The 60,597-nt window shown below is 39.1% G+C and overlaps 1 protein-coding gene across 2 annotated transcripts; it reads left to right on the top strand.

Moving 5' to 3' along the window:
* The first annotated feature begins 5,860 nt into the window (after positions 1-5,860).
* Positions 5,861-44,241, top strand: eng (endoglin). Of its 2 annotated transcripts, none has more exons than XM_041058841.1 (14): positions 5,861-5,958; positions 7,073-7,243; positions 22,532-22,668; positions 28,135-28,245; positions 31,553-31,727; positions 34,116-34,296; positions 34,395-34,494; positions 34,775-34,970; positions 35,299-35,447; positions 35,719-35,949; positions 36,236-36,302; positions 39,904-40,014; positions 40,102-40,149; positions 40,237-44,241. In XM_041058841.1, exons 2-14 carry the CDS (start codon positions 7,186-7,188, stop codon positions 40,356-40,358), a joined length of 1,686 nt encoding a protein of 561 aa, XP_040914775.1. In that variant the 5' UTR covers positions 5,861-5,958; positions 7,073-7,185; the 3' UTR covers positions 40,359-44,241. The 2 variants fall into 2 exon arrangements, with proteins under 2 accessions (XP_040914775.1, XP_040914774.1); XM_041058840.1 differs by having other exon boundaries at positions 5,862-5,958; positions 7,042-7,243.
* Positions 44,242-60,597: the final 16,356 nt, after the last annotated feature.

Raw genomic sequence — 60,597 nt, 5'->3', positions numbered from 1 at the left:
GGATCACAGCTTAGGTTAACCTATTATGTTTGAAGTTTAAGGACCAGCCTTTGAACTGCCAAGTACAGAACATTTGAGAAGACAAGAAAACTGACAATCTGCTATGTGTAGGATTTAAACATTTCTGAGGCCCCCCAGTGGTAGTATTACAAAATAACAAAAATCAAATCTAAATCCGACAATAAAGGAACTGCAAAATATAATATAAATTATTAACAAGTGGATAACTGATAACTTGTACGACCCACAGGGAAAAGCTTGCATTCAATCAAGAGAGGAACATTTATTCACTCATCACATGTAGATAGATGTCAACAAAATAATTTATTTCCACCCACCTGCAGAGGTAATGGTTAAATTCTTGAAATTGGCTTAATGACCATGGAGCTGGGTTAATGAACAAATTGCATATCTGCAAATGTAACCCTCTGTGTAAGGCTTTCACCAAGGCAGATAAAACTGTGTGCACGCTATACAGTTGCGGGTACTTACTGCAGCTGCAGAGTCTGACATAATTACAAGGAGAGTAGTGTGCCGGAAGCTATTATTATCACACATCAATTTGGTATCACCTATGTGGAAAAAGGGTCATTTATCAGTAAGGCTGGTAATACAAAAATTAATCAGGTGGAAAATGTACTGTGGCATGTGGCAGCTCTAAATAAATAAATAAATAAATAATCAAAGCTTGTTACAGACACTGTATGCATGAACATTGTGTGGATGAATGCTTAATATATGTGTGCATACATAGTCCTATTGTTTCTGCTGTCATATGACTGTACTAATAAAAAACAAAAAGGTAATACCCCAGAAACACATGTGAGGATGCCACGCATCACAGAGATCATCTGGGGTACCATCTGTCCAAGGGTGATAGGGGAACTTTTACAGCTTCAGACTTTTTGACTGTCACTGACAACTACTTTCAGTTTAGTGACTTCAACATAAAATTAACCAGGACCACCCACTTAAATGAATCCTAACTAAACCCCCAGCAAAAACCTTGAATTACATTTAAGAGTGAATTATGATTTAGCAAAAAACATGTTTCTGTAATGAGGGCCTTGTCAGTTAGCTGCCTTATGGGACTGTAGATGGACATTAAATTACTTCGTAAAGCTGACAGACTTCTGTTCATCTCGTATCAGTCTTGGATATTACTGCTGTAAGGCCATGCGTCAGATCCCCCCTTGGAGGACGATAAGGAAACAAGTAAGCTGGCGCATAGTCTTTATTCTCTCTCTCCCTCGTCTGCCATGGACTGCGGCAGGCTGGCTGGCTGGCACCAGAGAGACCCAGTGGCACCGCGCGGGAACCAACGTCAACCTGTGATGAAAGACGATGGCCGATTGTTTCCTGTTATTGAAACACTACTCATGGGTGGGGATGGAGAGTTGGGGGTAGGCTCCAATAAAAAGGAAAGCCACTGAAGGAGACTGCAACTGTAGAAGTGTCCTTTGGCCAGCCTCGGATGTGATGTAGTACCTTAAATGAATGCCAACTGTGACATATGCCTCAGCTATTAAATCCAAAGCCATGCAAACTACTACAGGATTGCAGCAGTTTAAGTAACAAAGAATACAAGTAGCGTAAAACTGTCCTGACTTAGCATCGTAGTGTATCCCTTGAGCATTTCTTTGTTCATGCTGCCTGAGGTCAAGGCAAGTTCACAGTCAATATGCAGAATGTCAGCTAGTCTTAAAAAACCAGGCTCTCTGTGTGACTGCTGTTAATGCACTGTGGGTTTTTAGCACTCTAACATGTCAAATAGTCCAATTAGTTCTGAAGCACATGTGCTCTGCAATCATGGCCTGACTAAATTATGCCCGTGCTCAAAGTTCTAGTGCAAACAAAGCTCAATTTAAAATTAGTGAGACAGGTATATATATATATATATTTTTATAGCACCTTGTGCATGTGAATTATTTGCTAAGACTTTAATGAATTAAAGTGAGTATCATTGTTTATGTGATGTGTTGAAAGAAAAGGAGTCATATATGCTTCTCTTCAAACACTCCTTTTTTAATATCATTACTAGGAACAAATTCACACGAAAAGCTTCACTGGCTTTTTCTTTGTGTTTGTTTCTGCTCTCCTGTTGTGTTGCTGTTAAGGACCATAACACATGACGCACATATAGACCAAAAGCAGAGAGAGAAGGAAACAGAGAGAGACATAGTTGCTGTAGACTTTGTGTGGAGAGTTGATTTGAAGGCACGATGACTCCTCTGGGTCTGTTCTGTACAGAAGGATGTTGTGTCTACTCTTTTTTTCCAGTCTATTTTCTTCCTCACAAAATGGTTTAGTGCAGCAGCCAAAGATAAACGCTGTTCGTTCAAGAGAAGCTTTGGCTTTTTCTCATTGTTAGGTTCAATCAGGTCGAACATATTAAACAATACCTAAGACCAAAATATATTTTTTAATATGTAGATGCAAAATATGATATGCAACATTACGCAGACATTAAAACCAGTTGCCAGTTTTAATTATGTGGTTGATCGGTGCATAAACACAGGTGTAACTGATAATACTAAAATTATTGTGTTCCATTTAGTTGAACTAGCTCCAGGGTTCTGGTATTGCGTATGCTGGCTCACTGTCATGGTTTGCTAGGACATTTGAAGAAAGTAATCTGAAATTTGTTCCACCTGTGCTACCCCTGCTATGACAAGTCAAACTGTCTGCTGTAAAAATGTCTATTGTGCATGCTGGGCTTTCCATCACCCTGTTTATATGTGCTGTTTCCATAAAATCATTATTTAAAAAACACACACACACAAAACAAAACCCTTCGTGGAGATGCTGGAAATCGGAGGGGGAAAAAAAAGTCGAAATGTAGCAAAAACATTTTTACGCTCGGCTGAGGTGACAAAGTTTGTGCATCGATAAAAGCAAAATGTGACAAAGTGCAACGGAGACAGACTTAGCAAATAAAATCATGATGTACATGAAGCATGACAGTGAACCCTCCACCCCACTGAGGAGACAAAAAATGGTGGCTGACAGTGCACGTCTCCAGATCTGTGTGGGCTGACAAAGAGATTTATTCAAATTAATACATGAAACAAACATATAATAATTGCCATATTTCCATCACATTTTCCACAGTCTGACTAGAGCTCTTTTGCTATGAATGTTCTAATACTGCTTGTTGTGCCATCTACTTCTGCAATGGTATAATCACATCCAACTTATATTTATTAGTAACACCTGTGCTTCTGCTATTATGATAAATCAAAAATGTCTGCAGTATAAAAGACCTGTTGACATGTCGTTCATTTTCCTGTTGCAAGCATCAAACTTAAACTGTTATCATTCATTGGCTCTGTGTCTGGAAGAACTACTTCATCCACTCATTTAATACTCCCAGTATAATCTATCAGACACTTAACAGTTTACTTTTTAGTGAGCGATAAATCCAGAGGTCAGATACTTATGAATCAACGCCATCTTATGTTGTCACGGACAGATGAAGGATCTCACAGTGATAAGTTTTACATCTATAAAATGCATTGAACTGTGGGGCTGTTAACACAAACTTGTGTACAGAATGCCACCTGTACTGGCATCTACTAAGTGAAAACAGGTAAATAATTTTCACTTAAACAAACATGCTAAAACTTTTAAATGATGCATCAATTTCCTAAGTATAGACCATAAAATATAGAATTGACCTTTAACTGACAATAGGTGAATAATTTCCATAATGGCACTGTAATTACATTGAAATTGCCTCCTTGGGGCATTAAAATAAAAAAAAAAAATCACATTGCTGCAGTAGATTATATTTGAAGTGTGAGGACCTTATGTGAACACATATGTTTAAAAATAGAAAACTAAAGTACATACCATAATACCATAAAGTGAGAAAAGAAAAAGAAATACATAGTGATGCCAGGCTCAGGCTCTGGAGATATGTAAATGAGAAGAAAAACATGTACGTCAACATCCGAGACTTGTTGACAGGTTGCAACACAAGAGGTGGCAGCATAAGACAATAATACAGCACATCTATTGAGCTTCCTGTTCCCATCAGTATCAATGCTGTTGTCATTTAATTTGCAGCATAACAAAGACAGGCACATGTTACTTTGTGTTGAGTTGTGTAGCACGTGTCATGTGCTGTGCAGGTGAAAAGCTGGTAAGAGTTCTGGGAACACGTACGGACAACTGAGTTTTCTGGAGGGTGTAGGCTATATTTTGCAATTTTAATGCACGTGTATATATGTAGTGGGCCACATTACAAGCACATTCAAACCACATATTAAAAATACACTGTAACAGATAATAATACAGATACAGAAGAGAAAGGAACACACAGAATCACACAGATAAGAACACAAACCGTGGAATCACAAGATCAGAGGGTTACTGCAGTTTTATGGGTTCAGTTGGACGTGCATTCAAAGGAACTGACTGGACTGTGCCTCTGTGCAATACCAGTTCTCCAGTTCTTGAAAGAGGTGGTATTTCCTTTGAAGTGTCCTTCTAAAACTGAGTTCACCCTTCACTGTAAGGACTACAATTGCTCCTGGGGAACTACTGTGTGTAATTTAGATAAAGTATGGCCTATAACTGAAACAGGTCTGTGAAATGTATTTGTGTTTGTAAGAACATCTCTCTCAGTGTGTGTGTGTTTTTCTTTCTTTTCTATAGGGTTTCAGTTGAGCCCTACAACAGTTTACTTTAGATTCTGGCTTCAGTGCACTATATAAATGGATTAAAAACAATCTAACATAACTTTTATAACAACAATGTTAGGATATTACTAATATATGACATTGAAATTCAGCTTGAAAAAGTCAGATTCCAGACTAAACTGATATGACTCACGAATTGCCTCAACAAAATTTATTTCCTCTGTGATAAAACCCTGTTTATCCACCCTCTTTCCAAAAATTCCCAATGTTAGCCCACTTTTGAATTTACAGCATGTTGCCACATTGATATGGAAACGGTTTTACATTCAACGTATAATGTGAATGTTAGAAAATGAAATGAAATAGTTTTAAGCACTCTCTCGTCTCCTGGCAACCTCAGGTGCAAGACTCCAGAAATTGTTTGGCATTGAACCCATAAACACAGGTTTACATAAACAAATTAGATATAGTATGTCAATTAGTGAACTTGACCCTAGGGTGGCACCTTATGTTTACATCAAAGTATTTTTGAAGACTGTTACAAGAAACAGGAAGTACAATATTAGCCATGGCCTGAGTGAGTTACATTGTGGGCTACAACTTGATGTTTTTTTTTAATTTTTATTGTATTTATGTATTTGTTGACGTTTTGGGAAATTAAACACGCCAAATTGACTATTAGAAGTTCATTTTTATTCTGTGTACACCAACCATTGAATAACTTAAAGTGAATTATTTTGATAATGAAGAAATCTTAAAAACCTGAAGAGTTCCAGTTCCTGCCCCGTTAGTTTGCCTCATCTTGTGATATTGAGGCAGTTATTAGATATTAATAACGCTAATTATAATAAACGAAGATATGACATTGTAAGATATGAGATTTTCTTTTCTAACTGCAATGCAGTTCTTTATTTTTCTTGTAATTCTGTGTGTTGAGGTATTGCTGCAGCAGGTTTTCAGGAGTATCACCCCGATGCCTGGAGGCTAAAAACGGCTACCGTCTACGGTATTTCTGTGAACGTGAAGGCAAAACTGTCACAGAAAATTACAGTAAAAGGCGTAAAACAGCGTTGAGCTTTACACGGAGCCTATTACTAATAGACCCTTCGCTGACCGGATGAGACAATGCATGGCAGGGGCAGCACTTACTAATAGAAAAGACGCCGGTGGGAGGGGTATAAAAGTAAACGCACCGCCCAGGCAGCACAAAAAAGTTTGGAAAGTCCTGACACCGTTACTTTGCGTGAGTGCAGCTACATCCTCGCCTGTGGATTATCAAGCCTACCTTATTCCGGAAAGCCGCCCTACCTAAAAAGTAAGTTTTGTGACTCATAACTTTGGTTTCACTGCCATGGTGTGTCAGAGATGTGTGGGCTATTTCATTTCCCTGACAGCGTGGGGGGCAGTAAGTTAGCCATATTCTTTTCCTCAATCCTCCACCAGTCCATTTTATGTCTGTCATGAAATCATAAACGTTATAATAAGTTCAGATAACGGTAGAAAGTTCTAAGTATTAGAGCTGTGAAAACAAAGAATTATGGCCAAGGAGGCTGATAGTCTTCGGTAAGGGATCTTTACTGTTCATTTTAGTCTACTATTTCGCCTCAATCACATTTTCATTAATTTATTAATGTTTATCAAAGGACTCAATTGCGTTGCACCTAGTAAACCTATTTTATTTCCAAAGTATATTTTTGGGAATTATATGGCTAGTTAAAGACGATCAGGGAATAACGTGACTTATTTTTTTGTTTGCCTTTGGAAGTGCATAAACAGTTTACACAGGCTCTTCCTTTCCCTCTATATGAATCATATAACAAGAGCAGTCTCCTCCTTATCTGATTTCGGCATTGTGGTATTATTTAAAGAAAGCCACGTCGTAGTGCTTCCTGAAACAGTCGGCCAGAAGTTAGTGACCACCAGATAACCCGTGGGTTCAGACCCTCATTGTGCACAAGGAAGACAGAGAGAAATATTGTGGGATTGCCTCAGGAATAAAATCTTGTCATCCTACTGAAGGAGTTTAAAACAATGAACTGTCAGCTTGTGTAAATGACCAATGCCCCTCATGGCTTCTCAGTTATTTTGCTGCATTGAACTATTTCATCTAATATCTTATAAGAGGTAAACTGCACTATTAATTTTCATATTAGCCATCAATAATTATGACACATATGTGTGGTTAATCAGCATCAGAAATTATATTTTTTATAACCTAATAATGACACAGTAGGAGATAATAGGAGATAGATTTGTATGCAGTACTTGTGTTGACATTGTACGCTGGGTGTGAGGGTGACTTGCACGAGATTGGCTTGAGTTAGTCACATCCTTATCAACCATCGCACCTCCTCATTGATTCCCTGTTTCTTTCTTCCTGACCTTTCGACCCTTAAAGACTGGAATTGTCTGCTCTTCCGCTGCCACAGTCATTGCTGCTCTGCTGCTAGACAAGGACACTTCAACCGCTTCTCAAGTACCTTCACACTCCAGAGACCCAGACTCAGCTTCTACCGACACCTGAAACTAAAACTTAACAGACATGGAGGGTCACATGGCGCGGTTTGCCCTTCTTCTGTGCATCGCTGCTGCTGCCTCTGGTAAGCTCATCAACTGATAATCAGTGTTTTCAGTATTTATATCTTACATTGCTTGATATTTATGCTAAAATATGCATTTATTTAAAAGCGTATAACCTTAGACAGGACTCCAGGGCATATTTCTGTCAACCTAAAGTTCAAAGGCAGTTACAGTTTTAACCTTGTCCTGTCGTGTGTACTGATGTAATTTCGTTTTCAAGACGTAAAAGAACATTATTTACTCTTATGTTTTTCCTTGCACACTACATCAGCATTTTACAGCTGGTCTCAGGAGAGAGGTTATGTGCAAAATAGTTGTCGCGGAGTCTCTTGGCTTGAATGATGGTTTATGGTTATAACAACTCCTGTAGTATACAATATTTGTTTAGAATAGGGGATAAATAAATATGACACAAGAGTGGACACAAGTTCGAAGACGGTGCTACTCCAAATGGTATTCAGACTAATGAACCACTGAGTCACCCTGGGAAGCTTTTGTTTTGGTTATATTTCAGGTTTTAGTGCTAAAAGATCTTCTACAAGGACAGTCCAGACACAAGAAACAAGAAAACATGGGGATCTCATAAATTTAATGTGATCCTCCTCTGCTGGCCCCCTCTAACACTCCCTCCAGTAACTGCCTGTGACTGTCCGTATCAAATCCAAACCTGTAATCCCTACAAGGTGGCAAAGGGATCTGAAAGCCTCCCTATGCCCTCAGGCCATAATCCAGCCTCACACTCTTACAAGAACCCTGCATTCTGCTGTGGGGTGTTTGGGTCTCACTTCCCTCCAGCAATCTGGCGTGGCAATACTGAATAGTTTAATATTTGACTGTTGTTAAATATCTTCAATATAAAGATCCAAATGTAATGATTTGATATAAAAAATATCACTATCAAAAGTGCATTGTGTTAGGAATCTTTAGTGACAAATATTATTTTCCAAGTAGAAGATATAGTTTTAAGATTAACTGGTCTATTTACCTGTATGGTCTGGTGGTTTTACTGCAATACGTTATAGTTTTAGATGATCTGTGCCTACTGTCTGAGAGTACTAAATTGTAATGTCTAACAATGTATACCAAAATAGAAAACGTATAAGCATAATGCACCCAGCCATTATGTAATACCATTTTAGTATTAACTTTTCTGCAAAATAAGCTTGTCTGCATTCATTTTTCAATGCTTCCTTTGAAGGTGAAATGCACACCTCAGTGCCAAATAACCTTTTTCATACTCTGGGTCTATAAACATACACCAGGAAAATAAGCTGGCATTTCCAGCTTGCTTTTTAAATAAGGCAAAGTGGCCCTGGCAGGCATACGTCACTGTTAAGATTATGTGCCAGGAAAACAAGCCTGCTCACTGAATCTGGCTTCAGTGCTGACCTACTGTATGACAAATCACAATATTGCCACAAGTGCTAAACACCCTCTCAGCAGGGGTGCTGGTGGCAGGGATACAGAGGTATTTTTTGGCCAACTGGCAGACCTGCAGAGAGTTGACCTCATGTAACTTCCACCGCAGGGGATCAGTCTCGCTGTCTGCTGGTGGAGCCTTAATTGCCTCTGTGACACATAGTCTTGTACTTGCTATCATTTTTTTCTTTCTTGAAAGAGGCTCCAAGAATTTTCTTTTTTCTCTTATTTTTGCATCTGCTAGAGCCTCTTTAGTATAAGGCCCAGAGGGACACTGTTCTCAGACAGCGGGGTTCTCTGGCCCTTTGTGCTGAATGTTGCAACATTAATCAAAACATTGTTGTGACACATATGAGTTTGTCTATCTCTTTATTGTGTATTCATCATTATATAGTCCTGCATTTCCGCATTGATTTGTCATTTGCTCTGGCATTGTCTCCTGGGCTTAGTATGTGTTGCTGTTGAAGAAATGAAGCACCAACATCAGGTGTGACGCACTAAGGCCGACATTTTATGCTCTATATAAAATCATATTTACACATTCCCAGATTGAAGAAGGTGCTGTGAAAAAATACAGCACCCATATTTTCACTGTGATTTGAGGTCTGTTTATTTTTAATAGCATCCATGCCAGCTGCAAGCCACAGTGTGAGCAGACACAATGTGAAAGTTCCTCGAAAGAAGAAGTAAACACAGAAAAAGTACAAGTAAATGAAAAATAGCCTGCGGCCTGCAACATATCCCATGATACTCTTGGCCCATTGCAGGCATGGTATATTGTGTTTTACTTGAGCTTGGTCTTTCTTTAGCTTTATTTGAACTTTTCATATGTTTGACCCTCTGTCAGCTTCCTGATGTCAGGATTATTAATTCATCGTGCCATGTGTGAATCATGGTTTGATCGAACAACAGCTATTAAGGTGAAGAACAGTTAAAGTAACCCAAAAACTCCATGGCCTGTGTTTGTTGTTTTTCAGACAGATGTAGTATGGTGATTGGCCGATTAGCAGATGTACTGGTGTTGTGTAGTTCTTACACTAATCACATTACTTAGCAACACTTAGTCTGTAATATAATACTAATAGACTGTTGCTTAATTCTAAATGTTCCCACTGGCCTATGAATACCCTGTTGAGTTGTTCTATTATTAATTTCAAAATGTAAAGACTCCATAGCTGATTTAAAATGCTGGATGGCTCACAGCTTTCTTTGGGTAGATCAGAGTAAAACTGTGCCTATGTCTTTCAAGATAACTCTGGCTATCTTGTTAAGCCCACCAGACTCCAGTTCTTTAGTTCCAGCAATGAATTTCAGTCCGCCTATCTTGAGCTGGAGGCAAAAGAACCCAGACACAACTCTTAATCTTACCCTGAAATTTCACAAACACAGATAAATTCTGTGGTGAGATCCTGTTTTCATCAGCTCTGGATTATTTATAAAATCAGCCCATGTCTGCGTCTTTCAAACCTAGAAAAGATCATCCCTGCTTTCAACTTGCTTGATTATTAAAATTCCCTATATGTTGGGATCAGTCAGCCCAGTCAGCCCATCCATAATCTCTTGACAGACTTCTGTCAGGCTCCAGTAAAACAGAGAACATCACACTGGTCTTAGTTTCACTATGCTGCCTCCCTGTGTGGTTAATTGTGTTTCAAAATTTTCTGTTTGTTTTGAAGGCCTTGCATGGTCCGGCCTATGGGTTTATCTCTGAGCACCTGTGGTGCCGCAATTCGTCTAAATCCCTTTAGTCATTTAACAGTGGTATTTGTTTGTGCCAAGATCATACAAGCGGTGATGCCTTTGCAATAGTGGAATTTATTCTTCTTTCATGTTAGATCAGCTGAGTCTTTCCTTTTTAAGTTTTATTCTGTTTTATTCTGTTTTATTCTACATTATGTAAAATATGTTAATTAAATTCACAATTTTATTTAAAACAGTCAAGATGCATATGTAGATGTGGGGGTTGCCGAGAAACCCGGTATACAACAATGAGTTGTGGCAGTCTGGAGCAATTCCCAATTCCATTTTATTTGACAAAATTAGAGTCTTGTTCAAAAACTTCACAGTAAAAAATGCACATTGGGCCAACCAGAAAGACAAAAGTAAGCAAAAAAGAGGAAAAAAATTCTCAAGAGCACTTCTCAAGAAGAATCAAAATAATTAAATTGTTTTATGCTACTGTCACAGGGAGACCCCGTGCACTAAAGTAAGGCACATGTGCTACACATGTGCCTTACATGTGCTCTTTCTCAGGTAGATTTTATCAGAATGTTGATCCTGGTGTGAAGTGCTGGTGGTGATGTGTGGGGTATGAACATTTGAAGGAGGGGGTGAAGGAGAGAAGTCACACTGTGATCGTGTATTTGATTTATTGAATTTAAATTGTGTTGACCTGTCTCCTTTGTTGCACTTCTTCTTCTGTCAGACCAGGAACAGCCAAACCTGAGCTGGAGCTGTCCATTTGGTTAAATAGGGGGGTTCACAGGGGAAGAAACCAAGTGTGGTAGAGTGGGAGCGGTGTTTTGTCTTTTGTGGTGAAATGACCTGTATAAGTATCTTGTTTAAAGTAAGTTTAACTGAACTTCTATTTGATAATATGTTATCTAGTATTGGGATTATTGTAAGTGTGCTGGAAGAGATAATTGATATTGATTTCTTGGTGCAGTCCACCAGTATAAAAGTGAGGAGGCTGTGGTGGCCGGAGCCTAAAGGAGAGAAGCACAGCTCCTGAACACAGCTCCAGATTGTAGCTCCTGCCATGGGCCCAAACTTTAAGGGTATAGCCAGAAAAGCAGTTTAGAGCGAATTCTTTTGTTCTGTATTATTTTGATTCTTCTTGAGAAGTGCTTTTGAGAATTTTTTCCCCCCTTTTTGCTTACTTTTATCTTTCTGGTTGGCCCAATGTGCATTTTTACTGTGGAGTTTTTGAACAAGACTCCATTTTATTTTCCAATAAAATGGAATTGGGAATTGCTCCAGACTGCCACAACTCGTTGTATACCGGGTTTCTCAGCCACCCCCATATCTACATATACATTTTGATTATTTTAAATAAAATTGTGAATTGAATCAAAATATTTTACATATGTAGAATAAAACAATTTAATTTAAAGCACAATAACAAATTAGTTAACCACGATATATTAATTACATAATGAATTTAAGTAAATTAAACATGGGCTTAGTTAGAATTATTAAGGAAATCAGAGTAACAAATACTCAGAATTTTTGTGCTGAAACTACTTACATAATTTATTTGAAATTACTCAAAAATATTAAGTACAGCCAACTTAAAAAATATGTCTAGATTTAGATGAATGTATTGCGTGCAACCACTTTCAACATTAAAATTGAGTAAATTCAACAAAACATTTTTTTAGTGTACTTCCCATAATGCTACGCAATAGCATCTTTTAAGAAACCTTTTCTGCCTGGTAAACACCCTTGTTTTACAGACCCCAAACCCTCAGCTTGTAACACATGCTTTCTGTCATAAATTTGTAGTTTCCCAGCTCAAACTGAGATAATCTGGATGACATCATTAGGTTTATTTAGATAAAGCTCCTCCAGAGACACAGAAGACATTATACAGCTGTTGTGCATGTATAAAATTTGTGTAGAGCCCCTTCAAGGCTTTTAAATCCTAGAATTTTAGTATATGAATATTTTTTTTTCTACCTAGCATTGCTAGACTGAGTGTCCTTTAAAGGACGTCAGAAAATGGTTCACAGAGTCTGTCTCCCTACCTGCTTATTGCCTTTGGAGGTGCAATAGTTGAAGAACACCTTCTTTCAAGAAAATTTTTTGATTTTTATTTCCAGACCACTTAATAATGGCAAGCACAATAACTGCTACCACTTAAGCCGACTGTAGCAGTTGGGCACATAAACAATTATCTATGCGTCTGACTGAAGTCTTTGTATTTAGTGATTTTATCCACTGTGCGCCTGGCATTTCCTGGCAGGGAAGTAGTGTTGAATATGCCCCCTGCTGCAACAACTTTCCCAGTGGGAGCCAGGCATCATGATATTAACCGCCAGATCTCCTGCTGCATTTCTGCCTACCCCAGAGTCTCCCTCCACGGGCTGAAGGAAAAGTACAAAAGTGATTAGTGAGTCACTGAAGGAGGGGGGAGGGCTGACTGAAAATGGATCTCAAAGAGGGAAAGAGAGCGAGACAGACAGACAGACAGACAAACAGAGATAACAGATTTTGTAAAGACTGATTCATGGAGACAGTGAGGGAGTGGGGGGTCAAATTTTTGTGACTGTCAAAGAGCAGATAAGTGGTTCAGAAGGGAGATTTGGGGAAAGAAAAGTAAATAGGGGATTAAAGAAAAACAGAGATAGGAAAAAGGACGAGACAGAGATAAAGACGGGGAGTGAAATACGTCAGACAAAGTGAAAATATGGGACTGAGTAATTAGACAAAAGAAAGTAGAAAAAAAAATCAGAAAGACCAAAAAAGAGTGGAAATTGTCATTTGAAAGAAATGTGATGTCAGGGATTTGAAAAGAAACAGACATGGAAAGAGATGACCAAGGTTTCTCAGAAGATATGCTGTAGGAGAGAGGGCCAAAAGCAAAAAAAAAAACTTCATGTTAAAAATGGCGTTGAGAGTCAAAACAGTCCACTTCCCCTGTTTTACTGTAGTGAGCCAGTTCTGCCTGCAGTCAGACTGGGTGGCAGGGAGACGCGACCACTTGTCGCTGCCTCAGACCGATTTCAATCTCCTTCAGTGTTATGCCCCTCCCAAATAACAATCCATTTCTGACTGCCTTGCTTTTCCTCTGTTTGAATACAGTATGCAGTGCGAGGGAGCCTCACTAAGTCTGTGTTCCTCTCCCCTGTTTGTTCCCACATGATTTTCACTAGCAAAGCCCTGACTGATTTTCAGGAGGGTGTTAGTATGCAACATGGGGCACAAGTACTGGTATCTTGTTGTTGTTTTAGATTTTAAAATAAATCATAAAACTTATTAGTTTTTTTTGGGGGGGGGGGGGGGTGATGAAAATCTGAAAATGGCTGAAAGCAGTAACACATACTGTATATGGTATCTGGCCTTTATCTCTGTGTTACATAACTAGATCCCTTTTACTGTATGCCATAGATGGCACACCAGTATTGCTTTAATTATCGTGTCAATGCAAATAACCTCCTGGATTCTTAATCATTTAATTACAGAAAGCGTTTAGCACAGTATGTTGTCACTGTTCATCATACAGATTTTAGATACTGGCTCTTGGCAGAATCTTGTCAGAACTTCTTCTGAAGTTCATCACTCTACGGCTCTAAGACCCAAGGCTTGTCATTATGCATTTGCATGAGCACTGAATGGCTCATTAGTAGTGGGCAAGATAAACGCCTCGTCAGCATGGCGACCACTTGTGTCCATGTCAACATGCCCGCTGTCTGCACAGATAAGGCATGGTATTATGTGCGCTTATCTTTAGGTCTGTGGTCAACGCTGGGATCTGCACAAACACAAGAAATGTACCTGTGTTTTAGGACAGAATTTGGAGGGAGAATTCAAGATGTGTCAGCTGACTCGCCGATAACTTCACATTAAAGGTGCTCAAAGTAGGGTTAAAGAAACCTCTGGGAGGGCTTCAGATCTCTGGCAAACCAAGAAGGTGTTTTACATTACATGTCTTCATTTCTCTAGAACTTTATTCTCTGGTGGTTTTAATTAATGACAGTCTATTAATCAGGGCAGAATCAGTCCCTTAATCTTCTTCGGCTGAATACTCATGAGCAAAATGTTCCCAACTAAAATATTCTAAAATGCTTCATGACAAACCAAGAGCGTTCGCTTTGAACATTTATCTGGGCATAAAGGAAATTCCAACAAACATCATCATTTGTGGAATGAATAATAACCCCAAGTAGCATTTTAGAGAAAGCTGATCCAATTTTTTGGGTACTAAATACTTGGCATTTTTCCTTAAGGGAAAAGACATATCTGTATGCATAGACTACCTTGGTTTCTGAAGTGGTCAGTGCCGGACAACGTGCGGTGTGCAGCTGAGTGTTGTGTAATTGCAGAGCCTCTTGATTCAAGCACTGGGTGGATAGTTTTCCTGTTGATTCAGGTGCCACACCAGTCAATCTGTATTTAGAGAGCTGAAATCTCTCTGATGTCTGACTGTGTTTGTGCTCACAGTATGTGTGTATGTTTGATGTGATGAGAGAATCCTCCCTGGACACTGGATTATTCATTTGCTCATATTTCTGTGATATGTCAGAAAGCAGAATATGTGACTCAAAGGAAAAGCCCTGAGACATCTGACAGATTATTTTAATCTGCTCATATACTGTAACTACAACAAATCCAACGGTCAGACTCGGGATACTTAATAATCTTTTCACAGACGCTGAAGGGAATAAAGTTACACTTGTCAAACAACTCTCCCTGCTGCAGACACTTCCATTAGTTAAATTGTGAAAATGAAATCATAAATGCCCCATACGGTCCCATAATTCTCCCTTCATGTTCTTAGAGACTTATCAAGATTTTTGTGACCAAATAAATTTATCTTTACGCATTTAAAAAGAAAACATTTTGTCATTCTCATTTTGTTTTTCTCAGTTGATCAGAATAAAAAATAGGCTTCTTATACTGATGCAGCAAACTTTAACTGCATCAGATTATTTTGGTTGTTGAATATTTGGTGAGCATTAAAAGATCTGTCAGTCGATTTGGGAGTGACAGCCTCACCAGTCCTGTAAATTTTCCTTTTCGTTTACACTTGGATCATGGATTGCTCCTTTGACTTCATTCACTTAAAATATGTTAAAAACGATATCAGAGCCTTGATTAATATGCCTCCCTCATATCGGAACACATTAATATTTACTGGCAAGAATCAGTCAAGAAAAACGAGCTAATCTCTGTTGGTTCTACACGAAGCATATGTTGTGCAAAGCTACATCAATCTTGAGTGATTGGGAGCAACCACTGTGCAATGAATCTCTAACGCTTCAGTCTACTTTGGCTGCACGCAGTTCGAATGAAACTTGCTAAATTAGTCTGTCCATCCACCAATTAACACTCAGATGATTAATTGTGTTTTGCTAGTGCTGTTTCAGTGTGTTGGGGAAAAATTTAACCACACAAGTAAATGGAAAGGTTGCACCATACTCAGTAACTGACGGTGTCTGGAAAGAGAGAGCAAGGAAGAGTATATATGTAGAGAGTATATGCAAGAGTATACCTGAGAGCATACATGAGTATGAGCATAAAAATGAGGATATATATTTTCCATGGCTGCAGTTGCGACTTGATTACAAAGAACCAAAATTCATGCAAACAAGTTGATCCCAAATCAAACAATCAAAGAATATGGAATGGCTAATGATTTGCAGCAGACAGGGCATAAAGTGAGTGAGTGAACAACGGAGGAAGTGAGCCACAGACCTTCCATACGCCACTGCTAGACTTGTTGTTCCGCCGGCTTCCGACAACGATGAGACGACGGACGAATGGCTCCCAGAGGTGTAAACAGAGCTAGTGTGAAGACAGGCTGTCTCCAGACCCGCTATCACATCCTCAGTTCCTCTCCAGCAAACACTGGAAGCAGGACTTGGCACACAGGCACACACACGAAAAGTCTTAAGCCATTAAACTGACAAGACTAATCAGCAATTTTTTGATAGAATTTCAGGACTTAGAAGAGGGAGGTGAGATGGTCAGGAAGCTTGTGTGTTGTATGGAGTGTGTAATGTGTAGTATGCAGGGGTGAGAGGCCAGGGGACAGTGCAGGCCCCTGCAGAGCACTGATAAGAGCTTGTTTACCTTCCTGTGGATGGTCAGGCCTCAATCTGCAGTTGCGGAAACTCTGGGACAATAGGTGTGTGTATATGTGTGTGTGCGTGTGTGTGGAGTCGAGAGAGACTTGAGCCAGCCTTGAAGCTCCCCTTTCCCTCTCCGACTGACTCTGATAGGGCTGCTGACCCCTCCCTCCCTGTTCCCCATCATGACTCCGCCGCCCGACCCTGGACACAAACAGTTTACGCTACCCCAGGGGACCAAGGGAGACAGTTGGTCTTGACGTTGTCTGCTGTCAGGGTTTCCCCTCCTCTTTTTTCTTCCCTCTCTCTCTCTTTGAAATGCATACATGCTCTGCAGCTGCAAGTTCTGCAAGTCTTCCTTTTGCATCTAAACTCTAGGCAAGGAGCTGATGCTCTTCTTTGCGGTGACTGACAGTGAGGGAGTGCATGAAAGACAGGGCATGAAATCAAGCCTGCTTGCTTGCACATCTGAGTGAGTGAAAAGGCACCTAGTTATTGGGCTGCAGGTACTCAATCCCTTGAATCTAAATCAGCATTTAGTAAAGGTGAGATAGAAATTTAAATTCAAAGGTTCACCGCTGCCTGTCAGTACTCTGCATTGCACAGATGCTCCAAGTAGAGGCAACAGTGTTACAGACAGACAGACAGGCAGGCCGGCAGGCAGCTCTTTAATTTACTGGCAGAAACAGCTAACTAACATAAACAGAACTGGCAGTGACACTAACGGCAAACCTCATCCTAAAATTTAATGTACCAAAGCTTCACAAATCACTTTATTTATAGAACAACACAATAAATATGGAAAACATAACCTCAGCAAAACACAACAAACCATCTCAGCAAAAAACTTTTAGTTCAAGGAAACATTTATCTGAAACCATCAAATAAAAAAAAACAAATTTCCTAATACCCCTATTACCCAGATCTCTGTCAAATTTAAATTTAGTCAAGGTCTTTTTTTCTGCTGACCAATGAGATACTGACACTTTTTGTTCAAAACCAGAAGTGATAGTAACAGATATACAGTAAGTGAGAAACAAACTGTGCCTCTACATGTACTTCTGCTTTTTGTGTAGTTATGGACAAGGCGCCACAGTGTACTGAACCATTTCCAAGACATATGGTGCAAGCAAAGCATTTGTACTAAAATGCACTTGTGATGATTGGTTACTGACAGACCGAAGCAGGATGACAATAATTGGTGAGATATATAGTTTGGATATTTACAAGACTAATTTTGTTTTGCTACTATGCTTCTGAGTATGTAAATGGAGTGGAGCAACACCAATTTCATCTAATCGCTTAAGGCATTCTGTCATCACTCCACTCACAGCCACTCTGGGGTTTCTACTTGCAGCTCTTCACTTTCTCTCCACTCACACAAAGAGAAAGCTCATTACAGTTTGATCTATAGGATGGGCTGAAACACATTTTTTCTCATCACAACAGTGTTAACATAGTGTGTAACTAGAGACCATCTTGCGATGTGATCACACCAGCTACAACGCCTGTCAACATGTTCACATTCCAACCAATGAGTTCTCCGTAGTCATTACTACATTATTATATAAGTATTAAATACTCATAAGCTGAACCATACCCATCTTCGAACTGCTTACACACCTGTAAGGTTTTGTGACTACATCTTGCACAGTTGTGACGGGGTGACAAAATCTGTCCACAGACAGACATTTAAACACCCGCCAAAGTACTCAAAACCACCTCTGTGGTAGTTCCTGCTACAGTAGATGTCTCCAGGACAATATTTTGCCATGATGAGACACACACACACACACACACACAGACACACACACACACACAGACTCACAAAGTGAAAACAATACCAGACACGCTGTCACAGCTAGTAACAATGTGGTGAATGCTACCCCAAAGTTGGATTATGGGTTGTTAGCATAATGTAATGCTTGTTGGATGGAGCTCTGAGTGCACTGCTCACATAAACCACATTGGCTTTTTTGGCCTTGCTAATGCCTCCATGGGCGCCCACGTAAAAAAAAAAAAAATCTCTTATTTCCCAGAGAATTTGTAACAATGTAATGTCATTTGGTCCACCCAACTTTGAAATATAAATGTTGTGGTTTGCATTCATGAACGCTGCTTAACATTTGTATCAAACTTAGCAAGGATTGGAAAGTGACTGAGTCATCTGTGTTTCACCATTGTTAAAGTGTTTTCTGAGACATTTGTGTGGCAAATAGCAGGTCACAACAGTTGCTGTCAGGGACTTATAGCTTTTTAGTTCAAACTATTTAGAGGAAAAGAAGAAGGAGAAATACAGGATGTCAGCGCTGCACAGGGCTGCTTTGATCCCTAATAATGATAAATCACCTCAAGTCTGCAGGAACACCCAAGATCAGCCAATGGCCTCAGTTCAGCCATGATACACTCTGCATAATTATGTGGGTCTCTCCTGGACAGTGGATCTTCAATTAGGAGGTTCAGGTTGGCATCTTCAATTAATTACATTCTTACTGAGTATTTTAATTTAAATCTTGAAACACTAGAGATAACACTTGGATGCACACATAGACAGTCCATTACTGGGATGTTTTAGGTCAGGCTAGCTGCAGTCTATAAATCTTTTAGCTGACTCTGTTCAGCAAAATATGGAAATGACTGTAATTAATACAACAATAATAAAATATTACATTCATCTCAGTCTCAGCTGTAAGCTGGACTCTGCTTTATCATTATAAGTTCTACTTTGTTGATTCTGTTCAGCAAAATATGGAAATGAATGTAATTAATACAACAATAATAAAATATAACATTCATCTCAGGCTCAGCTGTAGACGTGGACTCTGCTTTATCATTATAAGTTCTGCTTTGTGAGGCTTAGCTCCACATCCATCAGACTCAACTGCACTTCAGATTCCACTCTGTATAGTTCTCAGTTTTGCTAGCATGATAAAGTTTGCATTGAAACATATTTTGCATAAAGTATAAAGTTAACCTGAACTGGCCTGTCTACACCTAAAGCTGACACAGTAAAGTTACAGTTGAAAGTACAACTGACGCTGATGATGTGCAGCTTACAGGTAAAACTTAACAAGCTAGGCCTATAGACTGATGGAAGCAAAACATAGATGATGCCAGGCTGATCCTGAGATGTCCTAAAATGGTCACGGTAGTGGTGCTAGCCTAATGGTGCCATGCATAATTGAACACATGCGGAAAACGGATGTCTGTGATTTGGTCAGCCAGTCTCCTATCTTCTTCTGGAATGCCCTGGAGGTTAGGAAAGCAAGAGCAGATAGACCCTTGACATGTAAAGGGACCAGATGGTATTTCATGTTCTCCTTGTTAGTTGTGACTCCAGGGTGCAGCAGACAACCAGGAGAACTGCCGAGGGCAGTTTTAAAGTACATCGTACTTTAAGTTATTCATCACTCCCAGATATTGGCACAGTCCACAAAAAACGTGTTTTCTCCAAAGGCTGCTTCACTAACAGCAAATTGGGCATCATCGATTTTGGCTGCACACTCATTGGTCTTAATTTTATAAACATTCGATCAGTCCGTTATAATATGTTTAATATGTTACCAGTTAAATAAAAGTGCCTAGTAAGCCTTTTAATTTGGCCATATATTGTTGTCAATATGGTAATTAGCAGTTGTCTATTCAGACATACAAATTCATTGATATCCATTTAATATGACATCTGCAACTACTGACATTGATTTTGCATTAAGGAGAGCAAACTTTAAGAACAAATCTGATTATATACACTTTTCATGAATTCAGCCCATTTGCTGTCTTTCCTAATTCCCTAATGGTTTCTGTTCACAGCTCACCCTCATACCTAACATCTAAATGGAAATCACCAACATCCATAAACATGTCTTCTCATGGAATGGGAAATGGAGGGGACTGATATAAGTAGATAAAGAGGACAGGGAATGGAATTGCTCCTCTATACCTCATTTACCAGCAAACCGCTTAGCGAGGCCATTGGCATTTCCGGGGTCAAGAGGCCAAAATGAATGTTCTTCATATCCTATGGTGACTCGTAAAAAGGAGACCAGTGACACATGCATGTACGCACACACAAACACACACATACGCACAGTGTTACGCAGTCAGTGTGATTTATACCAAGACCTCTCGGGCGACAGTCATGGGCTGTTGACTCTGTCACAGCAGAACAAGAGAGAAACAACTTTATGGATGTGGATATTGAGCAATAGACATTAACAGAGGGCCAGAATAACAGGAAACCAGCCTTGACCTCCAGGGTGAGGGAGGGAAAGAGAGATGGCAAAGGAGCATGGATGGTTCTCCATCTTGATTTGCAAGAGAAACTGCGATCCAGAGACCCCCCCGGCCCTCGCTCCAGTCCCTTAATTTGTTCCAAATGTGTCCTTAATTTGACTGTAAAATACTAATAAAGTGCAGAAGTAAGATGTGTTTCGTGGGACACAAACCAAAAAATGCATAATTTCTAAAATGGTCATCAGTGAGCAGCATCTGACAAGCTAATTTTAAAAATTACACAATTGTGATCAAACTCAAAGTGCCTCTCTTTCCATCAGTGATATTGTGGGTCACAGATGATACGAGCAAGTAAATGAATTGAACAAATGACTAACAGTGCATAATACCAACCCAGTTTCATTGTGGGGACAACAAAAACAGCAGAAAGAGCGTATTATGTAACATGTTCTAGCTCCCTCTCTTTTTGCTGTCTTCCATTGCATTCATCACTTTCTGTGCCATTTTATCTCTATCTCTGTCCATTCTCCTCCACCACTAGTGATGACATTGCCTCAGCCAAGGTCTTTGATTAGTGCTGCTTCTAAATAAGGCACATCCTGTTGACCTTCCAGACTTTGCAATTTCCTATTAACCCTTTCCTCTCTATTCCTCCGTCTTTCTCATCTCACTTGCTTTACTCCACATCTCCTCTCCCTGAGGAATTGTGGCCTTCTGGGTAAACAGACCAAATACATCATAAAAGTCAGTAGAGCGGCATGTCATGCAACATTTGCTTACTAAATTAGTTGTTTCGGCTATGATATCACACTTGCTCGCAACTGTTGGGGCTGATGGCGACATGCACAGTGGATGCACAGGCGTATATTGCTTATATTCATCTTACTGCAGACATGCTTATCTAGTGATTAGGCACAGGACAGAGTGGTTCTGACTAATCCCGTGAGAGCCTACTTCATCGTGAAGATGGGTGGCTTTAAGCCTTCGTCCTGAAGAGTAAATCCAGATTTGAGACTATGTCATTCATGGTGGTTACCACAAAGACTGCAATGCCACAGGACTTTCATAATGCCTCAGTCAGACTATTTCATCTTTAATCAGCAAAAGGTGGGAGACGGGCCAGGGAGGAGGTTCCTGATTGAGTTGGAAAAGACATTTGACCCTCTGTATTCTGTCTTCACTGTTCTTCTTGAGGAAAGAGGAAGTTTGCCGGGGAGAATATTTTGTCCCCCGCCAATAACTACAGGCAGGTTAAAGTGAGCATGTGCATACCCATACTCACGGTAATCTAGCACAATAGAACACACACACACATAGCCCAGGTCAAACACCAGGCATTTATACCCAACCTCATCCATGACCGCACAGCCTCGGCTCGATTAATTCCGCCTCCTGAGACATGGATCCCCAGGTTAAACAGCAGGCTCATAGCAGAGAGCAGGCTTGATGGATGACTGCAGCCTGGTATCCTGACACGTCTGATAAACGTGAACCAGCAGATCCGTTTTTAAACAATGTAGTCCTACCCACACATTTAACATCCATACTCTGAGACCAGGGAAAGCTTTCAAAATGACTAATAACAATTTTTACCCCTTTTAGACAAGGAATCTGTAACATTGCTGGGTTCATCTATCTGTTAAATGATGGCTGTTTGGCTTTCACACATAAGTCTTCATTCATGTGCTGTTCATGTCCAAATATGGCGGGATTGTTATGGATAGAGCCATAATCTTGCACTACTTGTCATTTGACGCTTAAGAGTTGATATGCAAGAAGTTCTGTATTAATTCTGTTGACAAGAAATTGTTTACTGTCACTTGATTATGCTGCTGACACTACTTAACCATTGGTACTTTCTTTTAGCCTCAAGTCAGACATGCGAACCAAAGGAGGTCGACGACAATGGCAGGTTCTTCATGAAAGAGATGTTTATTGGCTGTTGGACCAGCTTTGTCACAGAGGACAAGGCAGAGGTCCACATCCTCAAGTTAATCCTCAAGGTAAGCATGTAAAGCATTTCATGCATTTCTGTTGATGAAATATGTCCCACACTGCTGGAATCACATGGCAAATCACAAATCACATGCCACCAGTCTAAATGCTGTGGTAAGGCAAGTGCAGTTCCCAAAACACTGAACCATTCATTAATGATAGGCATAGCGTCAGCAGAACAGGGACAGGCAGAACAGAATAAACACTTGAATGCTAAGACAACATGGATGACTTGGTAGAGATTGATATATACTGAGGCTAAAATGTAAACACACACACTCCATGTCCAGTTTTTATCATCCAAATTACCAGCTAACCATTAACAGATGTCAGATGTAACAGAAAACACAGTTTCACAAGATGTCACTGTTTGTTTTTTTTTTTTTTTTTCTTTTTTTCTCTAAAAAGGATTTCATAACAACCCAGCTCTTCAAGCTTGGCTGTGTGTTTAAAGAATTCCTTTTTTCCCAATACACAGATAGTGTATTGGGTCATTTTGATTTTAAAACTTTTAGTTGTGGGGAATGACACCAAAAAGTAACTCCAGAAAACTTTTAATCTATATGTTGTTATTGCTGTGCCAGACTCCATTTGTCACTGTCCAACATTGTCGGTCAGCTCACATTAGTCATTTCTTTATCAGTGTGCTCTGTTTGTTTGCTTCTTCTGTTTGTTCTCACTTAGAGTTCTTTATGTAGTACTTTCACATAACTTGTGTTAAGCAACTGCTGTTTATTTATTGTCTTTTTATTTCTCTCTCTGTTGGCCATCTGTTTTCATTCTGTGAATATTATAAGGAGCAAAGCAGATGTGCTTTGTGCACTCTACCTAAGACCCCATCACAGGATGGTGCCGTACAATGCCTGTCTGAATACATTTGCCTCTATAAAATTAATAAAAGGTCCTTTCCTTAAGTTGTTTTGCAAAGCTTTAGAGAATCCTGTCAGAATTTTTCTCTTAAGGAGAAACCTTCAGCTGTAAACTAAGATGACTTGTATAGCATGAGTATTTTTCTTACAGAATTAATTCTTTTGGAATTTGTTTTTATGTTACACAAAGACACATTAACATAACTGAATCTTATCAGCCAGGTCTGTAGGAAGTGTGTTTCATTACTGAGTTTCGGTTTAAGTAAGAGCTCTAACGTGTAAGCAGATGATTGTCTTTGCCTCAAAGAATGGGTTACTGGCGCAAATGTTACTGAGATCTTTTGCCAAGTCTTTAGTCTCATTTAATGGACTGAAGTTTTACAGCATATTTAATGGACTGGAAATCAGAGGAGAAAGCTGTTTGATGACAAAACAGAATTAAAGCATATTAGGAAGGAATTTCTCCTCTGAGTCATCTTATTAGGCCCAAAGAGCAAAACCAGGTACATTATGCTGTGCAGGAGACTAAGTAAAGACACATTTCAGTACCAAAAAGGTTAGACAGAGTTCATTTAAAGAATGGTGCAAGTTGTCTTACAGAATAATATAAATTGCTGTGGGGTTTGTGGGAGTTCACAAAAGGAATTTGACTTGGGATTCGTGTAATTCAGTGAACACTGTACAAAGTTAGCATATCCTGTTCTCTAGTGGGACGATGAGCAGAATGAAAGAAGAAAATGGACTTAAGATCTCTTAACATAGACCTCTTATCTGCTCTTGACTGTCTGTTTAGAACAGATTTTTCTTGTAAACACAGTGGAAGGGGAACATCTTCATCCCTTGCCAAACTGCCCAGTCAGATGGGAGGTTTGCCTCCCGTGTCCCATTTGTCCTTTAAATTTTCTTATCATCTTCTTCCCCAACCCTTTGTTTTCATACTGATTTACAACCTGCCAGAGACAGTTGACTCTCACAGTGTGACCACACAGAGAATTATAGAGGGAGCATCAAGGGACTGCACAGGCCAGGAGAATTCATAGGGAGGAGCTGCTTGTACACGGCCGATTGATGTCACACACTGGCTTGGGTAGTCAGGGTCTTGGCGCAAGGCCGAGACTAGACCAACGGAGCCAATTCAAGTTAAGGGAGAGAGCCAAAAGAATAACTGGAAACTGCATCAGCAAAGGCCCTTCAAAAAATGCTCCCGAGGAAAAAAAAAAAGTCTGAAAAGGAAAACAATTGTATCTTGAAAGCACAGGAACAAAAGTAGCAAAGGTGATTGATCAGGGTCAGCAACAGTCATGATTCAGAGTTCAAAATTAAAGAATGAAAGTCACAAACGGATCAAGGAAGGCAAACTAGACAGAGAGACAATGAGGTTTATTAGAGGAGTGTATAAGGAAAATACCACTGAGTTATCTCTGTGTGAAGCACAATGAACTCCGTAGGAAATGCCATTCATTCATTTACTGTATGCATGTGCAACACGATTCAGGTAAAAAAAACTAAAAAAAATGCAGTGGTACTTCTGGGAAGACATTGTGTTTCTTCAATTCAAAATCTCTGGGACTCTCAGACTCTGCCTGTGATAAGTGGAGACTCATGTTATAATAACACAGTCCCTCTGATGTTCTTCCTCTCTTCAGGGCAATCAGGGCTATATTCTTTAAAAAAAATGTTCTGAACAGAAGATGGAAAACAAGCATCTTATCTAAATGCATTTACCTGCGGCTCCCTTGCCACATCCAAGCAATATCACACACATTATACATGCATAGATACAGACAAATGGAAATACAGAATACAGAAATATCTCATATTTCTTGGTCATCTTTTCCAGGGTCCCAGACATCTTCAGTCTGTCAGTCCATTTGCCACACCTTTCCTCCAAAAAAATGTTTTGTTTATTTGTAATATTATTTTACAGTCCCTCTCTCTTTCCAAGTTGTTCTATATTCTTTACAGGAATTGAAAAGAATGAATGTAGGAGTCAACTTTTGCATCAAACAAGAGAAAAGATATGATTGTTATGTTAATCTGATGGACACACACAGTACTTGAATATGCAGCAGCTTTCGAGATTATATTCCCCTTTGGATCTCTTTGCCATTATTATTATTTTCATGTTGTGGAACAAATGTCACTATCTTCTCACCTGGGATTGCAGTCCCCCCTTTGGCCAATTTTGAAAAAAAAAAATTGGACTGAAGACATTTAGGAGGCGCAGCAGCCATTATGTAAAACCCTCTAATACAACACACTGATGGTATGGTGTGTGTGTGTGTGTGCATTGACAGATCTCTCAGTCCATTGCACATTGCATACAAGCCTCTCTTTCAAATGCATCTGTGTTTTGCTCATATGCAATTTGTGGATGGTCTCCTTAGACCTAATTTGCTCTATACGGGTCTGAAAATTTTCATAACTCAGGCCTGAGCTCATTACAATTCTCTTGGATAACGCCCTGGCAACATCAGGTAGAAAATTAATTTAATATTAGGGATTCACACTGTTTGCCCAGCATGCTCATTGTTTCCCCAACAGGGGAGACATTGCTCTGAAAACAATCTACCATCAAATATAATAGAAAAAAGTATTTGGTGTCAAAAGGCACAATGGATGAAAGTAGAAATTTGTATTTATGAATGTTACATTTCTACAAAAGAGAGACATATTTCCAAGCTGTTGTTCATTTCTAATGCACGAGTCATAAAACTGAACTGATTTCAAATCCATTAATCTTTCACTTTTCCAAACCCAATTATCTTGGGGCTATAACAGAAGTAAAAGTAATTAGATCAAGGATTTATTGGTATTAAGTCAGTCTTGAAAAAAGAAAAAAAGTCTCTAAATTCTGAGTTATTATTCCACTGTGAAAAGGTTTACTCACCACCACTTACATCCATAAAACTCAGCTGTACCAGCTTTACCTCACGCGCATGTGGAGCATGGTAATTAAGGCTGAGTGACTGTGGTGGTGATTAGCGAATCTAGCCCTATGTTAATCTGAAAAAAATGGTTAATGAGGTATTACATTATGTGTTAAATGATGTTAATGAGGTTTTATATACAGTATGTACAGTAACAACAATCCGGATCAACCATGTGTGGGAAAACACTGGGTGGCAAGTTAGAAAAAAAATACATAAAATGATAAATCATAAAAACAATACTGTATCTGAAATAACTCAGAGTGACACAGGTTTCTCCAAACTCCCTTTATTAGTATTATTATTTTTGTTAATGTTATAGCATGATTGTACTATTTCTTATTCATATTTACTGATTACTCCAGAATGTTGTAACACTGTTTCCCACAGTTTTAATGCTAAAATGCTAATGCCTAAATTAACAAATGCATCTCATTGCACATCAGGTGACTCATTCATTTTGATAGCTTTTGATTTGCTTTTGACTGGTTTACCTTGTTTTGTGTGGCATAGAGATGTAATAATAGAACCACGCTGCATTACCTCATTAATGTTTGTGTCAAACTGGAGACAGACAGCAAAGACAGCTCCCTTCCTGCCGATCTACAAACCCTCCTCAAATGACTGGCACTGCTTTTTCTGGAGAGATGCATGTGTTGACATTTCACAGTTGCAAAAACAAGGATAATTGTCATATCCCCCACTGATTTTTGCAATAGGGTAGAAAAGGAATTCAAAATTGTACAGAATTAAACTGCAGTTGGAACTATTTTTAAACTTGGTGCTGCAAGCAAAATGTCTCTCTACTGCGTCAACTTGAGGTCTCTTCATTTAATGACACTCCATGTCAGATGGGGAGGCTTGCAAAGTGGGGAATAACAAATACTGACTTCAAGTCAGAATACTGATAGATTCCCATTCTGTGCAAAAAGGTCATAATAATTACTGCTAATTTTGTTAACTCTTAAGTGTGTTTGTGGCTCAGAGTTTTCCAAAGATCTCATGCTTTTTGTCACACTTATAAAATCCTTAAATTACATATTTATGAGTTTTTAATGTTTAATCTTCACAGTAAATTATGAATGTCAGCAAAAATATTAATAGGGTCTGTCTTTAAGGCTGTTTCGCTTCGTATCACATCATCGCTGGATGTTTTTCATTGTCTACATTTCGTTGTGCAATGCTGTATGATAGCAGAGTTAACACTTATGGGAGCAAGAAGCATAAAATTCATAAAGTTTTTTGTTTTTACTGCTTTGTTTGTATAACACAGCATACACTCAGCTTACCAAAAACTCATTATGGGCCACCCTGTAGCTCCCATATGGATGGCTTCATAGCGCAAGTGAATTTTTGGGCCTCTTGATGTGTTTGTCTTCCTATTCAGTACCACTGTTCCACCTGGAGATTTACACCACTGCCAAACTTTCTCTGCATACAACACAATCATAAACTCCAAACTACTTGGCTTTCATGCAGAAATGGAGTGTGCTAACTTTAGCAGCAGTGAATCTGCAGCAGAACAAGTGACAAGTAAAAATATGGAAACTTAAATTTAAATACAATACATGCATGGGATTATTTCAAAAGGGTCTGAGTTATATAGTGCAAATTGCTTTTTTTTTGTCCTGATGTTAGGTCACATTTCAAGTAACAAATGTTTTTCTCTTCTCAGGATAACATTTTCCATCTCAAGACGACTAATGCCAAGCCAATGAACCTTATCCTCACATCGTCAAGCAGCATTTCTGGACTATACAACACCAGCGCCAATGTTAACTTTTATGTGAGTAAAGTCTCTTTGTTTTTCTATATTAACATTCAGGCTCTGCTTTCACCAAGTATTTTTCTGTATATAGAATGGATACTCGTTGGGAAGGGAAATAAAATACAGATCGTACCACTAAATTCATCTCATTTGTTTTCTCTGTTTCACATGATCCTGTTCCTCCCTTACATTACAGCCTGCTCTTGATGCACAAAGCTGTTTAACAAGTACTAACTAATCATGAAAAATTAACGGGTTGTGGGGACACCATTATAAGTGGTTATTTTTTCAATAATGTGTAATTTGCAGATTTCTCCAGATGTTTTTAGCTCCTGTCTAATGCCAGCTGTTTGCATACAATCAAACTGCCACAGCTGTGCAGTTCTGCTGCCTGTTCAGAGAGACAGTGAACCATGTTGTTTCTCCATAAATGTTGGCTGCTCTGCATTTTGTCTGTGTTTGTGTTTATTTATTATCTATACTATAAAAGCGGTAAGAGAAGTTTTGGAGTGGCCAGCAATGAGAGGGGTTGATGGTATCGGCTGTAAAATTAATGTTGCAATGAAATTGGAGTTTCTGACTTTTACACACACACATTTCATTTAATTCACAGATTATGTCTGTGAATTAAATCTATGGAGGTCACAAAACAACTTTTCTTCAGCTGCTTGAGTGTACTCTAATTAAATAAAGGAATAATACTGTCAAAAGGTCAAAGTGTTGTTTTGGCTGAAACACTTCGGTTATTGTGGTGTGTGGAACTATATTATTTATAATATTTTAATTTTGGTAAATGAACTGAACAAAGCACTCTGTCCTTCAGTCCTTCAGCTTGGTTCTCATACAAAAGTCTTCGTAGAACATCTTTTACCATCAGACTAAATAGCTTGTAAACCTGTGAACAGGAAAACATATGTCCAAATAAAGCTGTACTATCAAATGTAAATGTATTTCTGGTGAAACACCTAAGAATAATTAGTTTCAGTTTTGGTTTTACAGTAGACGTAGACAAGGAACATTATCCTCTTGGACAGTTATAATAACTTCAATAAAAAACAATATTTAAACCATTAAGTATCTCCAGTTGTTAAAAGACCCTGTTTTATCCCAAGTACTACTACTGTGGATATAGCTAACAAGCTAACACACACACACACACCAAAAAAAAAAAAAAAAAAAAAAAAATCATAAATAAATAAAATTAAATCCCAGCTCACCAATCATGATGATGAAATGTTTACAGGAGTGTCATCACTTACTGATATGCTGACAGCAGTGTGATACCACGTCCTGTATCATGTCCTGTCAAGAGCCTGGACAACATTGCCTGTGACCGCAGGATGTTTTCATGGGATGAGCAGTATCACTGGGGGATAATAGTGTTTTACTGCAGATTGCAGTGTAAGAGGAACAGCATCTGTTCTGCGTCTGAGAATGTTCATCACCAGCTTGACAGCTTGACTCAATGTCACAATCTCAGCTCTTGTTGGTCTCTCATAGCTGACCTCAGTTCACAGGGTTGTTTTTAAATAACACTTGGAGACAGTAGGATTTTTGACTGTGAAGTCTAGTGAGCCTTCGTACTTTTATCAGTTTTTCAGTTATGTAACAGTTTGTTAGTCACAAAAGGAGCACACACTAGTGTCAGTATAGTATTCTGACTTATAATATGCTTATCACTGTTATATAGATAACCTTCTATGAAAGAATCTGATGTTATTGATCAGATGAGAAGGAGCCTGGTGTCTGAAACTCATACATCCGCCCCAGGAAAGGCTGATGGGGAAGAAGTTTCATCAGAACTGTCTTTAATCTGCACTAGATAGAGATGCTGTTTGCATTCAAAACATCTTTGAGTTCCTTGAACTTTACCGTGTCCCTGCAGAATATCAAACCATTTTTCCACAGATATTCCACAGAGACCAAACTGAGTTAAACTCTACTTTACTCATTAACATGATTAACATTGTTATTTCCCATGTTCTTCCCATCCTGCTCTTCAGGCCTTCCCCTGTCTGCCTGACAGGTTTTCCTACTTTTATTTTGGCAGTTTCCCTTCACTCTGTTTTTGATCCTGTGTCAATCAAATATTCATGTAGAAAGACCGATGACTCCCCCAGGCTTACTTGGCTTCCACCTTTTTTTTTTTTGTCTCACTTTGTGACGCAAGGACAAAACACAAATAGTTAAACACATGAGACAGGTCACAAGAGTGATTTTCATTATTTAAACACAGACTCACCCCTGACAGTAAACAGTAACAGGATGAAAAAGCTGTTCTTTCTAAAATTACTTAGCACATACCGCCCTACTTATTTTCAAAGGAGGCTTAATAGTTTGTTCAGTCAAGTATGAGTGTATCACACTGTCCATGTTGTGCACATTTTAAAGCTAAAAAATAAGCAACTCAAATACTGTGATACTTTTTTTTTAGTTTACAATTTCCATTTCGACATTTCTGAAAAATATTTTTGGTCAGTGATCTCATTGTTCTGTTCTATAAAACTATCCCTCAATGAAATGAACTGTTCTTGAGTGACAGTGTCAGTGTTGACCTAATGAAGAGTTGCAATACTCGCACAGCACTTTATTTTCCTCTTCAGCCTCTGGAGTCCTGAGGAAGAGATGGACAAATCAGAGCAAATTAAAAATCCATTGAAGGCTGAGCTCAAAATAAAACTGGAACACTGAATTGTTATTTACTGAGCACTTTTTTTTTTTTAAAACATATCTCCACTGTAGACAGCTCTCACTGCTCTGTTCATAATGCCTTCCTCTGCCTTCTTGTTCATGCAAAGCTTAATGTAAACTCCATTATTTCCCATTGGTCCAGACGAGGAAACAGCAGTGTCTAGTCGATGGGATAGATGTATATATTTATACCTTGTATGGAGCCAGATTCCAGCCGACTATAGTGACGCACAAAGCTAAAAAAGGTCCCATTTCCTGGCCCCACACAGGAAGCAAAGGAAAGACCTTGGCTCCAACAGGGTTGTGCAACTGGGCTCGTGGACACTTAACCATAATAAACATTTCTTTTTAACAGGACCCTGCTAAGAGAATAGAGGGAGAGTTGGGTGGAGGGTTAGAAAAAGTAATAGAAGAGAATGAGAGGGATGGGTAAACAAGTTTCATATGACAAAATCTGAGCAGACATCAGGTAAATATAAATAGATCTAAAGCTGACTCAGTCAGTTCTGTGTTATTGTAGCATTAGGGAACAGATAGACACACGCCTTTTAGGACCTCTGTGATTCTGACTGTGTTCCTTCGGGAAATTGCCTTTCATGAAACTAATTGAAATGCCCTGGGCTCTACTTTCCAGGTGAAAAATGACTCCACAATCAGCCTATTTACTAATCAGATTCAGAACAATGTTCACAAGCAAGACATCCCCACTGAAGATGAAGAGCTGGTCAAGTGGGCAAGAGAGAAGTTTGGGGGTGTGACGTCATTCACCACTGTCCGAAATAAGGATATACTGCTAACAGGAACAACAGGTGAGAATTGTTTGTATAACTTGGCTTATATTTAATTAAAATAACTTTTACACTAACAGGGTTTCTCCTATTGAATTGTGAGCTGTATTTGCCAGTTTAGAGGGAGTCTATTGCAAGATCTGAGCCATACATATGAAATGAGGATGCTGACAATATTATTGAATCGCAGTTCTGAAAAGGCCTTTTTGGCTGCCTAAAAATGTTTCAGATTTATCAGCCTTGTCACCCATGATGTTTATCTGGAGTATGCTATCTGCATCTTTGTTTGCTCTAAAACAATATTTTTGGTGCTGAAGAGAGCAAAGTAATTACAGTCTGCAAAAACATACATCTCCAGGTTACATAACTCAACAGCGAGTCCGCAGTGCATTAATCAAGGATGGATGCAGTGTTGTTTCCAGAGCTCTTGATAAAATTCATCACCAACCTTCTCTTATCTTAGATGTGCATAAAAAAAAGTCCTTTCTGATGAAATCACTGAGAAAACACTGTGCTGTGATGAGACCACATTGCGTTGAAAAGCCTTTTTCCGGTGCCTGCATGTTCTACCTCGCTTTTTTGATTTTTACTTTTGAGTTTTCATAGAAAGGATTTCTGCAGTGCTTTCCAATCTGCCTGTGTCAGTTTATAGGAAAAACAGTTCTGAGGACCTCAAAAGCACACTCATTTAAGCATTGTTTTGTAATACTATAATTGTGCGCCATGGACTGATTTTTTTCAACCACAGATACACACACACAGATAAATAAATAAAAAGAAATCAAGCATGATACTTTGAACTTTTTCTTTCAAACCAGAAAACGTATAGAAAACATATAAAACTAACAGTAGGAAGGATCAGATGTCGAGTATGTGCAGAGTGGACTGAGAGACCTGCCCCCTACAGCTGCATTGCATACAGAATCAGACCCCATGTTGTTTTAATACTTGGAATCTGCTACGTGTGGGCCAAGCACTGGCTGCCATATGGCCGTTCTCCTACAAGGCTCCTTAAACCAATGTGGGAATATACAGTCTGCTGAACAATATCGCTGTTTCACAATTCTGTATACTTAAGGGACTGAATAAAATTCTAAAAATCATTTCTATCTTGGGAAGCAGGAGGACAAACACTGTCTTTCTTGTGTGACTTTTCCAGAAATTTCCAGGGGAAAGCTACGTGAAGTTATGTGTACCCACTAATCCTTTATCATACACAGCAGTGAGCTAAACAACAGCATGGGCAGCAACTAAACCAAACAGAATGTAACTCCCAGAATAATAAGCAGTGCTATTGCTGATTTTAAAGCTCAGTAAACCTCTAATAATGCTGCATGTTTGAAACACAAATACCTGCTCATTGACAAGCTTGCCATATGGTAAAAGTCTCATGTAATCAGTGCAGATCCTTAGCTTGGGTAAAGTAAAGAACTGGGGGACTCAGCTCAACATTCCCAGTGTTGACAAGACGTCACATAATATGGCAGAACATTTGCAAACGGAAGCCGTGGATAAACTGTGTTTTAAAGTGAGCATTCATGGCTGAGTAAAGACTGAACATAAGGATATTAGTGGCTGCTTTTGCCTGCAGCAGTAGCAGCAGGATGCTCGATGCAAGCACAATTATTTAATAACAAATCCTCCTTCAGGCGTTTTGAGACTGACATGGGTCAAGATAGAAATGAACAGTGATGAGGCAGGAATGGTGGTGGCAGCTTTTATGTCCACTGTCTTTCACAGTGTTTTAGAGGAATTGAGTTTTAATCTCTCCCTTTATGATTGCCTGTCCTTCTCCAGGTCTATCAATTATAGCAACGTACTGCAGGTGATGGGTTAACGTCCCTGCCTGCCGGTGGCATATTGCTGTTTTCCCATTTTAAAATGTTTTGTTTTACAGCCACTCTTAGTTTTAGCTAGTGCTTTAACTGACTCATAGTCCACAAGGGCATTACAATTACTCAAGCAGAAGAACAGTTTACATCGCTGTTTCGTTATATCTCATCGCCTGTATTGGGGTGTTAGGTGAACATGTGTAGGCCTCGTCGTAGGCGTTTGAAAGGTCTGTGGAAAGACTCCACAACAGTGAGGTGCCAAGTCGAAGGCTTAGTGAGTAGCTGAGTAGAAAGTGGCCACCAAATAAAAGTCTGTGAACTGAAATATCAGTTCTGTTACCAGAAATAGTTTCTAAGAGCATCACTCAGTGAAATTACGTCTTAAATTAATATAGATAACATGCTATAAATGCTTATTGGTCATTGCAGCCTCTATGCTGCTGCCACAAAGAGAAGTTCTGGCAGTCCATTTTATGGAGCTGTTGTCTTCTTCTTTTTCCTTTTTTTTTTTTTTTTGCTTGTGTGTTACAAACAATGAATGAACAATGATGGAAAATGAATGTTTGTGGTTTTACAGGAACCAAAGCTGACACTCGTGACTGCATCCTTCAAATTGAAGATGCTTCAGAGAAGCACTTTATGAAGATAGAATCATCTCCTTTGGCGTCTTCGGTCAGATATTGCTCCCCACAGCAGCAGAACCTCAGAGATGAAGCTGAGCTCCACATCATCAACATCCCAGAGGATGCCAGAGTTAGGTAAACCTTGAGATTCACTGGAAGTAGCATCTTATGTATCATTTTGCTATCCGTGTTGGCAAATATTCTCATATCATTGTTGATTCTCCATATTGCAGCAATGTATCACTTGGCATGGGCACAAAGAAGATGAAGGTGTTCCTGAGAGGTCCTCAGGGCACCACATGGATCATTGATTCACAGTACACCACATTTGCTGTAAGCTTTCACTCCAGTAGTTATAGCTTATACAGTTTTCATATTTATTATACTACAACCACGTGTGAGACAGGATTATTCAGAGGACAATGACTCCACTCAGTGTGATTACATTATTGTAAATAGTGTGATATAGCTTACTTAATTACAAAGTTAACTTATTTCTTACACATAACTTTTGCCATATCTATGAAAATGGGCTTATTATTGAACTAGCGCTTGCACGACACAGTCAGTAAATCATTACTGAATTATCTGAACTCATCTTCTCTTTCAACAGTCTAACAATGACGTCCTGCTGCCCAACATGCCACACAGATTCTCCCCTAATCATACACTGAACAGTGACAATGCAGAGGATGTGCAAAGGAAGGCTTTGGAACTTTTGAAAGCCAGTACTTTCACCAGCTATACTGAACTCAGACCAGCGCAATCCCCAATTTTACTGGTTTTTGAAAGCAATGACAACCCTGCAGGTAAGACAATAAAAAGGTAAAAAAAAAAAAGTTTTGAGACAATTTATACAAAGAGAATAGATGGAGTGTGGCCAAAAGCCATAGCCCACACATAATACATGTTACACAATGCCAGCAGCGAGATGAGAAATCAGGAGGATAATGACTGCTATAATAATAATAAAAGTAATATTCATCTTCATCATTTACTATCACCACATGCAATATATTATTTTAGATACACAGTGTGCTGCGCTGCAATTTGAGTAACTCCTGAGGCTTTTATGAGACAAAACGTACATTAACCGTGATGTATATGGTTTCTTTTTTGTTGCTGTTTGTCTCTCAGTCACAGAAAGAGCACCAGAACCAGTTATTCCCACAACTACTGCCCCTCATCAGATGCCCCTGTTGATGCAGCTTTACACTTCCCCAGATTACCGTTTTCCCCTGGACCCCAACGCCAAGGTACAGAGTGACAAGAGAATTTATGCAGAGGTAAGAAATCATTCACTCTCTTAGCTGTATTTAATGAGAAATATAGTGTATATAATATACATAATATATATTACATATTGGTTAGTCTCTCCCAAAAATTTTAAAACACTCTGTGTGTTTCCGAAACACAGCTACTAAGATTCAGTGTACTAATCCCAAAGTTTTTATACTCATAGTGTGTAATGGTTGGCCTTACTCAGCTGATCTGACAGATTCTTTTGCTTTTTCCATTCTCTTACAGTTTGTTTAATCCTTTCTCTGTCTCCAATAGATTTCAGGGCACACTTTTGGGAGCATTTTCTTGACCATCAAGGTGGTCAGCTGCTTTGTGCGCTCCAAGGGCTCGTGCTCTGTAGTGAAAGAGCTGCCCTTCATTCCAGAGGCCTGCTCCTCGAATTCCTGTTTCAACAGCACCCGACTCAGCTTCTCCTTAGATCAGCTCCAAGAGCTGACGTCCACCACATGGGACCTGGAATGCTCCATCCAGCTATGCTACAGTGAGGTAGGAATTCAGGAACTATTTTTGACATAGTACAAATAAACCATGTCAAATGAAAACAAAATCTTGTGTTAGTAAAGCAGATTAAATATGCATTAAGAAAACATAACCTGTGTTAGGATTTTGTAATGAGCTGTAAGTGTATACCTGTTGTTGTGGGAGGGTTTTTCACAGACCTCTCTTCACCTCCAGCATGATCAATATACTGAATGCTTAAATGAAGGTTATGAACGTGTGACGTTGTTTTCTTGTTGTTATTGTTGATAAATTGTTCTTACTACCTCACTAGAAATGTGGAGATGGAGGAAGAGTGAAAAGGAATCTGGAGGTTACCCAGCCGTGTCTACAACCACCAAGTGAGTTCAGTTTAAACTCCAAAACAGGAATCATTGTCCACTTTGAAGCAGATGATTCTTTAACCCACAGTGGGCCAGATTTGTGTTAATTAATTCTTTTATCACATATAACATTTTCTGGTATCTTTATGATCATCTACATTCAGTGCTTTGCTCTGCTCTGCTCTTACAAAATAAAATGTTTACTTTAATTTACTGTAACTGACATAATATTTAATAGCAGGAAGGCAAATTGCAGGACATGTTGTATAAATTGTATAATGTAAATGTTATGTAAATTGGAAGCAGTTTGTACAACAAGAAATTTAATAACAGCTAAACGGAAACATTTGCAGCACTATAAAGAGTGAGTGAGTGATCCTGTTTTCAGTTAGTTTCTTGACCCTGATTTGTCACTAATTACTTTTTCTTTCTTTCTTTTTCTTTTTTTTTTGTCAAAAACTAACAAACAAAAAAAAATCAGATTGCTTTCACATTCACGAAAATGCACCAAACACAACAAATGCAGAGAGATTCACTCCCCAAAATGATCCACATAATGTCGTCTTAACGGTGGCCTTGAGTTTAGAGTTTTCATTCTATCACAAACCCTTATTATGAAGATGAATGTTTCATATTTAATTCTCAAACAATAACCGAACTCTCAGTAGAAAAACAAAAACTTTTAAATTAGCTTTTTTTGCCTTCAGGACTTAATTGCTAGTCTAGAGCTCGGTCAGTGCATTGCTGCTCGCTGCTCTAATTTTCATTCCTATTGTTGCTTTCAGTGCACAACAAACGCTGGGCAGGCGGTTGTCATAGCAGTGAACTCAGGATATGCAGTTAAGCCAGTAAGGGGTTGTGGGGCAGGGCCTCGTCCTTTAGGAAGGTCTGCAGGCTGACCTTGTGGCCACAATCAGAAGTAATGGCCCTCAGGGGAGGGAGGTGAAGTCCTTTGTGTTTCCAAGGGGGTATGACTATGTTGCTGTCCAAACACAGCCACTGGGCCCGGTGCTATTGTCGGACCATTCAACACAGTTGACTCAAATGAGGAAAGATGCCTTTCTACAAAGAAAGAACTCTTCAGACTGATGATTAATTTCTAGGAAAAAATTTCAGATCCCATTTCTAAGCAATATGACACAAGAAAGTAGAGGCTGATTAAATGGGGGAACACCTGGAGTTTGCCAGACATCTTTGTAAAACTGATAAAGGATTTGCTTCTTTTTAAGCTTCCTTTATTCCATCCCTTCTAAAAGAGAAACATAAAGGCTGGTGTGTCAGTGTTGCAGTGTATGTGGTGAGGAAGCTGACTAAACTACTCATCCATGCTTTCCTGTGTCCTGTTTGCCTTTCTCTTTTCTGTTTCGCTTGAACTTACGTAATTAGAAATGTTTTTCTGGAACAACTGAAATACAGGAATGGAATTAATTGTGAAGGAACATGCTGGGGTTTGGTAGGTGTGTTAATGTGACTCCATTCATTAGCCAGTGTCAGAGATACAAGGGTTATATCAGCAGGACTAGCAGGCTGCATTCTTTTGCGAGCCTTCACAGGGCAGGACTGAGTGCTCCATTCAGCAATCCTTCCTGTTTGGTAGTTTTCGTACGGAGGGCTCCAGGGAGTCACAGCACAGGCCTGCTGCCTGTCTCCTCCTCTCCACCTGCACTGGAGCTTCTGCTTCCTGCTCCTGTTTATTCAGCTTTGCTGTCAAAGCCTCACTTACACAAACTAACGCAGCAACTGATTACAGACAAAAAAGTCTCAAGAGAAAGCCTGCTCGAGCTGCTGTGATGTTTCTGGCACATTCGGGGTCAGGGAATGTTCCTCGCTGACAGATCAACAAACTCTGTTGACTGTCTGGGATGCAGTCGGTTCAAATACCCACAAGATGTCACTATTTCAGTGCTCTGGATTGTGTGTAATTCGTTTGGTATTTACCAATGTTCAATCAAATAACACCAACAGTGTTTAATGTAAATTTGATACTTATTTAATATCAAAATTTACATGAACCCATATGGAGTTATATCACACTGTGCTTCAGTTTTGTCTGTACAGTTCAGTTTAAATGTTGAACGTTATGTTATTAGTGTGAAGTGATTTTACCCAGGTTCACTGCAGAGGCATTTGCACTACACATATCAATTACTCAGATGTACATGATGCACAGAGTGGTGGCAAGTTTCTCCAAAACAAACCTGCTGTCTTCTGTCCTTCATGTCCTGTCTTTAATGTACTTCAGGAAAGGAGAGCTGTATTGTATGAAGCCCAGTATAGTACTTAGCCTCATTCCAACAGCAGGCAGGAGGCAACAGTGGCAGGTGAGAGAAACTTGTGAAAAGGTGATGATGAGTTTCTTTCAAATATTGTGGATACTTGTGCGAGGATGCAGGTACTAGTTCTGTGGACTATTACTTTCATGTTTTAAGACAAAATTGTGTGAGTTCAAGTTGAAATTTCGGTACAAAATTTAAAAACAGATTTTTAATTAATTTTCAAGGTCTATTTCAAAGATTTAAGAACATCTAGCATGTTTTTTTTTTCAGCTTGAAAACTGGAAGCATAGATCAATAAGTGTCCAGTGAGTACTTTGTTTGTACAATCAGATGTCGGAACAGTTTAAGGTGATGTCGAAGTGAAATGGAAAACTGTCTATAACCTATTGTACGTCCTTCTTGAAATGACGTCTGTCTCAAGGTGATCTGTCCGTGGCCTTCCCGGACCACAATGAGCGAAGTAAAAGTGTAGGATGGCCTTGCCGGGCTAATACAGTATGTCTGTGCCACAGTATTGTATGTCGAGTTTTAGTGTTTGCGTGTTCTCTTATTCTTTCAGAGCTGCTTTGAGGGAAAGTGATTTTTTTTTTAAATTTTTTTATTGCTGCTGGCTCTGAATTTTATTTTTTCTATTAGGTTTGTAAGCAGAGAGAAATCAGTGTTGTGTAAAAGCTTGTAAAAATCACATATATTTTACTTTACAGTTAGCCATTTTAGAATCTGCATTATAATCTTTAAATTAACCGCTGATGCAGCCGTTGGTCTCAGAAAATCAGCCTGTACAGACACAAAACTTAGGTGGTAACTGTCCATCACCATGAACATGTAGTCACCTCTTTCATTATTTCATCAAATAATGAAGTGATTTAATCATTTCGTTTTTCATTGTCATTACTTGAAAGCGGGGACTATTTTAAAACACACATTTATTGGTTCATTCAAGGAGGTTCCTAATCCTGAATTTGAGTTTCTGCTGCCTAAAAATATTGTATTCACCAGAGACATAATTACTGCTACTGTTCAGAACTGCTATAAATGCTTGCAAGGGTTTATTTGAAACGTACCATAACGTCTCAGCTGCCACACGTCGATAACTTGCAAACGGATCACCATACGACAATACTGTCACGTTGGCAAAATACAACACAATATCACAATGTTCATTATGTTCAGTATGTTCAGTAAACTGCTGTATATCCGGACAATTTCTCAGTCTCTGCGAATGTATTTTCACACAGTGTTGTCATTAGCAGTAACCATCAGTATTGACTTGTGGTTGTTGCTGTTGTTCAACTGAAGCTTGTATACATTGTTTTTTTTTTTTGTGTGTGTGTATGTTTCAGGCCCACCATGCTTTGAATTTGGGCTCCCTGGTGTTCTGGGCATTGCATTTGGAGGGTTTCTGATTGGAGTATTACTTATTGGAGCACTGTGGTTTATCAAAATCAAAACAGGTAAGTGTGTGACTGACAATGTAGTCTCTGTGGTTGAACATAAATATGAATTCATACTTATAAATTGTCTCATTCTGCTTATTTCAGGATACCCAACTGGACTGGACATGAGCTCAACTGCAGCAAATCTTCCTGGTGAGGACTTTTTTCTTTTCTTTTCATCAGTTCTTATCTTGTTATCGTGTTCTTATTGGATTTTTTTCCCCCCTGCTCTTTCTTCAGGATGTCCCTGCTCAGGAGCAAAACGACAACCAGTTTCTACCAACCCTTCCCCCTCTGAGAACAGCAGCGCCAACGCTAGCATTGGAAGCACCCAAAGCACACCAACCAGTAGCATGGCATGAGATTATGGTCATCTCCACCACCAGCACGGCCACCATCTCCCTTCAAAGTCACCTATACGGGTTTTGTGTCTTTGTTTTCTTTTATAATGCTTAAAAAGCATTTTCCCCTACCTGCCCCCTTTAAATTCTCATTACAAAAGTACAACCCACGTCCTTGACACACCAAGCCTGACATGGATGTGATCTGGGAGTTTGTAATGGCGGGTGGGAGCTGGATGTTGGATAACAGAAGTCTAATCAATGGCTTCTGATGCTCACCTTTGTAGCCTCTCTGTAAAGTCAGGCTCCTAGACAGGAAGTTAAAGAGGGCAAGAGAAAAAAAATAAATAAATTGGCTCCCAGCAACAGGAAAAACAAACCATATCCCCCAAGAGCTAACAGGAAATTCACTGCATTCCTTTCAATGAATTGTGCTTGTGTGATGGCAGCACAATAATAGTTAGACAGGAGACAAACCAGTCAAAAGACTGACTTTGAAAAACAGATAAAAGCTGTTTTGCATTCACATCTAAGCTACAAAAATGCGAAGGGCTTTTGGCTAGGTCAGTCCAAAATGTTATCAACAACACCTCGGGAACTGAAAAGCTCAACATGTTAGGATCTCAAACCAGTCAATGAAATGCTCTTTTCGAGGGGTATTTGTCTTAATTGGAGTTCGAGGTCAATGGTTAACAGCTACCTCCTATTATGTAGAAGTCTGGAGCTAAGTTTAAACTTAACACTAGATTTCTCTGGTGAATTGATCTTATTTTCATTGTTTTGTTTTTTTTTATTCTGTGTCACTTTAGGTGAATCTAATATCTGACCCACTGGGTCATTTGTAGCTCACTAAACAAAGTTATGGTGCCATTTTCATGCTATCCAATATCTGTATCAGGGCCTTAATATCAAAAGTGTTTTTTTTCTAGTGCTTATTGTAAGTTACAGAGATAAATACTTGATTTTCTAATTACCCGATAAATCCAACTAAAATCATGTTTATGGCCCAAAGGTAGCAATAAATTATGGACCATTAAGAAAAGGGCTTTTATTAATGTGAGCCCAGAAGTAATCACTCTTGTAATGTACAGTGCCGCATGTGGAGATGTATGGCTGTATTCGGAGCTGAGTAATGTGCCCATGAGGGGGAGTTAGCACCAAAACTCTGCACATCAGTTTTCAGGCCTCACACTCATACATGGACTTTAGCGCCACTCATACAGCTACGCCCCACAGGGTGGAGTTTCCCCAAAATAGTCTGTCTGGAGGTTGAATTCCAGTAGTTTTCCTTTGCGCAATATCCATTCTCATCAGAATTAGTAACAAGTCCATCACCACTGCCTGACAGTCCATTGCAACCATAAAAATCATGCCTGTGGGAACACACACACACACACACACACACACACACACACACACACAAAGAGACCTTTATGTGTTTTCAGGCCGATGAAATGATCACCTTGTACACTAAGATGCAGCTATTTATGGTGTATTAACCATTACTCTTCCCTTATTTAAAGATCAAGGCTTGACATTAAGCATGTATAAACCGTCCATCCTGCTCGCTCATGTTCAGTGTCTTTTTTTCATTCACTATGTATCCAAGCCACTAATGTTCTGCTCTGCCTTGTGATTGGAGATGAGGGCACAGGAGGGAAAGAATTTTTAGACCTCTAATGGATGTTATGGATCAGCAGCGCATTCAGAGCTTTTCGCTTTCACAAATAATCCATGGTTGCTACAAGTTGAAGAGTTGCCACCTTGACGTCACCAACCTCCTAACCTCCTAGAAAAGAATAGGTACAGGCAATAGGTTGTAATATTTGATATTTAATTCGTATTTCTTATACTGAAGGAAATGAAATCTGTGCAATTTAAGGTAAATGTTTGTTTTAAATTAATAGGCCTGGAATACTGGGAAAAATCTCATTCCCTCAAAGCTGAACACAGATGAAACCTGGCAAACTCAGATGTGCTGACTGTGCCCCCCACCCTCACATTTCTTTGACCTTTAAACTGCCCGTATAAGTCACCAGCTCTGAATACAGCTCATTTGGACTTAATAGTATAATCACTAGTAACAATAGTATAATACTTTTAAAAAAATTCCAGACTAGATTTATTTTCAGTTATCACACAACATTTTTGTGAGTTTGGTGTTAAAATTATTAACTTCTGCTTAGTACATTTGATAGGCTGCATCAGCCACTGCAGTGCTAATGCTAGACAGAAGCTGCAGAGATGCATGATGGGGACTTCCATGAGGGCTACACCTGTAGAGTGACGGTTGATCCGTGAACCCACTATTTGTTTCAGTGTACAAATGTAAATGTGTTTTATATTTTTATTGCCACTCTTTTACCTCTTTAAAAAAAAATACCATAAGTAAGCAAGCAACCTTTGAAAAAATAAATCAATTTGTATCTATAGTACACAGCTTTGACAAGCACCAAAATTATGAGGTTAAAATGTCTTCATGTAAATTTGTAACACTGATTTACTTTTACTTTTAACTATTTTAAAATAGTTATTCACCTTCTTATTTGGATTGTTAAAATAACTTCACCTTCAGACCTAACCTGAAAAACTGTTCAGTGTTTTACAAACCATCTACATTTGTAAAATGTCTCCTCATTGCATATATTTGAGCTATGTAGCTTATCCCCCCTCTTTCTATCACTCAGTTTGTGCATGCACGTACGTTTTTCTGTGCATGCCTGTTTTCCTTTGTGTGTTTGTGTAGATATAGAACAAAGAGGGCCAGTACAAATTGCCACTTGAGTATTTGTGCAATATGATGAGGTTATCTTGTATGTAATGTCTATATGTAGTTTTTTACTGTTGTTTTTTTTTTTTTTTTTTTTTTTTTTTTTTTTTTTGTAAGTGTTGTATGATATTCTTACTTTGAACCATTTTCTTAATCTGCTTCGTTCTTTTATGTATTTAAAGAACTGGGACCATTTCTAATCAAGGCACTTATCAAATGCACAAGATTTGTTTTGTATAGTAATCTTTGTTTTTTATTTTCATATAGATTTTACTTACGATTACATTGTACTCACAGACAGTGCGCGACAGTACATCTGGTTTGTTGGTTTTACCCTTGTTTGACTTCTTCCCTCATCGTAAAAATTCCAAAAACACAACGTATCGCTGCTGATACTGACATCCTGACATTGTACTGTGTTCATTGTACTATCTTCCCCGGGTGTGATGGGGAAGAGCACTCTGAATTCTGAAAGACAGAATGTCTCACCACAAAGTAGCATCCCAGTTAAACATGCAACACTCAGGCAACATTCAAACTTAAAGTGAAAATGCAGCATATGGTGAGAACTTCTTTTTGTTTAATTTTAGAAAATGGCTACAGTATTAGACATATTCTTCTTTTTCCCCCCTCCAAAAGTCAGGTATTGAGGTATACCTGTGTTAAACCTGTACCAGTGAATGTCTGACACTGACAGTAGAATCAGAAAGGCTGTCAATTAATTCACTCGCTAACCCAAATCCTTTCTCAGACACTCTACACAGTTAACGAAATGTGTTCGTACATAGTATGTGCATTTCTGTGTGTGTCTCTGTATCTGCCTGTGTGTAGGTGTACAGTAGAAACTATGCCAGCATTTATGCGAATGGATTCTTCCTCCTGTCTCTTAACAATGTCCAAATTCAGAATTCTATACCAGGAAATTTGAAGCCTGAACAACATGTCAGAAATGTCTGCTTTGATTTTATATCGTATAAAATGCTGTTATTTTTGTGCTAGAGTGAGCAGCCTTTTACCATTTAAAATTTTAAATTTGTCGAGATACTATTCAACTGATGTCATGTATTTTTATATTGTCTCTGAAGAAATATCTGTTTTCTCTGAAATTACCTTAATAAAGTGAATATGACCTTCTTCTTTGCGTTTTCTGGTGTCTTTGTTACAGCTTTGTGGCATTGTAGTGGGTAAACCCAGACCATTATGTAATGTTGGAAAAAATAAAAAAATAAAAAATAAAAAATAATAATTCCGAGGATACCCATGATCTCTCGGGACGAGCAATATCACAGTAAAAATAAATCAGGAGAATAACGACGCAAAATAAAGAGGCAGAAATACTACACACTCCAGAACTTTCGAACAGCAGCGAAAATGCAGGAACAATGAAGATTATATTGTATTTAAGCTGTGTTTGCCTGAGGGTTTGACAGAAATATGGTTGAGCATGTTGCAGTTAGTGAAAATGCCCAATCATCTGACTCGTCTGCAGCAACTGCTGTGACTGATGACTGACTGCATCTGGAGCGGCTGAGAGCGTCTTCTCTTAACTCTGGTCCTGATTTGATCTGACACTTCTACATTAACACTGGCATTGTAAAGAGACTTTCCATAATATTAGCAATAGAGCGCATCACTCACTTTAGAGTTACTGTTCAGCCCAAGTCGTGGACATGTACGACTCGGCATAATGGCTAATAGCAAGATCTCACAGTTTGCCACAGTGTGACTGAGATTAAGTCCAGATCCGACTGATGTGTCACGAGCGTGCAGCCTGCTGTCAGTGTGTAGCCCACGCTACAGGAGATGAGATTAAAACCCGGATCACAAATGCTTCTGACTATCTCTCAACTCCAAAGATGAGATTTTCCTTGTTATTATTGTTATTAGTGGTGCATTAATGATTAAGCAGCATTTTATGTTGCAGCTGGCTGAGGTGGAGCCAGTTTTAGTTTATATAATGTTGGCTAGATTAACTTGAAACCATGCACTGTGTATTATACGATCATTCCAGGTTTGTGAAATATCATCATCTTCAAACTAACTGTAGTCCTCAAATGAATGTAAAAAAACCTTCCCTCAGAAACGCAGTGGACATGTATAAAGTCCCATACTCAAGTATAAGTACCTACAAATTGTATTTAAGTACAGTTCTTGAGGCATGTACTTGTCATATACCGTCACTGGGTATTATGTAAGGTTTTCTCATGTCATCATATTTTTAAAATATTTTCTGTAAGACTGTTTCAAATTGAATGTGGCATCAGTTTTTTTTCTGTGAAATTGGGTGTTTGTTTAAATTATATAATAATGAAAAATTCGTATCATTCAGAAAATTCTGTCTTTGTGTCTCATAGTGACTTTCATCTCATCATGACTAACCCGGAACACAATGAGCTTAAAGAATTGAACACGTCAAACCACATCTATGTTATGAGTCATATGTGACCTTTAATGTTGGGCGAAATTATTTAAAAAATGGTGCTTTTCCTCTATGGTTTTTCCTGAGGTTTCAGCTCTTCCCTTTTTGTATATAATTTTGATCATGTTGTCAGGACTGGAGCCAAGGCACGCAATACATGTTTATGGTCTGAGTTCATCTCCAAACATGACCATGGAACAATTAAGCCTTGCAGGATACATTATGTGACATGTCAGTATGAGTGTGTGAGTGTGTGCGTGTGTGTGTGTGTGTGTGTGTTTGCCTTTTCAGGTTGTTTACATCTCAGGAAAAGTCTGTTCTTTCCTCCAAATTCTGCCCACTAAAGTTTGTTACATGCACACAAAACCTTCACAGTTCTGTTGTATAAACATGTATGTACAAAGACATGTCATACATTCTGTATTTATAATGAATGTGAGTAGAGAAAAAGAGGTCAGTTTTGCATTCTCCACATTTCTTCTAAAACCCCTTTGTCTTTGTAATCTTTTGATCTCTTTGTGAAATATAGATATATTGCCAAAGGAAAAAGGGGGAAGCAAAAGCGAATCTGTGGATATGTAGTCTGGACGTTTACAGATTTCAGGTTTAACTAACCATTTCAAATGGCCGCTATTTCACACTGCAGAGAGAAAGAGACTGGAAGACGAAAAGGAAATCATGCAAACTGAGCTGGTGTAAATATTGACTGGGAGGTCAATGGAAGAAAAGGCATGATTTTGTTCCGTAACCTTTGATAAGAATAACTGCACACATGGAAGAAGACAGGAAACAGATAACTGATGTCAGAAATATAGAAATTATAATAGTGTTAGACGTTGTGTGTGTTAGCGTTGAATTTCTATTGATTTGGGGGTTAATTTCTAACTCAAATACCCTAATTATTCTTAATTAAGCAAATTCCAATATTAATGATTTAATCGCCCACAAATACATTTTTGTGTTTCAACCTCTCATTCACAAGTAAGAACATCAATATGGGAGAAAATGGCAGCCAACATTTTCTGAGTTTGACCCTGTGATTATAGAAAGGTCACGTGTATAATCATATGTCCCGGGGCACAGCATAAGTACTCAACAAACTATCAATTGCGCAGAGTTGACTGACGACAATGATGAAATTAAAAAAGATAAACTATTCCAGTACAGCTTTCATTATACAGCTAGATTTGCTGGTAACACTGTATAATGAGTGGCTGCAGGGAAACGTCCCATTACATTTCATTACTCTGATAAATGGATTACTGCTGACCACCACCAGATGGTGCTAAATTTTTGATTTTTCTCTGAATGCAGAGATTGTATTAACAGAAGACGACAATGGACCTCATTGTAAAACAAAGTGCCGAGCAAGTTTAATAACAGTTTATTTATTTATTCATTAACTTATTTTATTTTATTTATTTATTTCATTTTATTTGTAAGGGACAATGTACAATTTTAAACATAAATGTTGCCATTTGATGCAGTGTACCAGAGTTAGCCTAAGGCTAATTTTTAATGTGCAGTACCTCGGCAGCTTACATTTAAAATTTCCACAGTGACAGAACAGCTCTAAGCAAACTAAATAAAAAGGGCTAAACACGAGTTACACACAGTAATGCATCTCACACACTCACACACCTTGTCAGCACTATCAGTATGTTAGATAAATTAAAACCGAGGATGTTTGAATACCAAGCAAAACTAATATGACAGAAAGTCAAGCAAACCTTATAGAATAGAGAGTCAGTGTTTACAGAGTTGAGTAGCTTTTAACAGATTTTTCAACTTGACTTTAAAGCTACTGATAGAACTACAGCTGTTCATGGTGTCTGGCAAGGTGTTTTCCACTGAGCTGTGACTTTCACAGAGAAAGCTGACTGCCCAAAGGCAGGGCGACAAAAGGGTACAGTGCAATCTCTTATAGAGTTTTCAGAATGGAAGTCAACAAGGTCATGTAATGAAGGAGGGACCAAACCTTTTGAAAATTTATGAACAGATTTAAAAAACACATCACATTCTCAAAGCTCAAAGTGAATGAAATCAGTAAAAAAGTAATACAGCAATGCAATGTAGAAGCAATGAAAACTTAGAATGTAACATCATGCTTTACAAAATGCATTTCTGTCCACCACATATAAACACTGCTACTGACACTGTCTGGTTTGAACTGCACAGTTATATTTTTACACCATGTCTGCATTTCACATGACCATGCATCTATTGTATATTGAAATACCTCTCTTAGAATCAGGTTAACAAATCTGTGACTGATCCTGACATGAAGCCTATGAAGCCTTGAGGGCATGTTGAATTCAGGAAGCTACATGTGAGCATAACTGAGCTACTCGGAGTAAGCCGCCTCTCCCTCAGACTTTCACACCCTGAGGCACTGTGCAGCAAACAAGGTTGTTTACACGCTCAGAGACGGTGTACAGGCTCAGGCTCTCTCCCCATCTCTCACCCACACTCAGACATTCACTCTCTCACAAGCACCCATATACTTGCCCACACCTCACTGAGTATCCACAGCCTAGACCAGGATAATCCTCTAACTTATAGGCAGTGTTGTGTGCTCAAAGCAAATCCCATTCCTTTAAAATGCAGACACCTCTGGAGCTGATGTGTGGCCCAAACACTTCAGAGGTGATAGGACATTGCATTTGCTTCTTTTGTTGTTCTTCATGAAAGTAACTCAGACATGTGTCATTTAATAAAACTGTCCTAGATATAATTAGAACAGTAAACAGTAACACACACCACACAGCACACAGCACACACCACCCACCCCACACGCACACACACCCCACACCCCAACCCACCCCACACACATACACCCACCCACCCCACACACACACACACACACACACCCCACCCCACACACACACACCCATCCCACCCCACACACACACACACACCCACCCATCCCACACACACACACCCCACACCCCCACCCACTCACCCCCCACACCCCCACCCACTCACCCCCTCATCCACTCACCCCCTCATCCACTCACCCACTCACTCACTCACTCACTCACTCACTCACACACACACTCACACACACACTCACACACACACACACACACACACACACACACACACACACACACACACACACACACACACACACACACACACACACACACACACACACACACACACACACACACACACACACACACACACACACACACACACACACACACAAAAACCAGCAGTCCAGTACAGATGTCAATCCAACCATTCATTCCCAAAAATGTTTGCACACCAGATGAGGGAAGTAAATGCCCCAGTAGGTCCTGAGACTTCCCCAAGGTCTCATCAGTTGTGCTAAGAACATCTCCAAAGGGTGCCGCTGAAGGAGATCCCTAATGGAGGCTTGAACAGCCTCACCTGGATAAAGGTGGACAACCAGTCTCACTCCTGGAGCAGTTTCACCTCTACATATCCTTTCTTGTCTCTCATCTAAAATTGCTGGGTTGTCAGGGGTGCTCCAACTGAATGTTTCACGTTTCAAATGAGTTACCCAAAGGTAGTGCCTGAAGCAATGCATTTTAAAGTGCCATGAAGGTAGGTCTATGCTCATGCGACCGAGTAAACTCATGACCGTTAAGTGTATTGATTGATTCAATATACTAGCAGGAAAGAGCTCTCTCTTTTTTTTTTTTCTATGTACAAGGGGAAAAAATCTAAATTTTTTTTTTTCCAAAAGAGGAAAAGAAGATATCATTATTGTACCCATTTAGCCAAAACTAATCAGTTACATAATCCGTAACTAATCCTGGGAGAATCCTATCTTACTATCGCCTGTTCCTTTTGCATTTGCTTCATGTAGAAACTGGCAACAACAAAATGTAAGGAACTGTTGCTGTTGTATGGACCTTCGTGAGCTGGAGCAGGGTGTACTAGCTTTCTTTCTACTTAACTTCAGCTGACTGCATGCTTGCTTTGCATTAGCAGTCCGTAGATTTTACGTAGAATGTCTGCACCGTTGTACTGCATTGCTAGGATTAAAAAAAAGAAAAAAGGCAAATCCTGCTGGTCTACAACCCCATCACACCACACCCCACCTTTGTTTTCAGTGTTTTATAAGAGTAATGTCTTTCCTCTAAAAATCGACCGTTGGAGTAATGCAGAGGGCACTGAACATTTTCTCTTTGAGCTTCTTGCCTGGTGATCCAGCTGATGGGTAATTGGCCACAGCTAAATGCTTTGCAGGTATTGGGTTTTTTATTTTCTGGGTTGGCTTTCTGCTAACTGCCACAACAGATTATAGTTTTCTCATCCTGTTGCTCTCTCCTTTAACTGCTAATGCTGGTCTCTCAGAAAACACCTTTCATGTTCACCACTTTCGCTGAAAATGGCCTGAGCAAGCTACCAGACTTACTAAGTGTGCAGTTGAGGCAGTGTTTTAGCTCATCATGTGTAACTTCATGTCATTAATCTTTGTCAAACACCACTGAAACTGGTTAGTTTAGATATCCCTTGGCTCTGCATTGTGTTGTGTTGGATGGAGGTCACTCATGAGTGGGCAAACACATCCAAAAGGACATGACAAGTAACATGAAAATATGTACCTGGATAGAAACACAATACTTATACAGGTAAGTCATACAGCTAGCTCACCAAGGTTGGCATCAAACTAGAACACAATAAAAGATCAACAAATTATTTCAGCACAACCAGCTACTTGTTCATCCATGATATTATGCAGCCTATTTAACACTGTAAAATGCACTAAGTCTACTTGTCACACTTTTCAATAGTAGTGAACACTCTCTGTTTTTATAACAGTTTGCAAAATCTTTACTTGGTCAAAGTGAGTGGCACAGAATGCACTGTGCCATGCTGTTGGGTGTTTGACCACATAACTTGAAATTGTCAAGGAGATTCTCAGGATTTGATGTTTTCTTTCAACTTGCCTAGCAGCCTTTAATATAATGATTTTTCTCCACCACAGTGTTATTTTGCTTATTTTTATTGAGACCAAATTTTTTGTTGACCTTGTCTGGCATGACTGCCTTCTTTGCTGATGATGATGTTATTGCATCAGCATTCAGTCTCTGAAAACTGAGTGCATGCCCATGTTTTTTTTGCAGTGCTGAAACAGCCTGTGTTAGTTATAGCTTAAATATGATTGATAAATTTCCTCTGTGAAGCCAACCTAGCCCCACAGTGGCAGATATGGAAATAAGTGGAAAGGAAAACACAAATGTAAATTAGTGTAAGCAGTAAGTGTAGCTCTAGATAAACCCCTGACTGGCTGTAAAGACAAGTGCCTCCGTGCACAGAATGCTGAGCACAGCTAGCCCCTTGTAAACAAAGCTTCTGCTATTTAGTTTCAGTTGGCTTAATTAGAATGAATGAGGGGGCCTTGTGCAAAGAGGACAGTTTTTTGTGGGTGGAGGGTGAGGGGAATTGGCTATGGTGGATGGAAAGCTGGACTGAGAGATAAAGTTACTAGTGGGTGGCACGGACCAATTGGACAATGACAAACAAAGCCTCCAGCCAAAAGCCCAGCCGTAATGAATTTAGGGGAACAACATACATGTTAATGTGCGTTCAAATCAAATTATTATGATTATATTCCATGTTTTATCTGTACACCAAAGAGAGATGGAGAGATGATGGTTTTATGTGTGTTTGTGAAAGTGCCATTTGTGGTTGTGATTTGTTTTTGCAGACTAATATTTAGCATTTAAGTCCTGGTGAGGCACTTCACCATATGTATTACTGCAAGGGGAACAGATTGTTGTTCATAATAAGTTCTAACGCCAGTGTAATACAAATTAGATCATAAAATGAAAATTGCCTATTACAGTGAAGTATCCCGGCAGTGAACTAAAGTGTCTATGAAAATCTGTGAAATATCTATCCTTACTAAAAGCAACATCTTCAAACAATCTTGCATTGACATTGAATAGGATTTTTTTTTTTTTTTTAAATCCTGGGGACTGAAAAATAAAATTCTGTTGTCCAACCTGAAGGGAAAGGTTCCTCAACTATACATGTTTAATAGCTTGTTTTATAATAGCATTGAAGAAACACTTGTCAGTTGTCATTATTTGCATGAATGTGCTACATATCACTCCCGGTTTGCTACAGTTAATGTGTTCTGGGTGTGTGCTGAGCTTTGTCAAAGCAGTTATTTTAGATTGTAAAGTGAGTATAAGCACAGCTCCAAATCTATGGAGGTGCTACTTAATGGGATCTACTCATAAATAATGCAAGTAATAACAGAACAAATGATGTATTACACCATATGTGGTTTTTCCCCCCAAAGACAGTTATTGTGTAGGGTGATGATTCTTCATCCGATGCCTTAAAAAAAGTTTGATTTTAGTAACTTTTATTTGAAGGGAAATGTTAAAACATTACTTAATTTATGGCAGTGTGATTAAACCAGACAAGAGGTTTCCCATGCCTCTTGATATCTTTTCCTTTGACCCCTTTCTTTTTAAATTATTTAACACCCTAAGATTTCTGCTGGCACACCCTTGACATCTGTGCTAGCAGCTTCTTATGACCCGCAGTTACATTTCATTGGTAGGCGAGCTTTAGCAGCTTAAGCAATTGTGGCGGGAGGTATGGTTGGTTGGATACCGTGTTGTTTGTTTTATCGATGACTGTTCCACAACCTTAAATTGCGTTTATTATTGCAACCATGGCAACAGAATTCCTCTTACATTAAGTACTTTTTTTTTTTTTTACCAAACTTTCCCTAAACCTAACCAAGCAGTTTCTGTGCCTAAGCCTTACAAAATCATAACCATTCCACAGCATTAACAATATTATTATTGTTATTATTTCCATGACAGTGAAAGTGTACCTGCTGTAGGGACACTCATCCTATTCGAGGTTAGGTTACATGGTTGTTGGAGGACTTGTTGCCCTAGAGACAGGATCCCCCAATGAGTGCCTTAAATATGGACACTAATGACTATGACTAAATACAACCTGATTACAGGGCCACAGTTCCGCTACTGCCCTTGCCAGCCTCTGTCATAACTTTATAGAACAATTTACTTCAGTTTTCTTTTTCCATTCTCTAAAGTGGAGGCATAAAATTCTACATGTGATTCTTAAATGTTAAATATTTTTTTGTATTTTCGTACGGCATTCAAGAACTGCACTGCTCACAAACCTTTGACATAGGTGGGTGGTCAAAACCTCATGAGAGGTGTAGCAGCACCATTAAGTGTCAAAATATAAGATTAAGGAATTCATCAATTCCATGTCTACCCACAGACATGACACATTGAGGGTGAGAGGTCACATCCACACAGGGAAGGTGATAATGACCAATGTTTGGACAAAGATAGAGACTGGAACCCAATCAGGTATGTGTCACAGCGAGTCTTGTCAACCACAGAACACTGCATGATAGAGTAGCTGTTGTTGAAACGTATGTATTAAAACAAAACCAAGAAACAAAAGACAAAGGAAACAAAAGAAAATGCTAATTTAAAGTTTTACGGGGGTGGGTGAAAAACCAGATGACTACCTCAGCATTTGACATTTATGAATACAGTTAATCAACGTTTCGTTGGAAAGGCATCAGGAGCTGAACAATGGTAATTAATCACCATCTCCCATCTGAGGTCGCATTCTGTCCTCTGTAAGTTTGGTATATAAACAACAATAACAGAGGTTACGGTCTGATGTGTTCAAACGTGAACAAGCCGCCTATATTGACTTTGTGTCACCCTAACACTTGGCCTTTTGTTTTGGTGGGGATGGCCTGTCACTGTGATGGCAGTAGAAGGAGCGAAGATTTCTCTGAGGAAAGACGGCAAGGGAAAGGTCATGGTGAATAAAAGGCTTTTAATCTGAGTGCCTCATGTCATGTGCCCAGAGAATATCAAAGTCATCCCATTTCTGGAGAGGTCAGAACAGGGCAGCCTCCCTGTTTGCCCACTGCTCCCTTCAATGTTTGTGATTCCTAAATATCCAGGGTTGCAGAGCTTTAAGAAAAAGGTTAGAAGCAGCATGGCGTTTTGTCTGACTGTCTCTCTGCCAGTGTTTGTTCCTCTCTCTGTACCCATGTGTTCATGTGTGCTTGTGTAATTCTCATTGCACAGTGATAAGATCTGAAATGTGGCTCTGTTTGAAGCTTAAGGCTTTGTGATGTTACCATCCTCAAACAGAGGGAAGACTTGATACTGCATTTGCTGTCATTTTGTTTTCCACCATTGAAAAACTGGAGCAAGATTCTGTTGCTTTGCCAGATTCACACTTAAGTGCATCACAAAAGCTATTATTTTATTTATTATTTTAGAGCTTCTGGTTTTGGCTGGGCTGCAAAAGCAGTCAGATGCCAGTGACTGAGTGATGAAGCTACACCAAGCACAAGGTGGGGCTTTCCCTCCATAGGCAAACCACCCTATGCTTTCATTCAGCTGACCGCATGGCAGCTGACACAGACATGAACAAATTATTCACTAAAGAACAAACCTAAGAGTAGAGCTAAAACTCACATGGCATGTGAAATAAACTAAGATAAACAGTGTAGGTGGGGGAATGAGTGAGGAAGTGCATCAGTTCAGTGTTGCATAGTGCAGCAACACAAATCTAAATGAGTGCGTCAGGGAGAACAAAGAACCAGAACCTGTGCTCCAACATGGTTTTTAAAAGGAGCACTGGCACACAGGGTTCAGGTGTGCCAGGTTTGCTAATGAGCACCAGGTGCTAGCACTCTGCTGATGACTGCCACGCCCACCTCCAGTACCTGCAAAAAAAAAAAAAAAAAAGCAGCCACACAAGCCAAGTAATAAGCCTTTATCTTTAACATGTGTGGTGATTTTGACACAGAATATCACGGTTAAAAAAACAAAAAAATGATTTTAGCAGTGCAGAGCAGCAACTCGGAAATGATTTGGAAGCGAGAGCTGGTTAACATGTAGACTTAAGGAGCTGCGTTTCAGTCACTATTTCATACTTGCTCTGTTGTCTGACAACAGAAGAAACATGTAAATGAGAACAGCTTTATTGGGAATTCAGCTGTATTAAATTACTGTAAATGTGTGCACCAAGAGAAGGAGTGAAGCAAACTGATGAAGGGTGGTCCAGCCATATACTGGTTTTTGACCTAGTCTTGTTATACGACATGCTGAGAGTATTTGTTGGACCATGCCAGAGGAGATAAATAGTAAAGCTTTAGTTTGATGTCAGCAGTGTTGTCAGCTTGGCCAAATGTCTGGGCCTTTATTTAGGAACTCTAGCAGTCTAGGGGATAGCTTGCCAGTCCATTAGGTGTGAAGTGGAATCACGTTTTCCACAACACTGGCTCCAAGCATCCATCATGTCACACATTCACAACTATTCAACTCCACCACAGTGCTCTCTGACTGCTTTTAAAGTTGCACTCTGTGATCCAAACAGGAACAGAGGTTTAGATTCATTAAGAATCAAGACACAACAATGGAAAAACCTATCACTTTGAAACTGACTGACAACCATAGAAGAACAAACACATCAGACTAGGACATTCACAGGATAAGAAACAGTTTTGAGGACAAAATGTACAGCGCTTAGACAAAGAGTGTATGTGAAACTTGAGAAGCACTCATGGAACAGGAGAGGGGGGCTGCAACACTACCTGCCTGCTGCTTCCTGTACAGCTATAGCATCCATGTATTTCAATCTCAGCTAGGACATTTAAAAAAAAAAACTGGAAATAAAATGTACGTTCAACAATTCTAACAATTTGTGTTCTTGCTGAGCAACACACACTGCTGTTACAGACAAGAAAGTACTGACCATTTACGATTTCACTGGATGATTAAACTAATGCAATTAGAAATGTGTGGGGTAGTGAGTGGAATGAAGGTTGGGGATTTTTGAGGCCATTGTCCAAGTGCTTTATGGCACATGTACTGTTTACTTTCAAAAAGTGCCAAATAACCCACCTGCAAAACTAATGACATTCCCATCAACCTCAACTTTGTGCTTAGTGCTAATTAACAAATCTTAGCATGATAACCTGCTACACTTTTCTTGTTAGCACTGGGCTCATTTCCATGATGGCAAAAACAAATGTACAGGAAGAAAAACAATAACATTTCTCTGTTGATTTGTACATTTGCAGCTCATATGTTGCACCTGAGTACATTTTATTAGGTCAGTGAAAAAATACACCTAGCATGTGTTCATTTACCATTTGAATTAAATGAGAACATGGCATATGTGTCCTTGGCTTGGGTTCTTGCATACATTTGCTGCAGCGAAATCAATGAGTGTTGAGTTGACTTGTAGGATGAATTAATCTGCGTTCATTTATGTTAACCACAGCACCCTGTCAGGGAGGGATTCAAACAGCTTAGCATCCTCCTGAGTTGGACTAAATGAGAGAAGTCAGGGATGGCACACAGGTCAGAACTAGTCAATGTCTCAGTGACTGTTCCATGACTATTCATCTTGACAACGTACTCCGCCCCTCATGGATGGCTTTCAGCTGTAGTCAGCATGCCAGATTGCTTTTGTAGAACACTAGTCTAACAAAGCATGTTGAGACACTGGAGAAATCAAACAAAGCAACAAAAAAACATGATAGGGTCCTGGCAACTCAACAAGAGTGTTACATGTCCCACTTGGTTTGCCACAACCACACTGGTTTCACGTAATCATGTGGACAGGCAACACCTGTTGCAACAGATTCCTTGTCACTAGTTCTTCTCATCAGGGTTTCTCATTATTTCCTTTGTCACCAGCTCTTTTTCTGAGCTGGTGGCTTAGGTTTTGCATCTTAAATTAGGATACTGTGGTTGTGAATTTTTTCACATGCCAAATGGGTGGCAAATGCCTTTTTACTTTTTGACATGCCAAGTATCTTTGGATGTTACTAGTTCTGAGCTAAAAATCTCACAAAACAAAATGAGTGCTGGATTGTAAAAGAGAAGAATGGGGGTCTTTAATGAGATGGGGATGAGATGCCACTATAGAGGTCAGCAAGATATATTGACAAGAGCTAAGGCAGCAGAGAAACTCACTGTGGTCATTTTGCATCCGAGAACCGTGACTGATATTGTGGATGAGATATAATGAAAATGCTGAAAAGAAAAGCAGCTTTTTGGGCGTCAATGTCAATTTTAAGATCAGATTTATATGTATGATAAGTTGACCAATGAAGGCCGATGGTTGTGAATAAAAAGATGTTGTTGGATGGGATTTAAGGCGGCCATGCTTCACCAGGGGAATGTGCATTTTAGACAGGTTGACCTTTCTTTTTGAGTTCAGGTAAGGCAATGACAGTGCATTCACAGGGATTCATTATGCTTTTTATGTCCTTCCTTTCCTTTAGAAAAAAAAAAATTATTCGTCTTCTGTAACTCTATTACTGCATAGGATTACTCTAGAGGGCTGCTGAATTAATTAATTTCTTCTTTTATATACATAAATAAAATTAGATGCTTTTCAACTCTACCTTTGTGTAGCTTTCACCAGTAGCAAGGAATATAGCAAAACATATTCCTTGTTGATGTGCCAAGGCATTGATTGCCATGCTTGGCCTTGGCTATGTTAATGGACTAACTTGTGAAGTAATTTAATGCAGAAATTACTTTGCATTTCTGCAGAGCAATTCCAAAGGTAAAATGCAGAGTTGAAGGTGGTGCCTCTGAGGGAATAGAGGATGGAGCTGAGCCTGAGCCCAGGCTTAAGAGGATGTGCCTGCCATGTTGTGTTTGATTAATGGCACCAAAGGCCTGCTCATCAAGAGGTAATAAAATATGAGGGAATAAGTCAGGCCTCATCCTAGGGCTTTGGCAGGTGTTCAGATCTTCAAGCACGAGCTTCTCCAAGGTAGTCCAACCAAAAGATCTATCTCCATCCCCCATCTCAATTTTGCTGATTCTTTCACTGCCACTGATCTTTCACAGATAGAATGCCCATTTTAAAAAGAGTATGAAACATCACATTTTTATGCAAAAAAGAAAAAAAATGATACCATTATCTCAGTGCACAGAAACTTTAACTCTTTGGACCATACCAAGCACTGATGTCAAGTTGCAGAGTTTTACATTGTTTCTGGCATGTGACAATTTGAGCTGCTAGATGGCAGAAAAGCAAGGTTTTCAGCCTGTGTTTCATAAAGAAACTGAGGCTCCAAACTCAGTGCTTTATCTAGAATTCCCAAGAAGCAGAGAGTGTCTCCCGATGTCTTCACCACAGATATGGTCTGGCCGAGAAATATGCTGTCAAAGAACGTCATGTTAGAAGATGGCAAATCCTTAAAGACAGTCTTAAAAATCCAGTCAGAGGAAATCTCTCTGTGACCCTAAAACCAGCTGCCTCCAAAACTTGATAGGAAAGTACGGTGTGTGAGTGTATGTGACTGAAAAATAGAATGAAGAATGCCATTCCACAGAGCTGTTATTCAGCTGAATCACTGATTCTCTTTTAGATGGGCTACAGTTTTTCATGCCTCTAAATGTCTTTACCAGTAAACCACTCATACACACATGTACTGTGTGTTAATGTTCTTTTGTTGTTTTTTTGCTTTTGTTTATTTTTTATTTAAATGTAACAATACATGTAATATATTAAATATCATCTATTATTATATATTATAATATGTCTTCCAACAAAATATTTCTAAAAGTCGGCATATATTCAGGCTAATGCAGTATTTGCAGTCCGTAAGTGCCTTCTGTACTGTATAATGTTAGTTGCTGTGGATTCTAGCGGGTCCTAGCAAATATGTAAATTTGATGCATGTACAGGGAATGGTCTGAACGCAAATCCACATTGCCATCAAATACAGAAGTGTGGAGCTAGTGGAGACTATGCTAATGGTTAACAAGACAGTTGTGGTATGGGAAAGCTTACGATCTACCCCTGACTGGTTTGTTGGGGGAAATGTGTTTGTCTTCTGCTCCTAATTAATTTTCAGGCAGACCAGATGCTGCAAGGCATATTGCTGTCCTCTCTGTCAATATTATATTAGATGAAAGCATGAAATATTGATGTGACCATCATAAACCAGAAGTGTTACCAAATCCACCAAAACAGCACCACAGAACAATCTTTGAGATAGATATTTGGACAACAAATGGAAGTTTGGGGCTCATCACTTTAAGATAAATTTTCTCTCCTCAAAGCCTGAAACAAGACACAGTGCAAAAGCTAGTTCCATTGGTAGTTTTGAGGTTGAGTGGTGGTTCCTCTTACGGGCCATGGTTGCAGTTCCAAAATATAATGTGAACGTCGAAATCTTTGTATAGATATTTCCTCCTGAAGTATTAAATTGCATTTTCTTTTCTTACCTTTTAACCTATGTAAATATAATGCTTTTTGTAGGCATTAGCACACAGCTGCATTTGTTTTGCAAGTCATAAAATATTATTGGGAATACCACAATGAAACATGTTTTCTATTTCCTGTTCATAGAAGGTTTGTAATGGTGATAGCTGATGCTGTGATGTTGAGAGATCATTAAAGAAGATATCAGTGAATTTGACTCTGGACTCTGGTTGGACGCTGGTCTCTTCTGTAAACCTGGGGCTCCCAGCTCCTGAAATAAGATGATATCTTTTCTCGTTTCACCATTAAAATAAATCATATTGATATTTTGTTTTTTCATTGTGCCCCGCAACGTTTCTGTGTAAATTCACCTTCTCAATATGGCTGATACGCATTGACATTTTGACCTTTTTGCAAATCCAAGTCAATTTGGATAATTGTTGCATAAAAGTGTCAATCATCCCAAAAAAAATCTTCCTGAAGGTCAAAATAAGTCAGGGAATTGCAGCAACAGTCTCAGAGCCTTCAAATGTCAAATTCAGCTCAGTGGAAGTACTGGAAAATGTGTCTGTGTTGAAGTGTTTTAGAACAGAATGGATAATTTTGCTGCCATTAATCAAATTCCAATCCAGTGTAGGTCAAAGGACAAACTTGTGGAAGCAGTTTTAAAAAATAGCATAGTCAAGATTTATCAGCTTAACCTGAATTCAGCAAAAATTTACCTAAATTACTATATTATATAAATAGAATTTAATATTTAAATGGGCCATCACTCTATCTAATCACAGTGATTTGAAATCTAAGATTAAAGTCAGCATAAAATGTGACATAAAAAGTAGACATGAGACATTAGCATTGAGGACAGGTTCATTTCACATGGTTTCTGATGCAGGCATCTACTTGTCAAAAGACTTTAAAGCAGGCAGTCAATAGACTGCAGTGGGGTGCTGTCAGAACGACTTCATGCCAGGCTGTCACTCCAGGCTCCGCTCAATCAAACTGATGCATTTGTGCTCAAACAGGGCATTGTTTGGAAGTGGAAACCATTAAGCAGGAGTTATAAATACTACAAATGATAAAACTTTTCACAGGTGACCTCATTTATATAAACAGGTGGTGAGTTACAAGTTCTACGGTGCTCCCACCATGAAAGATGTGGCATGTTGTTTATCAGTTGAAGTTGTAACAGTGATAATTAGTGCGCTTGCTTCAGTAAAGCACATTCATGTTCTGTAGACATCAATTTTACACTAGTCCCTCATGCTTAAAATATTCACCTTCTTGATGACATTTGTGTGCTTCTATTCACGTTTTTTGATAACTGTTTCAGCTGTTGGTTTATTGACTTGTTCAGTTTTTTCTCACATTTTTTTTTTCAGTTAACGCCTATGGAAGGCTAGATAATAGGGCAAGGCTATGGTATTTACGGCTCATGGTTTTCACATTTCACATACAAATTATACATCTAAATGTTCCCACAAGTCTCATTTTTCAAAGTATATAAAAGCCCACAGGAGTTAGAAATTTGGAGCTTTAATGCTTAATTGATGGGTAGAGGACTGTCAAACAAATGGAAGGCTGAACCTTTCTTATCTTCCTCCTTTCTTAAGTTAAAAATTCTGACTTTATTTAAATACTATATAATCAGATTCAGCTACTCCTGTTGCCACTCACAGTGGAGAAAATCTAGAGCTACAGAGTTATAATTTAAGGGGAGGTATTGTCTAAATGAGGGATTTAATTTTCCAGGTCTTTCACATACCTTTCTGCTTTTAAAAGACAATCCTTCCCACACAGGTGTGTGGCATTTGGCTGATTGGACTTCCACT

The sequence above is a fragment of the Toxotes jaculatrix genome, chromosome 16 (genome assembly GCF_017976425.1).
Source record: "Toxotes jaculatrix isolate fToxJac2 chromosome 16, fToxJac2.pri, whole genome shotgun sequence".
Classification (NCBI taxonomy): domain Eukaryota; kingdom Metazoa; phylum Chordata; class Actinopteri; family Toxotidae; genus Toxotes; species Toxotes jaculatrix.
The sequence above is the reverse complement of the archived record's forward strand: the minus strand, read 5'-3'. Positions and strand labels throughout refer to the sequence as shown.

Bases quoted from the DNA above. Each gene is read 5' to 3' on its own strand.
- eng (XM_041058841.1), top strand. From the start codon at position 7,186: ATGGAGGGTCACATGGCGCGGTTTGCCCTTCTTCTGTGCATCGCTGCT. The intron at 28,246-31,552 runs GTGAGTAAAGTC...TCTACTTTCCAG, and splicing joins GCGCCAATGTTAACTTTTAT to GTGAAAAATGACTCCACAAT. The intron at 34,297-34,394 runs GTAAACCTTGAG...TCCATATTGCAG, and splicing joins CCAGAGGATGCCAGAGTTAG to CAATGTATCACTTGGCATGG.